A 72,089-nucleotide genomic window follows, 5' to 3' on the forward strand; every position below is an offset into this window, starting at 1 on the left:
CACTAAGAACTGCATCTGACTTACTCATACAGACAAATATCAATCATTGCCAGGACAGTGCTGTTGGTGGTTTATGGACTATGGGGACTTTTAAAGGTGGACTGAATGCATTTCTGCATTATGATATGACTACAGAAACTGTGTTGGCTGTTCTTGGTTATCAACTTGACTACATCTGGAATTAAATAAAACCCAAGCAGCTGGGCACACCTGTGAGGGATATTTTTTTAATTAGGTGATTTGAAGTGAGAAGACGCGCTTTTAGTTCTGATCTTTGGAGGTGGGAAGATTCACCTTTAATGTGGGTCCCATCTTCTGCTGGCAGCCTCTAGAAAGGACGTGGAAAAAGGAAGCTTTTACTCTTTGCCTGCTTCGATGGCATTAGGGCTTGTTTCTTTGGGACTCTGGTATGTCCTGAAGATCAGCTGAGACATCCAGCCTCATGTACTGAACAACTACTGGACCTTGCATTGGAAAGACAACTACTGCTGGAGTAGCTAGAGCCCAGCTTGTAAGCTTTTCTAGTAAATTCTGTGTGTGTGTGTGTGTGTGTGTGTGTGTGTGTGTGTGTGTGTTCATTCTATCAGTTCTGTTCCTCTAGAGAACTCTAATACAGAGGCCAGGAAGAGAGATGAGAGTATTCCAGCAGAACACTTCTTGCTTAGCCCCAAAGGAAGCAGAGAAAATCAGGTAGAAGGGAAGGCAGGCTGCAAACACCTGATATTTATTGAGAAAAACAGGGTTTCCGCAGGCTATTTGGAGATAGGAGCGGCTTCTCTTCCTATATGCTCAAGGACACTGGGTGAGGCCGCCAACACCAGAGGACAGGACCAGGGTCTGGCGGTCTTTTAGATGTACCTTCCAGAGCTCGAAGCTGAACGGGAAGGATCAAGCCCCAGGACTGATAGGTGCACTCTGTAGAGCTGTGACCGTGACTGAATCACCCAATGGGTCTAGAGGTGGCTCTGCTGCTCCCACCCTACAATGGGTGGTTTCTGAGTCACAAGACCCAGGGTCAGCTCAGGCAGGCTGATGAGAAGGTTGAGGCCAGTCTTGGCAGTGTAATGTTCCCTCTGCAGCAGCGCAGGGAGCAGAGCAACCAAAGCCCGAGTTGTAATAAGTTCAGCAGTGGTTCAAGGGACAAGGGGCAGAGGATTGCCTGCCTGAATGAAGAGGAAGAGGAATGGGAGTTTGAAGACAAGAAGGGCCTTCTAAGACCTTGGGAGAATGGTATCAGGCTGAACCACTCTAGGGATGCTGGATGTCTGGGATGTGTGGATGTGACCTGTTCCAGACATACTGCTGGAGAAATACTTACGTATTTGGCAAAGTGTGTCAGGAAAATGACCAGAATGCCAGAGAGGAGGGAAAGAGAAAAACCAAACCAACCCAGTGAGCCACATGAGAGAAAACACCGCTTTAATCAAGACTACCTTGAAGACCTTAACCTCACACACAGTATTAACACTGTTGACTGTCAAATGCAGGAAAGAGGTCCCAGTCAGCAGTTTAGGTCTGAAGTGATTTCACAAAGGCTTTGCTAAAACTTCATTTAAAAATAACCCAGTGTCACATACTTGGCATCTCAGTCGACCAGGAAAAGCCAAGTCTCATTCCAGTCCACGGCTCCATCCCTGGTCTGAGCCCGAAGCCCTCAAGTTACCTGTGGCCCTGGAGGCTCCCTTCACTGGTCAGATTTGGCACATATTTTAAATTTTATTTGACTTTCACATTTACATGTTCAGGAAGGTTTTTTTAGAAGAGGGCTGTGGCCCTTAGGGAAAACTATCACAATGTCTCCCAACCCTGGGCGGATGTGTGTGTGCCAGGGACTCCCTCAGGCAGACAATCCTGTCATCTTTAGCAGTGCTTGCTACTGGTTTGCAGCTGACATGCTGCTGTGGCTTTCTTCTTGCTGGGGCTGGCATCAAAGCCTGGATGGCATGTTGCCAGAACTGGCCTCACCCAAGACTTTATTGCTGACGACTCTGATTATCCAACTTTTGGTCTTTCAGTCCAGAATGGCGGCACTGTTAGAACCAGGGCTGGAGGATCCTGTCTGTCGACACGAACCGACATGGCAGTGTGTGAGCAGTACTGGGTTCTGCGATGCTGGCACGGCATTGCCTGCTTGTCGTCAGCCGGTGCTAGTGTCTATCCACTGGAAATGCTCTGTCTTTCTCCCCTCTCGGGACAGCAAGGTTCTCTGAGGAGACGGGTGAAAAAGCCCCTGCTGTTCACTACAAGGGCAGTCTGAGACAAAGGCAGGAACCAAGACAAAGGTACCCAATTCCACAGCGATCTGAGTTTCCAGAAATGTCCAGTTCTTTCTCCCCTGTGACAAGTTAAAGTCCCCAAAGAGGTCCCTACATATACCCTCACTTTCCAGAAGGGCATCTCTTCTGCAGAATGAAGCAGGTGCTTGTAGGGCCAGGTGTCTTAAAATCTGGGCTAGCCCGGATGTTGAAAGGACAGCTTGCTCAAACAATTCTGTGAGTACCAACAGTAAATGTCACAGAGCCCCAAGCTCCAGGAGCACACACGATCTGCATCTGTGGTTATAGGCGTGCCAAGATGGAAGAAAGAGGTATCAATGACTTAGATTTGAGTCTGCACGGGCCCCAGTAACTTTTGCAGCCATTCAGCATCTCCATGTCTCTTCAAAGTGCTGGGTCTGTACAATCTACAGGTCACGGGTGACACCACCTGGCCACTGGTTAGCTGCTAATACCAATGCCATGTGACATGGAAGGGAACAGCTCCTAACACTGTCTCCTCTGGGTCTGCCCACCAGTCTGCAAACAGTCCTTCCTAACCTCCCATGGGAGTGATAGCTAGTGACCAACTAATGACACAGGTTGGGGGAGGGGTTCAGAGCATCTGATATCCAAGCTAAGGTAATCAGAGCCCAACATCATCTGTTCACAAAACCACGGGGAACGATGGAGGAAGTCTCATTTCTGTGCTCAGACCTCCATCTAGTCAGCCCCCGATCTAGCAAGAACTCAAGGGTCCTCTGCATTAATTTAGCAAAAACTCTGGCTTCTGATACCCAAAGAGCTTAAAGTCCCCTTCAAAACGTGCATATAGGCGCCGGATGTCTCGTTTGCTGATGCCCAGGAAGTAGTGTTCCACTTTAGTTCTATTGTACAGGGTGATGCCTGGAGGGATGGTGGGGTAAGACACCAGGTGGTCTATGCCAGCCTCTTTCAGGATGTACGGGGCATCCTCCTCCAGGGTCTCATGGTGTCCGATCACACTGTACCTTATCTCACAGGGCGCACAGAGTTCGACGTAGGTCACCCAATGGATAATATGATCCCCAAACTGAAGGTCTAACCATCTGCGGTTTGGATCACCCAGGTAGCGCACAAAATCCTCAAACTGGATGCCCCGGGTCTCTGTCCGGTTCTTCCTGTACTTCCTAATGATGCCAGGGGCGATCTCATGCCGGTACCAAGGCTCAAAGCGCGGATTGTGAACAAACTTATCCTTAAAGGCGGAAATCAGTCTTTCGAAAGGATCTCTTACGATAAAAAACTTGAAGTATGTTTTCAGTCTGAGGAAAGAAAATGAAGTAAGAGATGAAACTGAAGCTCTGGGTGGGTAGAGAGCGGGGGAGAAGGAGCAACACCTGGCTGGGCCCTGAGTGCTGCACAGTGTGCACTGAGTGCTGCTATCAACCCATTCTACAGGTGAGGAAACAGAGACTTAGACAACCCAAACTGGGGCTGGAGAGGTGGCTCAGCGGTTAGGAGCACACGGTGGCTCACAACCATCTAGAATGGGGTCTGATGCCCTATGTTGGCATGCAGGCGAATATGCAGATGGAGTATCATATACACAAAATAAATAGATCTAAAAAAAGTGTGAGCACATAAGAAGGAAGGAAGGGAGGGAGGGAGAAAGAAGGAAGGAAGGGGGAAAGGAGGGAGAGAGGGAGGAAGGAAGGAAGGTCTGAATTGCTCTTTTTTTTTTCTTTTTGGTTTTTTGAGACAGGGTTTCTCTGTATTGTTTTGGAGGCTGTCCTGGAACTCGCTTTGTAGACCAGGCTGGCCTCGAACTCACAGAGATCCACCTGCCTCTGCCTCCCAAGTGCTGGGATTAAAGGCGTGCACCACTAACGCCCGGCTTGTGCCACCAACACCTGGCTCTTAACCCGCTCAGAGCTCTAGCGTTTGTCCTCTGAGACTGATGTGAAACTGTTTAATCAAGGGTTTGTCTCATTTGGCTAATTCAAAACTTCAAAAACTTTTACAAGTTTTGTTCAAGGGCAGGAAATCGCCAGGGCTAGAACTGTGAGTCAGTGTTAACCAAGGCCAGAAACTTATTTTATGGGCACAGCTTTAAAAATTGGACCCCAAGCTGCCAGGGGGCATCAAAGTAAGAGTAAAGGGTAGGAAGGAGGAACAGGAAGCTAGCTGTACACTTTCAACAGGGAAGGCACCCTGGGCAAGCTGCCCAGGGTGGCTGCGGCAGAGCAGGGACACCGGCTTGAAGGGATTGTGATGGTGGTGATGGTGACAAGAATGGCAAAGATGACCCTTTAACTGCGACAACACTAACCTCACAGTGAGCTTATCCTAAAGCCAGGAACTGTTGTCCCTGATCTGCCTACGTAATTCACGGAACCTCACAAAGGCCTCGGGAAGCAGAGGTTAGGACTCAGTGCGACAGTCCGTACCCAGGACGACGTCTGACAAAAGTTTCAGAGTTGCACGACTGGGTTACCCAAGGGCAGAAGCAACGAAAGAAACAAAACACGGGGCTGCAAAACCAAGGAGGGTCAAGCCCAGGTTCCACCTGACGCGGAAGGGCAGCAGCTCTTGTATGCTGACCCCTTCAGTGTGGCTCTATGACGCCATCTCATGGCTAAAATGGGAGAACTTTCTCACTCATTAGCTGCTGACTCTACCACTGTCACCATCAAGGGAGATTGTCTCCTGCACCCCCTGCGATGGGACCTGCTCGCCCCGCCCCGACTGCTCCAGAGGGAAGTACGTGCCAAAGTGGGCATGGTGTCTTGGGAAAGTACAGCGCTTGCTTTACAATGAAGAAATGATCCTATTTGGTACGGAATCCATAAAACTTAACAAAATCCAAACACAGAGTGCGGTCCACTTCTGGCAATAAGCTGATGCACACTTCAATGGCCTTTGTGACCAGGGGCCAGCTGGGAGCCAAGCCGACCTCACTGCAAGTGCAAACAGAGTCCGGGGCTCCGCTGCAGGAGCTGCCCTTCCTCTTCCCCTCAGAAAAAACTGTCCTTACCTCTTCTGAATTCCCGTTTTGCTGAAGGAGGAGAGACGCGGAAGGCCATTTTTCTCGTGGTCATGGACCACATTTTCAGGGATCTCCTCAATGGAAGAAAACGCTCCTGGGGGAGACAAGAGGAGAAGGTGCGTGAATTCTTAGAGGTGCCCGTCCATGTTGTCTCAGGCCCCACAACCTCCCAGGGCACCTGAGAAGCCTACCCTCTGTGCACCTTTGGATTCCAGCTGCTCCTGCTGAGGGATTAACAGAAGGAAAAGCAGCTTTTTGTCTGTTTGTTTGTTTTTTAATCTACCAGCTAACTGGAAGAAAGAAGGGATAGGGAAGGAGACAGAATGAACACCCTGGTACTGTACCTGAGGTTACATCTTCCCTGAAAAATGACAGCTTGGCCAGGCATTGGTGGCACACGCCTTTAATCCCAGCACTTGGGAGGCAGAGGCAGGTGAATCTCTGTAAGTTCGAGGCCAGCCTGGTCCACAAACTGAGTGCCAGGAAAGGCTCCAAAGCAATACAGAGAAACCCTGTTTTGAAAAACCAAGACAAACAAAACAAACAAACAAACAAAAAACACCAAAAACCAACCAAACAAACAAAAAAAAACAAAACAAAAATAAACCCGACAGCTTGTCCTCTGAGAGGGCAGGAGATGCTGCCAGGTACAGCAGACCGCGCTCTTGCTGCACAGCAAACACTATTTGACCAATGGCGTTTCTCAGAGAATGCCATGGCAGCCCACATGGCAAATGGCAAGGACACCTGATGATGAAAAAACCTGGGGATGAAATTCGGGGATCAGAGTCAAGGGGGACAGACCCGGAGAGGCAGTGGGACCTGGTTTGCAGGGGACCCGGTGCCTGGACAGACTTTTCTTTTTGCAATGTAGACAAATAGAAACAATGGTGATGGGACCCTGTGGGCTTAGCCAGCTTCTGTGAACTGTCGTCCCCACAAGGAGGAAACTCCCCTGGGTCACCTGTGCAAGAGGCACCGCCTTGCCTTATCCATTCATCTCTCCTCCGACTACTTGCGCCCTAGTCCAGAGCGCTGAAATGTGCCTTGGTTGGCACATTTGACTAAGTTGAGGAAACTCCATCTCCCGAATTCTGGCAGTTAGACAAGAGTCAGCCTTCTGCAGGAACTCCTGTAGCACTTCCCCCATACCACCAAAGGGAGCCATTTCCCTTATCACTGGCAGCAGGGACAAATGGCTGTCTGTGGTGTCCATTAGCATACCAAAGCCCATGCTGGGCTCCAGGCTCCTTAGTGTCACAAGTGCTTGTTACACAGCCCTTTTCCTCTCCACTCCTTTCTAAACTTCCCCAGCTCATGGGCTCCCCCTCCCCCACAGCTACTCACTCTCCTTATCACTTAGCTATTTTGGCTGCGCATTTCCGGGCATGCTCTCTCTGTCTCTCTCTGACTCTCTGTCTCTCTGTCTCTGTCTGTCTCTCTCCCTCCCCCCCCCTCTTTGCGCCCCCACCCCCAACCCCTCTGCCTTGCCCCGGCCTCTCTCATGGCCAGGTCCAGTCTGTTGGTCATGTTCAATCTACTACTCTCTGCCCTGGACTCTTCCAGAGGCCTCTGGCTGTTCTCTCTCTCACATCTACAATAAAACCTCTTTTGCTTTTGTTTCTTTCTTCTTTTTCTTTTTTTAGGAATTATGATTAAAAAATATCCATCGTTTTAGAAATAAACAAGCTGACTTGTTGGACAATAAAAGCCTTCCTAAAATAAGTTTAATTTTTTGTTCTCAGTAAACATTTTATGGGTGTCGATGTCATGGGGGTTCCTTGTTTCCAGTTTAAGTCATTTGCAACTGATACATAAAAACACAGTCCGCGATTCTGACTAACACAGCAAGTTTGTTGTGAGCTTGTGACTCCTAGAAATGTCAGAGAAGAGGGTTCTGACACACACATTCACGTAGATTGCTTTTACTTCATCCCCCCTTTGTGAGTTAGGGTGCTCCCCACTGCTAAGGCCCGTTTGTGAGCCCTTTCTTTTGTATGCTTTGTTTCCATTTAGATTTGTAGCCTTGATCTCCCATTCAAAAATCCAGCTCACTGGCATCACATTACTTCAGGAGTCTGTAACTGTATCCAGAAGATGAGGCCTTGCCCTTCTTTCCCTCCAACTGGCCTGGACAAAGGGCAAACGGCATGCCAGGAGCGGGCTTGGGATCTGTGGGCAAGATGCTGAACCACAAGAATCAGTCCCAAGGCACCCAGTGTAAGGACAGACATTATGCTGGCCTGCCCCTGTCACTGGGCAGAATGCACTCAGGCAGTACTCTGGTCAGCCCAGGGTTCCATGAGTACAGTCTGCACGCAGGTGCAAGTGCAAAGGACCCCTTTAAAAGACAGACCCCGCCCACTTACGCTCTCTTGCCCTCTTGCTCTCTTCTCTCTCTCCTTTTTGTGTGTCTCTCTCTCCTCACCCCTCTCCCCGCCTTAATAAACTCCATGGTTAATGAATCTCCCTGTCCATGTGCCATCGCGGGCGCCTAACTTAAGCAAAAGAACAACACCCAGGGTATGATTTCTAGCCAGCAGTCCCGATGCTATTTGTTGGCACTCAGCCAGTTAGAGCTGAATTTTAACAGACAGAGGCTATAATTATTTTAGGTCACTTTAGACTAATTAGTATTTAAATAAACCCGGGTCTAAAAAGAGTAGTGAATAACCAAAACCACAGTGGATGCACTCATTTTTTCTATGATTTAATTTGTTCCCCAGTAAACATTGGATTTTTTGAAGCAAGCTAACTTAATGCTTTATGTCTACAGAAGAAAACAAGGCGCAGTTTCCGGCTACCCAGGCAGCACAGAAGACTTGGTCTACAAGCGAAGCTGCCTGAGGCTCTGGAGGCTGGAGCCTCCTCCCAGGCTCTGGCTGTAGCCCATGTCTACAGAATATCTCAGGGAGTATGGTGGCCTGGAAGCACTCAACACACAAGCCACGAATAAGAAGAAGGCCTGACGGGGGTGGAGAATCTGAGTGAAGAAGATAAGTTACATCTGTGAAAACCCAGGAAACCCTGCCCTCAGCTCTGTGACCAGAGTATCTCAGAGCCACCAGCCAGTGGCTGGCTGGGATTGTAGCTCAGCTGTAGGATGTTTGCATAGCACACACACACAGACAGTCCTGGAGTTCGTGCCCAGCACTGTAAAAAACAAAGAAGTTAACCCCACCAGCTCTTGAAGAGAACCTTCAGGAAGACTGTGGGTCTTTTCTGAAGAAACCATCCCCTCCTTTGATGCCACCTTCAGGCATCCCAGGGGGACATTCTCCAGATGCCACACGTACCGTTTAGGACGATCAGCACTTTCTTCCACTGGGTGTTGCCCACTTTGGGAGTCTGACAGAAAAGAATCTTGTGCTTGTCACAGACAAATATTCGATCGAGGACAAACTTAGAGACCTCAGTGTGTGAGAGGTTCCTCAGGGCCTCTTCCTGGCAGGCATTTCTGATGAGCTCCAGCCGTTGCAGATAAACCGGGGGCTGGTCAGGATGGCTGTCAGAGAGCATCTTCCCAGTTGGCTGTCGGAGAGAGGGATAGCAGAGGCTGAGGGATCATGGGTATGAAGCAGGAGAGAACCTCTCAAGTCCCCTTCTCCTGCTTTCTTTCCATTTCTAGAGTGACAACTACCATTTCCTGCCACTTCACAGGGCTCTTCTCAGCCCCCTCGTGAGTTCTAAAGATGGCTGCGAACAGGTGGCCCGGAAAACAGATGTCCACTTGGTTCCTGTGACTTTCCTAAAAGGCTGACTTGATAAATGGAAAAGATGAGAAAGCTGGAGTTCCAAGAGAAGAGGCGGGATAGAGGGCTTTCACAGACTGGAAGAACATCTCTAGAATGCACAGTCTGGGACTCAAGCTCACCCCCATCTACCATGGCTCTGAAGGTTAGCAGGACCACTCACTCCACAGCTACCAAGTCTTGGCTGGGTGTGTGACTGGGGCTACCCAGGAGAGCCTTAGCTGAGTGTGTGTGCATGTGTGCACATGAGCACAGTTGGTGTATGTGTGGGGGAGGAGGGGTGATGAACAGGAAGAGCAGAGGGGCATGGACAGGGCAGAGTGAGCGGTGACATGTGGATTGGCTGACAGCAACCCTTCCCATCATGACTTGAGCGTGTGCATGAGTGTGTATGTAGTGTTTGGGGATCTGCCCCAGAAGGTGTATGCTCTCTAAGGGGCATCTTGAAACTGCAAGGGACCACTACAGGGCAAGCTCTCTTTTCCCCAGATGCAGTATCTTCTCAGTGGGGCCCTTGTCTTGAACTGCTTTGCAAACAGGTTGCCTGCCCTCTATTCACGTATTGAAATATTTTCTATCAACGATGCCCCTTGGGCTATCTCAGAAGAGCTTTATAGACCTGGCCTTTGCTACATGAATGTCTTTGTTGACCAGAAGCCACCATGGCCACCTGCTCTGACCGGAGTGTCTCTGTTCTTGCTGGGTTTAAATTTGCCACGTTCACACTGTGAACCAGGAGACAGCACCTGTTCTTTTCCCTAGGCTAGTTCCAGGCTGATAAACACCTTTAGTGGTGGAAACTTCACCCCTTCAGTCAGAATTGTGACCTTCCAGACCCAGCATGAGGATTGGCAAAGGGAGCGACCTTCCTGAGTATATCCCTCTCCCTGGACAGGGAGCAAAGAGAGTTATGTGTGAAGGTAGCCCTGCATCAAGGACTCCATAGAAGCTGACTGCCTGGATTGAGCCTCTTATCTGTCGTGCCATCTGGGGGCCTCTCCTTTACCCTGGGTTCAGGAGCTCATCCATACAGTTAGGAGACTGGTCCCATCTTCCCTCTCACCCCAAAATTCCACTCCGGGTCAGAAATCTTTTCACATCCTCAGCTTCTTCCTGATCCTATTCAACATACTCCATTCCCCCAGTGAAGTCAATACTGCATCCATCAGGAAGGGGTTCGGCACAACCAACACTCACAGAGGACCCGTGATGAGGGATGCAGCTAAAACGATGGGTGGAAACACAGAAAGCCAAGGAACTCCAGCTTGAATAACCCTTGTTATTCCTTATTCAAAATGCTTAGGGACAGAAGAGCATTGGATTTGGAAAGTTTTTTTTGGGGGTTTTGTAGTATTTCCATCCACAAAAAGATATCACAGGGACTCCAGTCCAAGCCTAAAATTCATGTATGTTTTATATGCACCTGGAGGTAATTTTATACAATTAGGGGGAATTGAATCCAGAGCATTCTATGTGTTAGGGAGGAACACACCATTAAGCAATAGCCCTAGCAATAATAGAATAGTTTAGGGATTCTCACCCTGCACTATAAGTCAGGCTGCAATGGCATAGGTGGGAACCTGTGAGGGCCACTGGAGAAAGCTGCTCCCACGTGACAGGGTGGGCCACTGTGCAAGTGTACCTTAAGGAAAGCGGTGTCCCTAGGGCTCATGCTCACCTTTGTGTCCTCAGGAAGATGCTTCTCTCCTCTTAGCTTCCCTGCTTCTGGCATGGTCGTCAGGGACACAAACTCCTGTTTGGCACTATACCCTGGAAGACAAGTGATTCAGATAGCTTCTTACAGAGCACTGGACACAGACATTGGTGGGATGGAATGCCACTCCAGGAAAGGCTGCACCCACCCAGCCATGCCCAACAGGCTTTCAGCAAAGGCAACCACCCGGAGGGAAGTCAGTCTGTCTAAGAAAGGGAGATGGAGCAAGTCAACCTCAACCGACAGAGTGAGCCATTACCTGATCCTCACACTGTAAAAACCCAAAGCCACGCAACTCAAAAGAAGAACGAACAGGACAGAAATCCTTAGAACACCGACCCTCATCAATGTTCAAGATCTATGCTTTATAAAAGCCCATTTGAAGAGGAGGAAAACAGAAGCTGTGGGCTGGGAGAACCCATTTCCAAGACTCACACTCCACAGAGAGCAAGCATCTAGAAGGCATAAGGAAATCAACAGATGCAGCACTTAAGAAACTTTAAACAAGACTTCCTGCAAAGGATCAAGATATGCAGAGATACCTCACTGAAGACCTCACCATCACAGGTCAGGAGGCAAATGCAAGTCAAAAATCACAGGGAGACAGTACCACAGACCCATCAGACTATGTAAGAAAGAACAACGACTACACCAAACACTGCAATGTGGAGAAACCTGGTCACGGATACAATGCTGCAGAAATGAAATATAGAACAGCTACTCTGGAAAAGGGCCTGGTAATTTTCTTGGGGGAAAAAAAGCAACGTGGTAACAAGACCCGGCAATCGTGTTTCCTATCATTTATTACAGAGAAGTAAACATTTATGTTCAAACAAAAAACCACATATGCAGATGTTCACAGCAGTGTCATCTGTAATAGCCTCAAACTGGAAAGGGTCCACATGCCCTTCGGCAGGTGGGTGGCTAACAGACAGGGCTACACCTGTACAGCAGAATACAACCAAGCAATAAAGAAAATGCAAGAATCACAGACAGCAACTATGAACATGCTGGACGAACGGTCTAGGGAATTGTGTGAGCGAGAAAAGTCAAAAGGTCCCAGGATACAAGGCATTTTTGCAACGACACAGCTGTACAGAGGTTCAGGAGCTGAGGCTAAGGAAGGGGGACATGGATGTGACTGGAAAGGACAACACAGCCAGGCATAGTGGAACACACCTGTACAATCCCTGTGCTTTAGAGGCTGGGGGAGGAGGAATGGAAGTTTGTAGACAACCTGGGATAGATCATGAACTTTGGATTTAGGTTTCAAAAACCAAAAAATCCAAACCAAAACCAAAAGACAATAATCACCGAGGGTGACATGATGGGCCTTCACGGTGACAGAGGCGTTCTGCACCTGGGCTATATCTGTGTCAGTATCCCGACTGCCGTGCATCTCTGCAAACAGTTACCTTGTGAGGACAGGTGACAAATGGAACACAAGGTGTCCCTCTCCTATGCCATTCTTTTTCTTAAAAAAAAGAAAATTGTAAGTATGGTTACTCTGCCTGAATGTATGTCTGTGTGCCATGTGTGTTCCTGATGCCTGGGGAGGCCAGGAGAGGGCACTGTAGCCCCTGGAACTGGAGTTACGGATGGTTGTGAGCTGCCATGTGAGTGCTGGGAATCAAACCTGGGTCCTCTGCAAGAGCAGCCAGTGTTCTTAGCCACCGAGTCAGCTCTCCAGGCCCTCAGTGGTATTTCTTACAAGTGCATGTCACTCTTCAGAGATCACCAGAAACCCCACTCCAGAAAAAAAATTAATTTACAATAAAAAGCAAAACTCGGGGGCTGGAGAGATGGCTCAGTGGTCAAGAGCACTGGCTGTGCTTCCAGAAGACCCAGGCTTGGTTCCCAGTACCCACAGGGTGGCTTATGACTGTGATTGCAGTTCCTGGGGATCTGACACCTTCTTGTGACCTCCTATATGCATGTAGTACACAGATAGCACTCAAAGACACATGTATACAAATAAAATATACCACAAAAGCAAAACTCCAGCAGTCAGGCTAGAGTTTCCATGTTCATGTTGGAGTTCACTTGACTGTATGTCAGGCTAGAGGATGGTTTATAAACCACTCGGGAGCGAAACAACGGATTTTGTAGAAACCTTTCAAGTAGAGTCTGGACATAATCTATCACTTCATGAAAACAAACTTTCAGTGTCTCACTAAATGACACAAAACATATAGAACTATTACTTCCTATAATAAGAATGTCCTCCGACTTGGTTCAGTGATGCCAATATGTTATATGTTGCCTGCTTTACGATAGCCCCAGGCCACCTCAGCCTACTTTTTAAAATTTTATTTTATTGCTTTACCTTTATTTGATTTTACTTTGTATGTGTGGATGTTTTGCCTATGCACGTATCTGTACCACATATGTGCCTGGTACCTACAGAGGCCAGAAGAACTGGAGTTACAGACAGGTGTGAGCTGCCATGTGGGTGTTGGGAATTGAACCTGGGTCCTCTGGAAGAGCAGTCAGCGCTCTTAACTTCAGCGCCTCCCTGACCTCACCCAGTCAGGCTGTCCAACAGCTGCCTCCCTGCAGCACACAGTGTCTGTCTACTCTGCTTGGGTTCTCTTCTGCTCCATGAGAAAGAAGGCCCCCTACTGTGCCCTAACACCACTCTGCTCCCATGCCTCGGTTACTGAGCTCTCCTCCGGTCGGTCCCTGCTTCATGACCCCACGGCCACCTTCCTCTGGCTACATTTGAGTAAAAGTGCAAACCTGGCTGGAGCTACATGCACAAGCCGTTCTGAGACTACCATGCGATAAAGAGCATGCTGTTCGGCAGATGAAGTCAGGAAGCCACCCTCCCCCCCAACCCCCCAGTGCTCCTAGCTGCACCGCAGGGGCCTTGACAGCTACACTGACTGGTCCAAGTGACACTGACTCAAGCTGTCACCTTTGGGTGTTGACATGCTAAATGGATTTGTGAAACCTGTGTTTCCTTACCTTCTGGGTAGAAGGAAATGTGTGATGAATGCTGAATAGTCAATTTGCCACTGGCTTCTGGGAAGCAACCTATTTCCCATGCTCAGAGCACACAGAAGGCAGTGGTCACCGAGGAACCTTTCACCCTGCAGCATCAGCTAACCTATCAATCACTACCTCGGTGCGACCATTTTTACGATTTTAGGCTTCCGGGTTCTTTCTCCAGCTTACCCAACCCTACCTGACTACAGGCAGAGGAGGAAGCAGACCGGCCTACTTTTTGCTTTCCGTCCTTCTGCTGGAGGGGAATTCTCTTCAGCAGCTGCTAGCGTCACGACTATGACCGGAGGTTAGTCCCTCTCTCCACTCTGCCCCTCAGAAGCAAGTCTCCAGCTTCAGGGTGAAGGGCCATAATCCTCAAGGCATGGTTGGGCATCTTCATGTCTAAGACTATCTTGCTAACAGTTATGGGTTTGTAGAAAATTCTACAATGGTGAATGGAGTACCACTTTGCTTTGCCTTTCTAAAAGTGGTCACAATTGTCCCCTAGCTGCCTTCTGTGCTATGCAATGATGCTGCCTCCTGCCTCACAGCCCAGTCCCAAACCCATGCTACTGGCAGCAGGCAGTGATAATCCAAAGTCATGGAGTCTGCCTGTCAGTCACTTAGAAGCAACCTGAGGGGCTGCAAAGGCTGACTGAAAGAGCAAGCCCGACAGACAAAAGAAAACCATGTGTACAAATATCGCAGACCAATGGAAGGGTTGTTTATTATCTCAAATCTTGACAAATCATGCCACTACACACCTATCACTGGGTTGGATTTATTTTCCTTGATACGATCTGGTTACTAACACCTGATTCTTGTTCAGCAGAAGAGAAACTTACTAAAGATAGATCATTGCACAAATGTCAATGTGGCTTTACTGATGAGCTGGCATAAACTACAGTAGCATCAAAAGCGGCAATCAGGGACACACAGTAGGTCAGCACACACAGGACAGATGAGCTCTTGGCTCGGCTCAGGTGGCCAGGGAAATCATGACAACAGGTAGGTATGAAGAAAACACATACACAATGTGACCGGGATTCCACACCAGGGATCCAGCTCCAAGAGAAGAGAGCCAGCAGGAAGAATAACCCAAGGGCAGCTAGCTATGTTATTGTGTTTCTTGAACACCAAGACCAAGAACCATCCAATAACGATTTCGCTCTGGGGACCAATGGGTTGCAAGCCACCTCCTTGCAATGATACTCATGTGGAGCCAACTTGGTTCAAAAGCCAACATGGTTTGAATGCATAAAATATAAATGTCAGAATTAGAGTACAGCCCATCTCGAGGAGTTCACAGGTACCTCTGATGTTTCCAAGTCTACCAGTGGCTGGGGGGGGGTGTCCTCTAACAGGGGGTTGAAGAGAAGAGATGACTGCAACACCCCTAACCCAGGGTCCTCTTTGATGCCTTGGGTCAGTACTGTGTACTTAACTCCCAAATTCTTCATCCAGTCCTAATCACTTAGACTGGCAAGATACTGAATGCGCAAGTTCACTCAGAAATAAGAATGAAGAATGAAGTTGATGGACAATGATCTGACCAGATACTCTGAAGACAAGGACATGCACTCTGAGTCATGACAGGTTGGACTGAGTCATGACAGGAAACTCATATTTTAAGCTCTGTGATAGTAAGGGATCCTTGTGACATCTTAGTGTACAACATGTTTTGGGGTGACAGTATTCACCCTGAATTTCATGTTGGGGGAAACAGAGGCTAAACGTGCCAGGGCTGGCTCTGAAGGCATTCAAGAGTAGGCTATATGGCCCCTCCAAATGTCAGTGTAGAGGAACTGCCTATCATTAGTTTTAAGACAGAGCTGTTTGGTGAGCTGTGTTAAAGAGTTTTTGTCCCAATTAAAATCTTGAAGGTGAGGCCAGCAAGGAGGTGTCTTAGGGCTTCTATTGCTGTGAAGAGACACCATGACTATGGCAACTCTTACAAAGGAAAACATTTAGTTGGGGCTGGCTTACAGTGTTGTGGAATATTAATTTAAGATGCGTTACATTTGTTTATGCTGTGGAACATTTGTTTAATGATGCAAAGATGTGTTGCATTCTTTTATTCTGCACTTGTTCAACTCTGGGAAGCTGTGTTACTTTGCCTGTCTCAAACACCTGATAGGTCTCATAGAGACAAAGCCACACCTCCCCAATGCCACTCCTCTTGGGAGCCATTTTCTTTCAACCACCACAGGTGGCTTGGAGGGTAAATGTGCCTGCTGCCAAGCTCGATGACCCTAGCTCAATCCCTGAGTTTTATATGGTGGAAGAAGAGAACTCTGACCTCTGTTCTCTGGCCTCTACTAAGTAAGCATAATCAGTTTTCTTTTTGGCTTTTTACCTTTAAGTTTTTGCAGTTCCAGAGTCTATGCCCTTTTGAGAGCAGTGAGCCTAAAACCTGCTGCCTCTCCATATAGTGACATTGCCTTTACCGGAGCCCACTAGGAAGGTGTTCTTTAAAAGACCCTGTCAGAGAACATAAAAATGCAAGAGCATATTCAATTCTTATTTTGTTCTGTTTTCTGAGATGGGGTCTCACGGGTGCTCTATGTTGTCTCTAACTCACATACTCAGTTGGTCCCCAGCATGAGAGCTTCCAGAGTGGCCAGAATGGAAGGTGTGTGTCACCAGGCTTAAATTACTTATCTGTGGCTGACAGAAGTCTCACTGAGAAGTAGTACACACTGTCCTAGTTTTTAAAACAAACTAAGCTACAAACAACTTAATTTCGTGACTTCCCCTGCCGTGCCTTCCTTACTAAGAGATATATCTAGGGGTAGAAGTCACATGTTCTCAAGCTAGTTCCCATCTCAGAAATCTGACTTTTATCTGTGTCATCAGCACATCAGCGGAAGGTCACAGAGCCTGGCAGCTGTCTATGAAGTGCCTCCAAGATGAGAATCGTTCTGTCTTCACAGCATTGGCTGTGCTGTCCCTGCTAAAAATCTCCAAACGGTGACACAGATCACTGCTCACTCTCCCACCTTGCTCTAAGGTTTGAAGCTCACTCTTCTGGTGGAGACCCTGGTTCCAAGCACCACACGATGGCTCTGGATGTCCAATACAGCAAGTGTGACACCCCTTCCCCAGGCTGTGCAAACCTCATCAGCTTTCTCCCAGGGACTTCGGTAAGACAATGATGACTTGTGATGACAGCCAGGTGGTGCCAGATGTTACGTGCCTGTAATTATCCCTGCATGCAAACCATCGTGAGGGGAACCACCACATGGGCTAACTTAGGGGCTTCCTTCTTCTCTCATATCCCCCTATCTGCTTCCTATTACTCTCTCAGTAGGTAAAGTGGGACAGAGAAGATGGAGAGGTGTGGGACATCAGATGTCCTTTGAACAGCTAGGCACATACCCAGAGTTCTTGGTAGTATAGAAGGAGCCGATAGCCAGCTGGTGAAACTTCTGTGTCACAGGTCAGTACAGCCACTAGACATAAGTGGTAAACTCTGCTGGCAGAGACGCACCTCTAATGAGCTGTGTTCCACAGAAGGTGGCACAAAGCTCTGTGCTCGCTTCCCAGTAACTGCTTCTCTGGCCAATCTACAGCACTAATGAGCTGTCCCCACACGAACCATGCCCCTCCTCTCTCCAGCTCCTCCACTTGGCCCCAGAGGAGACGTCACACACCTCCTGGCACATGGCGGGCCTTCACTAACCAGACCGTCAGCTGGTAATGTCAGAGCAGGAGTGTATCCATTCTGTGAGCGAACGTTGATGCGTAGGTTAACAGATGACAAGAACATGAAGCAGAATCAGCTTGCCCGGGACCAGCACTTCATCACCATTCCTCTGACTAGTAAAGGGTGATGAAATCCTACAACACAGCCTCACAATACACATTTAAACAACCCTCCTTCCCCTATGCCAAGGACAACCATTAATCATAGGTCGCCAGTGTGAAACAGCTGGCACTCTGGCTGAGCAGCCACAGCTGGGCTCGGATGTGAGTCAGAGCTGTGACATTCCTTGCTGCCAGGTGTTCAGAGGCCTTGCAGGAAGGAAGCATCTCTATCCCAAAGGGGACACAGTGGCTTCAACCACAAAGAAAGCACCTCTTCAGGAGGGACTCAGCACAGCCCCCTCCCCGTCCCTCTCTGGTTTCTGTTATGTGAAGGCTTTGGAAGTCCACTGGTATCCTTTGGCTGGTGCCTGGGCACAGTGTTGCAGGGGTCTCCACTAGTCATAAATCCATTCGGCCAGGAAGCATACCTACCATCCGGGTCTTTAAAAGTCAATGTGATGAACTTGCTGGCCACCATGAACATGAAAATCACCCAGAAGCACGCAGCCAGCAGAAGCCACTGGTGGTGCATGTTGTCACACAGGAGCCATCCAATGATCCTTCCTGGAAGACACAAGTGAGATAGACGCCTTTGTCACTGAACGGTAACACTGGTGACTTCAATGAACACAACCAATATCATTAAGGACATTTCTACTTTACGACAGTGAGCATTCTGACTTGACATTTAATTTAACATTTCAAATTTAATGAGCGCTACTTAAGGGCCCATCTTATAATTCAATCAACGTCCAATGCCCGGTGGAGGGGAATGACAATGAACAAATATCACCCTGGAATCCAGGAGATTTTGCTGCTGAGAATCTGCCTCCCGATTCCTGTCCCCCAGGTCAATGTCACAGGAAGCTCCTGGAACGGGAGGGGTCCAGCCAGAGTCCTGCCAAAGACTAGACTAGATCTCTCCGGGGCAATTCCTGGAGTGCAGACACCATGCTGAGGTAATCATGAGGCACGGTGTTTAATAATGCTGACTGCTGGACAAGATGTTCCGCACTGAGAGAATCTAAGAAAAAAATAGAATAAACACCTGTGCTTCTACAGCCTCAGGCCATCTGCCTTCAAGGACCTCTGTAGAACTTTGGGGGTGGGTGCTTTTCATGTTAAGCCCTGGGAGTGATGTAGAGCACATCTTTTGGTCCTCAGCCTATCACAGAAGTCACCGTCTGCTGCAAGGACACACAAGTGACCAGGAAGTCACTGTCAACCCTCAGCAGGAGGCACAAACAAGTATGTTTTAGTCAAGTGGCACTTCTTGAGGCAGGATTAGACCATGTAAAGAGATCAAACTGGGCTGTTTCCCACCAGCTGACTGAGGTCAGTCATCAATATAGACAAGGGAACTGGTCTCCAGTATGCTGCTGCTAACAGTGGGGGATTTCAGAAGCAGCTTCCTAGCCCTGCCTGGTCATAGCTCAGCCAAGACCCAGAAAATAAGAGCCCTCCTTATTCCCCAAAGCTGTATTCTAGAGCTTCGATGGAACATGGCATCTGAAACCCTACTCCTCCCACAGCACCTTGTGAGTGGTTCTCTGTCATCCCTGCCTGGATACAGTTTGCCAGGGAGCTTATCACCTCCCACGCTGCATGGACCTATCCGAGGTGTCTTGTAGGTACTCTCAGGCACTCACAAGTGAGGCCCAGTGTGTTTTCACTGGGGTCTCCAAGTACGGTTGCCAAATTATAGAAGCCCAGTGTAGTTTAAATTTCACATAAACAAATAAATACATTGACTGGATCTACTCAAACAAACATAATCTCTATGTTTTTTCTGTGCTTATATATTGGGCCTAGTGTTTCCTGCATGTCCCCAGGCAAGGTTGCCAGAGTAAATACACAGAAATGTGGCATGCCTTGTTAAGTTTCTAGGAAGCAACATATACATTTTAGCCATTTCTTAAATGTTGCATAGGACATACCCAGCCACTTCTGAAACATACTGAGTGGTTGCAGTTTACCTGTTAGAAGACATGCCAAATCCCTCAACTGTTTGAGGCAGGCTACCCTGGGTCTCTCAAAAGTCTCATTTTCTCTTTCCTTCTCAATGCAATGTGGAATTCTAATCTCCGCCTGTGCCTCTCAGGCCACCAGCTCTGTGGCTCAACCTCCGTAGTTCACTACAGACACGAGGCCTTCATTCTCCCAGGGTCCACACAAAATGAAACTATGCCAACAAAGGACGAGTACATGTTGTGTGCTAAATCACTGCAAGACTTTCCCCAAGGCCCTGGTACATGGAGACAGAAAGTAGTTCCTTCTCTACACCAGGAACATGCTTGGTAGAGCCAGAAATGGCCGGGCAACAGGGCCTTGGGGGAGCTGTTGCTTTGGATTTTGAGGACCTCTTTCTACCCTGGGGGCTATTGGTTATCAGCCCCCCAGTTGCTGCATGCTCCCCTCTGACATCCTCAAGGTACCCTGTGCTCCCCTTGGGCAGCGCCGATTAGCTTCCTGCTGACTTTGTCCCATTTTTCTCCCCCAAATAGTATATAAGATGCTGTAGTTCTTAATAAGCCTGCTTGGCATAGACACGGCCTGTGACCCCAGCTTTCTATCTTTATCTTTCTCATCTCCTGGTCCTCCCACTTAGGACCTTGCCACCAAAGAATGACCCGCTGGATCAGGTCAAGCAGCCACTCCCCACTGTAGACCCTAATAAGCCAGGTTGGCCAACCCCTGGTCATCCCTTCCACATTTCTCTATGTCCTTCTAGTGCGGTGGCGAGAAACGTGTCCCAAGGAGACAGGAAAGGAGGAGAGAGATGCCATCTCAGATGATTTCTTGCTTTGCCCTCCTACAGGCAGGCAACAGTTAGGTTATGCTAGATCCTCCAGTCCCAAGCTCATTCAACTTGTCCTCAAGACAATGTCACTTGGAGGAGGTGCTCCCCACCGGTTGAATGGGAGTGGCCTATGGAGAAATCCTGCAGCAGGGAGGCTGGTGGGATAGCAGAGGAGTAAAGAGGCCAGAGGGAGCCTCAGGGAGCTGGGTGCAGTTCAGAACAAAGAGGCCCTTGTGCTGAATGGCCCACTCTCTCCTGAGCTATGCACTGTGAGCAGGGAACGCAGATAGGGATCTGATTTGGTGCCCAGTGGGCCCACCCACCTCTAGGGTAAGCTGGAAAGGATAAAGAGTTCTCTGAAATGCAAGCCTCACCTACACTGTAGGAAGCCAGATGCTGCAAGGAAGAACTCCAGAGTCAGAGGTTGCAAAGTCCAGCCATGCTTGCCCCATGGCTTCCTTATACAGAGACTCCCAGACGCTCTCCCCTGGGCTGGTACCTGAGCATGTCTGTCCTCCTCTCCCCCTAGCTGGGTGGCTGCAGACTTGTCGTGAGCAGCTGCCTGGGCTCCAAATTTCTCATTTCTATGGATAAATCTACCATCTGCACATGTGCCAATGTGTTGAGGTTCCCACAGGAGGGTCTGTTGCGGTATCTCAACAGGCCCGCGGCTTATAGTAGCATCCAATGTGCTCTTCATTTTCCAAAAAGCTTAATTTCCAATGTGATGTGTCTAAAATATCCTCAGAGCTGATATCTAGACAGTCTTTTTCTTCCCAGCCCAGCTACTATGCAGGCTTGGGAAAGGGAGAGAGGTAACTGCAAGGCTCCTCCCTCCCTCCCCACCAGTGTCTCAAGACTAGCCCAGGCTAGACTGCTGCTGACCTATGACCCCATGTCCTGGTATGGGCTCCTTACCACTGATGTTCAAGGTGTTCCTCACACCATGAGTAGAGGAAGGGCCAGCTTCCCTCATCATTGCCCGACTGATGTCCCCCAACACTGGTCTTTCTCATCTGGCAGCCCTGGGCTCCTGCTAAGCACTGCCAGCTGCCCCTCCATGTATGTGAGCCCATGCCAACTGATTAACACACCAAGGACGAGAATAGTACCTCATCCACAGAGACCCCATCTTTTCCATCTTTCTAAAGCAGGATGCCACCGTAAAGACTCAGGATTCCAGTCTCTACCGAGGGACACAACCAATTTAATAACCAGTAACCGACACCAGGAAACACCAACAGCTCTTAGAACTTCAGAGTTACTTGAAATCAAGCTGTATTTTCCAAGCCACAGTGTGTGCATCTTCTTGAATCACCACTGAAAGTAAAACATGCTGCTGTGTTGAAGAGATGCTCAGCGGTCAAGAGCTTTTGCTGTTCTTCCAGAGGACCTGAGTTTGGTTCCCAACACCCACATCTGGCAGCTCACAACTGCCTGCAACCCCAGCTCCAGGAGATCCTACCAGTGCCCTTTCTGGTGTCTGTGAACACCTGCACTCACATGCACATACCCACAGGGACCCAGACATATACATACAAAAATAAAATGAACCTTTTTAAAAAAATGTTGATGGAAGAGTTAAGAAATCATGCTGGAGTCCAAAAACTTTACATTTTAAAGAAAACACTCTACTAAAAGGCAAGTGTACCGGGTAGACTCAGTGTCAACATATATCACCAATACGTAGAAAAGGGAGTTACAGGACTGGTGTCTGACCCTATTTATTAATAAAAAGAATATACACAATGCTGTACTACTTGAGAAGGTGACTATGTGCAAATGCACACCCACAACACACAGACCAATGCCCCAAGAAGACGGAGAAACAGTCACTTTGACTCCAGACATTTATGTTTTAAGCTTTTCTTCCCTTCAGCACTCAGCCTTCTCACAATAAAAATGAATAAAATGTCAAAGAATTCCACTTACACACATGTACCCTGATGCTTTTAGCTGCTGTTTAATTTTTCTCCTTCACCACTGTTAGCCACAGTTTCTTTACCATGCACAGTTTGGGGAAAGGAGGAAGAAAGGACTTTTCTAGCCAGGAAAAACTGATGACCTGGCCAGTGTGCCAACATGCATTGGAACATTGAGCAAATACATATTTCTCTTCCTTGGTGAATTCTTATTTGCTTTAAAAATGAGTAATGAAGCATAAATTGCAGAGAATAATGTAGCAGACACCCTTCCCGAACACTGCACTGTGGTTTTGTTGAATTTGGGCTTTCTTTAAAGGAAGCAGGGTTATAGGCATGGCTGGGGCGCTTCCCTCCACTAGTCTGAACTGCTGTACTTTAAACAACTGGAAGATGAAGCTGTTAGCTTTTTCCCTGTGACAGGATAGACTGGGGTGGGGGAGGGCAGTTAACTCAGGCTCAGCAGATAGGCACACTAGAGCTGGTGAAACCAGGGACACACACACACACACACCACACTCACACACATGGTATTTAAGCATTTACCTTCCCTACTCATGGTCTATAATTAGAAAAATAGTGGTTAACACAGGCACAGGGGCAAAAGCTATTAAGTAAAGGGAACATGGTTAAAGCATAAACCAAACCTAGGCTTCCAAGTTGCATACAATGTGAGCCAACCAATGAAACTGTAGCCTGGTCCTCTCTCAATACACCCAGTCGGCTTGATTCCTACATTATTCCTCTTTGTAACATAGGGCCCAGAGAAGGAAGGAGGCTAGGATGTTCCCAGGGGGAAAAAGCCACACTGATGTTAAATGTTCTGATTTAAGACTTCAACAAGGGGATGGGGAGATGGCTCAGGTGTTAAGAGTACTTGCTACTCCTTAAGAAGACGAGGACTAGAACTTAGTTCCCAGCATCTTGGGCAGCTTGCAACCACCCCTAACTCCAACTCCAGGGATCCAGCAGTATCTTCTGGCTTCTGTGGGCATCCTCACCTGCACATACATGCACACAGACACAGGCATACACACAAACAATAAATCTTTACAAAACAATAAACTTCAGGGATTGTGGGGAGCTGGAATGTGGCAGATCTCCAGGCAAATTATCTTGGGCTCTCTTCAGCATGCTAAATATTCACGTATCTTTCAGCTCTGTGTGTGACCTAACATCCCTGTGGCTATGTGATAAGTTCATTTAGAGTGTATGAACAGACCCCTAGCTTCCACCAACTGGAAGGCTAGGAAGGCCACCAGGCAATATCTGAGGCCTATAGCAGAGACTGTCCTACTCTGCTGCAGCCGACATACCCCATGTTAATGTATTTGAAAACTGAGTGGTTTTCTTCGTTGTGTTACTATAAAAATTGATGAAATTGTTACTAGTTAGAATGTAGTATTTGAATCCATGTTCCCAGGCCATAGTCATTCTTATTCATGGCCGGAACAACAATTTCTTATTTCCTTCAAAGTGACAGTGTGCTTTATCATTTTTTAATTTTTTTGGCATATACATGTGTATGAAATTTAATGGACAAAGTAATTTAAAAACTTAATCACTTCTCGAATTCATCATAAGAGCGTATGTTCTTTCATCAGATAGAATAGGTGTTAGAGATACAACAGTTTCACTTGTCCTTATAGACTCTCGAGTCTAATAAAACCACAGGAGCCGGGTAAGTGGCACATGGTGATACTGGAAGGAGATGGTATGAGGCCACGACCTGGGCAAATGGGTCAGGGAAGAGCCCTTGCCGAAGGAGGTAGGAGAACAGGTTCCATGCCAGGGAATATGACTGTGAGTAACTGAAGGGAAAGGAAGGCCCTTGGGGTTCAGGGCATAATAGAGGTAGAGCAAATGTGGCTCAGAAAATACCAGCTCTAACAGGGTTGTTATGGAGGCCAGGCTTTTCCTCATATGCAAACCCATGCCACCATACAGACAAATGGGGTGCGGGGAGGTCTGATTTTAAATTTTTATATAAATTTCAAAGATGCAAAGAACAAATGTTCACTTGGTGATGGTCCATTTCCATTTATGGAGGAGGGAGCATCCTAATCCGTCCAAACCAACCTGGCTAAGTGCTTGCTTGTTCTACATCTCTATCCCTAAAAGTAAGAGTGGGGGGGGGGGTCTGGGAGGGAGCTGTCAAGTGCTCACTGCAGGAGGACCTGAGCCTGATCTCCAGAACCCACACAGAAAAGCTGAGCATGGTGGTACAGGTTTGCAATCCTGGTGCTGGGGAGACAGGGACTGCAGGGTTCCTGAGCACACTGGCTAGTCAAACTCACCTAGTCAGTGGTCTCCAGGTCAATGAAAGACCCTGTCTCAGAAAAACAAGGCGGGACTGGAGAGATGGCTCAGCAGTGACGAGCACTTGATGCACTTGCAGAGGACTCAAGTTTAGTTCCCAGTGAGCATGCACATCCAGGGGCTCACAGTTGCTTACGGCTCAAGTTCCAGGGGATTACGATGCCCTCTTCTGCTGCCTCAGGCACTGAATACCCCTGGCACACATATACATAAATAAAATAAAAACACGGTGCATGGTGCCTGAGGAATGACATTCAAGGCTCACCTCTGACCTCAATATGTATGTGCACACATGCATGCCCCCGCCCCAACACCAATGCATGATCTAGTAAGACCCACAGTATACAGTATGCAGGAATTTGATGAGTCCTAGAGAAAGTTGTGTCTAGCTAGCCATCATGATTCCCTTGGTGATTACAGTAGCATCTATCTAACAAGTCTGGCTTTATGTTGAGGCCAGTGGTTGTCAGCCTTGGCTGTATGTTAGAATCACTACAGAGATCTTAAGAAACAGTGATGCCCCTGAGAATTGACAAGTCTATGGAGGTGACGCCAAAGCAAGTTTCCAACCTCTTTACAGCAGTCTCATAAGCAGCTAAGAAAGGGAACTGCTGGTCTAACCACTCTCCACCCCCTCAGCCTCTTTAAACTTCAGTGTCCTGTGCCCAGGGATCTGGTTAAAATGCAGATTCTTGGCACATTCCAGAGCAATTGGCACTCTCCTTTCATTTAAAGAGGGCTTGCTGCAAAGTCTTAGGGAGTCACGGCAGTCCAATGATACTCTAAACTACATGAGACAGCTGAAAAAGTTTAATCTCCCATCAGTGACTCCATTGCACTTTTCCGGCTCTCCCATCTATGGGGCACTAGACTCTGCAGAGTTAAGATTTGCTGTCCACAGGGAAAGAAACCCTATGACAATGTGCCCTATTTTCTAAACAAAAACGCACCCCCAACCCTCCCAGTCACACTTCTCTGAGCATGCTCTATTCTCTGCACTGTGTCCATAAATAAAAATCTTCTCCATGGGGGTTGCCACCACGCCAGGGTGTTAAGGTCCAGGCTCACAACATCTATCTGCAAGGGGACTGGAGGCTGGCACGCAGTGCTTGCTTCAGGGATCCATTAAAGGCCACTGCTTTCCGGTAACCAGGTGATAAATAGCCTTTAAAAAGCCTGACATTTTCTGTAATTAACTCCCCGTTGTTCAAGGAGCCAATACAACCCCACTATGCCACTTCCAGCTAATGGTGGGGGCAGAGCTGAGAGTGCCCACACCTCTCTGGTCACAGTGTGCTCCTGTACACAGAGCCCCAGCCCCCAGGAGCTGGCATAGCCATCTTCAGCGCCTTCCTCCTTCCAATCATTAAGTGGTACTTACACGTGTCAAGATGCCAACATCTGATTCCAAGTCAGAGGGTGGGCTCTGAAAACCCACAGACAAAACTGGACACTAGATGGAGAAAGCAAGGGCTGGGGGAAAAATACAGCAGAACCCACAAGAAGTCTAAATCGCTTTTCTCTGCCAAACAAAAGAGAGGCAGTGCGGATATGAATGTCTGTAATTACTAACGACAGCCACAGTTCAGGTACTGTCTTTTGATGCAACCCTTCCCTCTCCAGCATTCAAAAAAAGGGATGCCCACAGATTAATTGTTCTCAGCTGTCCATGCTCTCCCCCAGTTGAAGCGGCAAGCCTTTCCTGCTCTGTGATCAAGTCTAATCCCATCCATCACTCTGCTTTTTAATATGCTCACACTGGCTTAGGGAAGGCTCCGAAGAAAGTCCCACGGCACGCAAGTCCAATCAACTCTGTTTAAACAGGCTTTAGCCATTCGCTCACTCAGTAATAGTCACCAAGGGCTGATCTGAGCCCCAGAGAACCCAGCGATGCACGGTCCCTGCTCCAGTCCTGAATGCTAATAGGGAAACTGATGTGCTAGGTGAAAGATCTGTGCTTAGCAACAGAGGAAGGTAAAAGCATGAAGACCGGGGCCTCCAGGATAGAAAGGTGTCAAAAGTGGTGGCCATTTAGCAGCGTGGATTTGACAGAACACATGCCTGCCACCACACTCAACACTGGAAATGACCACTAGCATGGTGATGCCTTCCCAGTATCACCAACTGCTAAGTGACTATGGGCCACTGTTGCTGGGCCACACCCAGGGATCTGGGAGCATCGAGGTGCCTGAGAGCAAATATGCAGAGTGGGGCAAAGAGACAGACATGTAAATTCAGAGAGCAAGCACTCCCTGGGGAGACTAAAACCAGCAGCATCATTCTCCCTGGAGGACTGCTTCAGGCAGACCCACAACACAGAACACAGGGCCAGATCCTGGGCTCCCTGCTAGTCCTACAAGGTGGGAGCTGAGAAGAGCTTCTTGTTTCCAGAATGCCAACAGCTGGCTGATTTTTTTTCTTTCTTTCCGCCATGGTTCACTAATTCTGAACATATATTCTCAAAGACTGGGGGTGAGGGGATTTTGCAGTTAAATAAGATGTATATTTTTAAGAGGTTATGAATGACCCGGGATTTTGCTTTTGTTTTTCAACACTAGTTTAAAAGACATGAAGTTACTTTTCAGTAGACTGTTGACTGTCCACAAGTACCAGTGTCTCCCTCTAAACTTGAATATATTTCTACCACCCAATCTATGAACTCCTTTTCACAAGCTGGCAGGACTCTGAGGACATCCGGCGCATGCTGTCAGCACTTGTCACTTAGTAGGGGCTGGCTCACCATATGCTGTATGTAGGTCCTGCTCAATGTAGCTTCTTTGCTTAAGTGTTTGTGTGAGTCTGATTTTTTTTTTACGTCAATCTTAAAAATGTTCAAATTGGACTAGTGAGATGATTCGGGGTAAATGTGATTGCTGCCAGGCCTGAGGACCTGAGCTCAATCCTTGGGATCCACAGGGTGAGAAGAAAGAACTGATTCCCAAAAGTTGTCCTGTGACCTCCACATGCTATATCTTGCCATGCACATGCTTGTAAACACACACACACACACACACTATATACACACTACACTATATATATAGTGTAATGTGCACATATATATATATAGTTTAGTATATATGTGTGTGTGCATGCAAAATAAATAAATAAATGTAAAAACACACAAATTATAAACACTGAGAAGAACACTTCACCGCCCTCCTGACAAGGACCCCAAAAGTTTTCATACCAAGACTGTATTCAGATTTCAGTTCCTTGTTTGACAAGGATTTCAACAAAATATCTGGGAGAAAATGGCTGAAACCATGTATTTGAAAATATAATCTGATGTAATAAAGACTATTTTTGTAATTAAAATCAAAACTGGTGAAAGGAGAACGGAGCAAATCAGGAAGAGCTGAAGAAGCCCCAGTCTAGATTCTAGAATCCCGAAAGCTACCAGGAGGCCAGTGCAAGAAGGGTTAGAGGAGGGCCTGGGGAGCAGAGCTGCTGATGGTGCTCTGGGGCTGAGGCAGAAGCCCCAGTCCTCACACATGCCTCAGGCCTCACAGATACAGCATTCAACCTCCTTAACACTTCCAGACACACACGATTGGGTTATAACAAGGAACTGTAGCTCCTGGAAGGGCACTGGAGAGAAGAGAACCAGTCCCTAAGGCTGGTACGATGGGGCTACCAGCATCTGCCTGTCATACTTTTTGATTCTGAATTGCAGGGTATACGAATTTGTCATATAGAGTTGTATTGCAGATCATTGAGCTTCCAAATTCATAGCATATGTTTCTCTGGATCAGAGCTCAGAATTTTTCTTTGTCTTCTCTGCTGCAGTCCTTCCAACCGTGCCTCAGGAGGAGGTGTTGTCCTTGTTTAGCAGGATGAAAACACATCCTAACTCTGTCCAGTGAGAAATCCAACAATGGTCAAGACAGAAGCTGTGAGTAATGGGGCATAGTGAACACCGCACAGGACATTCTGTATTCACACCAGACACCAGTTCAGTGATAGCTGCTGAGTGTGTGCCCCCTATTATTGTAAGGAGATGTTTCTAAAGAAGTATGCATGTACATATTCATCATCAGGGGCTTAAGTTCCCTAAAATCTCTATACAAGCGACAGGAAGCATCACAGACATTGAATAGCAATGATTTTAAATACCTGCCGGGTTCACATTTTCCATCACGAACCATCTGAGGCCTGGGGTTGGAGGTGTCACGTTCCCATGCTGTACTGGCCCTGCTTGAGGTTTGTGGTTCCTCTTATCACTGTGTAGGATGATTTAAAATAACAGTGAGAATTCAAGGCCATCCTTGGCTGCAGAGTTTGAAGCCAGACTGCCATACATAAAACCCATTCTCAATACAAAAGGACCAAAACCAAAACCAAGTGAGTAACAAAACCACCACCAAAGTTAGATCAATTTTCTTAATATAAAGTAGTTTCTACTGGAAACAGTCACTTGGACTATTCAACTGCATCTTGTATAACCGGTCCCTCAAAGAAAGCATGTAGGATGTGAATTTTTTAATAAACAAGAATATATTTCAAGTGTGCCAAGAGAGCCAGTTATTCAAAAGCCACCCTTGTTATCTAGTATGAAAATTAAAATTATTAATGAAACATCTTTACAAAAAATCCAATCCCATTGTTTCATTCGTTTGACATTGGGTAAATAATTTTTATACAGCACCATCCATTATTCCAATGACAGATACACTCTGGGTTCTGGTTCCTTCAAGCTTTAGTGTCTGACAGATCCTAGGCAAAAGTCATTTGATAAATGAATAAGGGGATAAGTAAAAGCCAACCTCCTGGGATTATAGAGGCCACAGATTTAGTAGGGTTGTTGGCAGAACAAACAATGGTCTTTATTCTAAAACGAAAAACCTCAGTGCTAAAGTTAAAGGGAATCTCATGTCACATATCTTGAACATGTGTGAAGAGAAAACAGACTGGACCTGAGGTATCTAGGGTCTTGCACAGTCCTCTCTCCCTGATGGCCCTCTCAGAATTCTTTACCGTATAATCTCCTGAAGCTTCAAAAGTGACCCGAATATTACTGAAAATGGCCCATAATATTTACAAATTCTCCCGATGCTCTTTGTTCTGCTTTACAAAAAACCCCTGTTTTCGATTCCAGGAAGTAGACACTTTCTCGGGTATTTCCTTAAGATTCTGTTCTTCGGGGTCAAGAGCAAACACGCAAAGATGTTTCTTTCCATGTTGATATCCCAATTCTGCTTCAAGATGAACTATGTCCTAATTATCCTGGGGACAGAAGGTAGAAAGCCATTTCTCTTTGTGTCTTTTCTTTTTAACCCACTCACCTAAAAAAGATGAAGTCCTGACTGGTGATCAGCAAGCCAGAACGAAGCTGAGCAGCCTCGTTTTAAGACTGTCTCAAGACATTCTCCAACCTGGCAATCTGAACGGACCAACGCAGTGACCCAAGTCCTTGTGGCCCAGAGCCTCTGTCTGGTCCGGACAAATTTTTAGACAATCAGGCTGCTCAGCTAACCAGAACCTGGCTGCGCTACTTTGTATTCACTGCCCAACCCTTTCCTGCCTGGAGTAGACGTGGAGAGAGAAAAAAGCACCAGCGTTGGGAAACCTGTTTCATCTTTTCAGCCAGAAAGTGCAGGAATTGATGTCTAGACCTCAACTTCTGACAGGCCTCTGGGTGGAGAGTCTGAGGTGGAGCAGGCAGGACCGGCTGGCAGGGCTCCTGCGGTTCCAGTCGGTCCTTCCCCAGGAGCCGCGCTCAACCGTGCGCTCACTTGGAAAAGCTGCACAGGTTCCTCCCTCCCCGCACGCACCCGGGACCCAAGAGGGAAAATGTTGTCCTCTTCCCAGCCCAGGGTGACAGAGGTAGATGATAGATGGTACAAGTATTACTGATTCCATTCATCACTGCATCTCTCACAAGGACGTCTCCTCGTAGCATAATTAAGTGATGAAAGCTCTTCCCGGAAAGCTCTCCATCCATTGATGTCTTTAAGTCTCCCCAGCACACACCGAGATAGCTCGCCAAGGAGAACCGAGTCCATCACCCTCCTGTCCACCCGGGATGGGGGGTTGGGAGACTGCACCTCAGACAGACCCGCCGTCCCAGGGTTCCCAGCTCACCCTCCGTGCAGCCGGCACTCGCGCGCTCCTCCCCAGCTGCCGGCGCTCTCTGCTCCGGCCTCACGGGGCCTGTGGGCGTCCCCGGTGTCCCGGAGGCCAGCCCCGCCCCAAGCCCTCGTGCCGCTATCCGCGGCCCGCGGAGTGCAGGGATGTAGCCGCGCCGGAAGGAGGAAGGCGAGTGCGCGCTGGCTCCGGGGCGCGAGGCCGCCGCCCACCGTGGCCCCGGAGTGCGGGCCTGGCCCTGCGCGTCGCCGCCGGCGCGCGTCGCCGCCGCCGCCACCGTGCTTGCGCGCGCGTCCGCGTCGCAGGAAGCTTGGAGGAGGCTTGGAGCGGCCATCATCCCAGGCCCCCTGGTCCCCATTGGCCCCTACCTCCCCTCCCGTGGAGAAATTGGAGAGATGCACCAAAAGCACCGCGCCAGAAAACACCTCTGAGACGACAAATGAAATCCAAAAGTTATAAAAAGGCAATTAAACAAACAAACAAACAAAAAACTCCACATACATAGATCAATAACCATTCTTTAATTTTTTTTTAAACTTGGGAAACGGTCAGAACACAAATCTGTATTCTTACTTACATAGTTTTTTTTTTTATTCTGCTTTGTTTTTCTAAAAACCATACTTCACACTAGCATAGACTGACCTGGAGGAAATCCTTCTGCCCTTGCCTCACAGAGTGTAGGGCAGGATAAGTAACAGACACCATACCTTCCTCCATCCTCAATTTCTTTATAATATTTTTAATTATGTGGATGGTGTATGTGTGTGTGTGTGTGTGTGGTATGTGTGTGTGTGTGAGTGTGTACTTGAGGACTGGTGCCAACTGAGTCCGGAAGAGTGCAGGATCCCTTCCAGCTGGCATTAAGAGGGAATTGTGAGTTACTCCATGCGGTGCTAGGAACTGAACTCAGGTCCTCTGCAAAGGTGGCACTAGCTCTTAAACACTGTACCGTCTCTCTGGCCCCAGCCATAGTTTCTCAACTGGCCTAATGGGAATTTTACTGGGTCTTACTAAAGCCTGCTTAAGAAGTAGGGCTGGTTAGCTGGGCATGATGGCACACACCTTTAATCCAGAGAGGCAGGCAGGCAGGCAGGCAAATCCTTTCGTTCAAAGCCAATCTGGTGTATAGAACAAGTTCCAGGACAGCCAGGGTGACACAGAAAACCCTGCCCCCCCCCAAAAAAAGAGAGGTAATTTGGTCTAGGCCTCATGCCAGCCGTGGCCTCAGGTTTCTGGCGTTATTATTTTACTCAGAGCCAATCATTTTGAAATAACCTTTACTGTTTGGCAGTTAGATAGTTCCACTTGTCCTTGTGATGGAGAGAAAGGTAGGGTAGTTTCTTTTCTTTCCTTGTCCCTGTCCCCAAGCTAGACAAGAGGCTTCTACAGAAAACCCTGTACGAAGTGGCAGGGCTGGTTTCTTGGTGAACTTATCTCAGGAGTCATATGCAGACTAGCGGAAGGCCTCCCCATGAACTCAACACAGACAGTGACTGTGAGAGTGGACCCCCATAATCGGTGACGTTAGCTCAAGAGCTGTAGAGTTAGCTCAGAGGCTGTCCTTCCCACAGGTATTGAACTGGGCTCTGTGTACTGGACTGGGCTTCCCTGTGACGGAAAATTCATTCTCTGCAGATACAACTCAGAAGCTGAGAATTTTTAAAAACCCGATTTATTAAGATTATGACTGACCGCTGACTGGCATTTGTTCTGACATTGGCTGCCTACCAGCCCTTTGTCTCCTCACACTCTGGTTCTTATGCCTCCTCCTAGATCCCTCCCTCATCTCACCCCCCACCTCTGTTCCCTCATACCTCCCTTGACACTTCTTTCCCCAGATGGCCTCCCACCAGCCATTGTTTTCTTGAGCCTGCTCTCTCTCCCCCCCACCTTATCCCCCAGTCAGACTCCCCCACATCCATTCTCTTCAGACAGAAGCCTCTCAGCCGGACCCAATCAGGCTTAATCGCTGGGTCTAAAAGGGAGTTCAACCAAGGCCAAGTTGGCAAATCACTTTTGAGTTCCCTCCCTTACAGGGAGCTGCTTCTCTGCTTCAGTAAAGATTTGCCAGCTTTTCGTCCCTTGCTAGTCATTCTTTACAATGTTAAGACAACGAGTCTGGGATCCCCTGGCTCAGAGTGACGTGTTTCTGGGACCTTAATTCCTTGAGTTAAGCCTACCTGGAACCATGAAATCGCTTCTGTGTCATTCAAAGGCCCCAGTGAGACCTGTGCTCGTGTTTGACTCAAGTCAGACATTCTCAGGATCGCCTGTGACACTGCTGGTTGCAGTCTGGAGTGGCAGGATGGGCTCAGCTCCACGATCTGCTCTGCTGTACAGTTGCTGCTGCAGCTGCGTTTCCGTACTACCCTGTCGTGAGCTGATAGTTCCCATAGTTTATCTGACACATCCTTCTAAAGACAAGAGTGGGACACCCAGCATAATAAAGAAACAGGCCGAGAATAATAAACAGGTGCTCGAAAGTCTTTGAATCCACTTCTCAGGTCGAGGCTGGTGAAACCATTTGTTTCTCCATTTCCTAGTCCTCCATTCCCAATACACTCTTTGCCAGGGTCATCTCTAAAGTGTTTTCACAGGATCTAAATGATTACTTTTTTTGTAAAACGTGAGAGTATTGTTTGTCATGCTCACTGTCAAACAATCAATCTGATGACACAGGAGTGATAGGAGATAAAACTGATAACACAACCTATATCCTAGCAGTGGGGCAGGTGGGGTGGGGGGGTAGAGCACTCACCCCTTCACCCATATTCTTGCAGTAGAAACCAAAGCGAGAATGTCCCTTTGGAAGCAGCAGTATCTCTTGTGATCTGTGGTGTTTTAGTGTCGTTGTTTTTTGCTGTGACAAAAATATCCTCATATAAAGCAACTTAAGGGAAGCCTCCTGCTAGCACCAACAAATGAACTCCAAAAATGGTGACCCAGCTGCTGCCCACATCTGCAAAGGAGCTGGAGCGCTTCCCGATCCCTGTGGACAACAGGCTACAGCAGGAGCCAATCAGACAATCTTTTTGAACGAACGGGGACCATCCATGAAGAAGCTGACATAATAAATGAAGATCTGAGGAATAATCTGTCCCTAGAGCCCTGCAGTGGCTACCCTTACCATATATCCACAGGCAAGTGCCTCACACCTCCAACAACTCCAGTGAGGACACCCAGGGCAACATCTGCCTGTCATCCTCAGAAATAGGCTGTCTGGCCTGCAACAAACCTACTCAAAACACACCTCCAGTTAAAAACTCTGGTCCAAGCTCTCCAGCTTCTCGTATGTGTCATTGTTTTATTTTTTGCTTAGATGTTCAATGATGGGGGAAGTCCTTCTGTATATATGTTTCTCTTATTGGTTATGAATATAACATTGATTGGCTGATTGGCCAGGCAGGAAGTGATGTAGCTGGGCAGAATCAGAATATAAGCAGGGACAAACAGGAATTGGTGTTCTTCTCTTCTCTTCTCTTCTCTTCTCTTCTCTTCTCTTCTCTTCTCTTCTCTTCTCTGCAGAGACTCTGAACAGACGCGATGTAGATCCCAACAGAGTAAGAGGCCTGGAGCTTTTCTCCAGTAAGATAAGACCACATGGAAATGCGTGGATTATTAGAAAATGGGTGACTAATTAAGACTGAGCTAGCCAATAAGAAACCTTAAGTAAAGACCAACAGTTCCATAATTAATATGGTGTCTGTGTATTTATTTGGGATTGAGGCTAGAAAGCTCACGTTACAGTTTAGTCATTCCCTTGATTTATATATTTGACTCTGTATCATGAACTGTGTTTTTTAAATTATCAAAATGCATTTATTTACCATATACTGTTAAGGGCTTAATTAACAGGAGTGAGTATTGAGTGTTGATCTTGGAGCACTATACATAACTGCCATCCAAGAGTGAACATTGAATTCTAGGAAATGTCTTTTCTTTATTTACTGAGGTGATCCTATTATTCTTTCTTTTGTATTTCTGCATGAATTAGGCTTTCTTTTTAACATTAGAAACATTAAATCTGGCTGGACACGGTGATGCACACCTTTAATCCCAGTACTCAGGAGGCAGAAGCAGGCAGATCTATGAGTTCAAGGCCAGCCTGGTCTACAAAGTGAGTTCCAGGATGTCCAGGGATATGTTACACATAGAAAGCCTGTCTCACTGAGATCAACAATTAATAAATGGGACCTCCTGAAACTGAGAAACTTCTGTAAGGCAAAGGACACAGTCAAAAAGACAAAAAGGCAGCCCACAGAATGGGAAAATATATTCATTAAACCCACATCTGACAGAGGGATGATCTCCAAAATTTACAAAGAACTCAAGAAGCAAGTCTCTAAAACACCAAAGGATACAATTAAAAAGTGGGGTGCAGATCTAAATAGAGAATTCTCAATAAAGAAGAGACACTTAAGAAAGTGCTCAACATCCTCAGCCATTAGGGAAATGCAAATCAAAACAACTCTGAGATACCATCTCACTCTTGTAAGAATGGCTAAAATCAAAAGCACCAACAACAGTTTATGCTGAAGAGGATGTGGAGAAAGGGGAACACTCCTCTACTGCTGGTGGGAGTGCCAACTCCTACTTTGGAAATCAGTATGGAGATCCTTTAGGAAAATGAGAATCAGTCTACCACAAGCTCCAGCAATTACACTCTTAGGCATATACTGAAAAGATGCACATTCATACAACAAGGACATCTCTTCCACTATGTTCAAAGCAGCATTATTTGTAATAGTCAGAACCTGGAAGCAAGCTAGATGTCCCTCAACTGAAGAGTGGATAGAGAAAATGGGGTACATTTACACAATGGAGTACTACTCAGCAGAAAAAACAGTGGAATCTTGAAATTTGCAGGCAAATGAATGACACTAGAAGAAATCATTCTGAGTGAGGTAACATAGTCACAAAATGGCAAGCATGATATGTAATCACTCATATATGGATTTTACACATGAAGCAGGGGAGTGCCAGCTTACAATCCCACCGCCAGAGAGTCTGTGAATTAGAGAGTACCCTAAGAGAGAAATGCATGGTACCCCAGAGAAGGGGAAGGGGACAGGATCTCCTGAGTGGAATGTGAATATGGGGGAGGGGACAAGGATCTGGTGTAAAGTGAGGGGGAGAAGAGGAGGGGAGAGGAGGACATGGGGGAGCAGGAAAGTTGAGTCGGGGGAAGAATAGAGAGGAGCAGGATGAGAGATGCCATAATTGAGGGGGTCATTATAGGTTTGAGGAGAGATCTGGCACTGGTGAGATTTCCAGAGATCTACAAGGATGACACCAACTGGCAATCTAAGCAATAGTGGAGAGGCTACCTTAAATGCCCTTCCCCGATAACGAGACTGATGTCTACCTTGTATGCCATCCTAGAGTCTCCATCCAGTGGCTGATGGAAGCAGAGACAGACATCCACAGCTAAACACTGAATTGAACTCCTGGAAATCAGTTGCAGTGAGGGAGAAGTGATGAGCAAAGGGGTCAGGACTGGGCTGGTGAAATCTGATAATTTTTTACTAACCCCCCCCAACAATTTAGAGGAGTTCTGTGGTTTGTGTAGGAATGGTCTCTCAATGGTCATACTGGTTCGTAGAATATTTGAAGGACTAGGAGGTGTGGCTTTGTTAGAGGAGGTGTGTCACTAGAGGTGGGCTTTGGGGTTTCAAAAGCCCACATGATTCTCAGTTATCTCTCTGCGTCTTGTGCTTGTGAATCAGATGTGAGCTCTCACCTACTGTACTAACATCATGCCTGCCTGACTGCGTCCATGCTCCCTGTCATGATGGTCATGAACTCTAACCCTCTGGAACTGCGAGGCCCCAATTAAATATTTATTTTATAAGTGGCCTGGTCATGGTGTTTCATCAAGGCCATAAAGAAGCAACGAAGACAAGGATAAAGGCTTTATGATGACTTACCGTTTTGGAAGGACAGAATGTGTCACAGCAAGAGAAGCACCAGGCCAGCTGGCCATACTGCATCAGCAGTCTGGGGACAGGGAGAGGATGAAGTCATGGATGTTTCCTTGTGATCACTGTCTTCTTTATGCTTATACAGTTCAGTACCCAAACAGAGAGTAGTGCCGCTTGCAATGGGTGTGTCTTCACCCCTCAATTAACACAATCGAGACAGTCCTCTACAGACATACCCACAAGGCAACCCTATCCAGATAATCCTCACTGAAACTATCTCCCCAGGCAGATTCTAGATCTTCTCGTGTTGACAGAAAAATAGCCATCATGAATGAGAAGTGCACAGCGTCAGTCCTACTGCACGGCAAAGGGTGGAGGCTGTTGGGAGGCTGCATGCCAATGATGCTCTGCAATGTAAGTAATGTGTTTGCAGCTGGAATTTGAGTCCAGAGCATCATGTCATCACCCTCCCCCCCTTTTTTTTACTCAAAAGAACAAATGATTCACAAATCGTAGTTACTGAATCTGAGCAATTGACACCCTTCCTCCCCAAAATGAATGAAACGAGCCTGTTACTCCAAAGGAAATGAGTGATAATAGTTCTTGCCAATGACAAAATTTAGTATCTTGTGTATAAATTCAAACTTTTGGAATACTTTCATTCACCACTGTGAATTTAACAACATTCCAAAATTGAACGATTTTTTTTCTCATGAGACTGGTGGTATTATAACTATCATTCTTTAAAAAAATAGTATATAATGATATAACAATGGTGATCTGTAAGAAGGATATACTTGGCTTGGCCTTTGACTGCCCTCTGACCTAGAGATCCTAACTCCCTGAGGACCTCCTGGGAAATGGGAATGCCTTTTGTTCTACTTAGACAACTCTAGACAGGCTCCAGGGTAGCTGGTTTCCAGAACAACTGCCTTGATTAGAAGACAGGGAGGACTGTGAGCTCTGTCTTTTGGGAAGCTGAGAGGGGCTGAAGCCTCCATTTTAGAATCTCCATGGAAGCCTCTAAGCATCTGGCTTCAGAGTTTCCAGGCTTCAGAGCACTTCTAAGGGCTGGAGAATGAATTGCTTGGAGAAGGCATGGGAGCTTGGTGTCCCTCCATGCAAGCTTGCTCCTTGCAGCACCTCTACTTGGTGGTTGCTGGGTTAGAATGAACCCATTATAGTTAGTAAACCATTTTCCTGAGATCTATGAGCTGTGCCAGCAAGTCGTCAAACATGGGGTTGTGGTAGTATGGTTTGAATGGGAAGTGCTTAGGGTGGTCTCACTGGTGGTGCTGTTTTGAGAGGTAGTGGAAACTTGGGGAGGTGTGGCCTTGCTGGAGGAAGTGGGTTGCTGATATAAAAGTAAAGGCAGTTTTGTGAGACCAAAAGTTTAACCTGAGTTGTCGAATCTTAGCCCCAGATAGTTAGTTCATGGTTACATTGAATTGGAAAGATGCCCATCATCTCAGGAATCAGAGAATTAGTTGTGTTAGGAAAACACCCCTACACTGATGACTTTGTGTCACAGAGTACAAATATATTCACTGGTAGACTTTTGGTTTCTGTGTTGCACTGACATCTAAGAAGCTGGACCTGTTGAGTGTGAATGTTAAGGAAAATCAGCCCAAATTACCTAGAAATAACAAAATATTTCCCTTTTTGTTGTTCTTGTCTATGTGAAGAATTTTCTTCATATTCTTGGACTAAAATAACTTGTTATAGCAGACAACATGCAGAGAGAAGTATATAAATCCATCTGTTTCTGTAATGTTAACCATTAAAGAGATTTGTAAAATTGTAAACAGTGAGACTACAGCTATTTTTCTTTAAATGAGTTATTTGTGATAATGGGCATAATGGGAATATTCATTTTAAGTGATTTAATAGTTGTTTTAATGTAGAAGCTTTAACTCCTAATACTCTTCAGCATATGTGGATGAAATTGAGATCATCAAGAGCTTTGGGGTGTCCTTGAGCATTTTCAAGAGTATAAATGGGTCTTTGGATCATAATATTTGGGAACTATTATTCTGTAATAAACTCAAATTCTTTATTGTAAAAGAAAAAAGGTCTGTATTGGATTCTTTTTTATTTAATTTTTTTTCATTTGACGTATCAACCCCAGTTCACCTTCCCTCCCATTCTTCTAACTCTCCTTCTGTTGGTCCGTATATTTTGGGAATCTATTCCATCCTGCCACAAGTTCAGGAGGGCCCAAAATTTCTATTGTCTTTTAGATGCTAGCTAATAGCTGCTAGATGTCCTGGCCTCCCACCCTGAAGGCTAGTGAGACTTGCTTGTGTGGGGTGCCTGAAGGCTTGAGTATGTGCTGCAAAGGAGTGCCTTTAGGATTAAGGGAAACAATTACTATCAGCCCCTTATACATGATAATAGATGTCTTCTGCCATTGCCCCCACCTTTGGATGGTTACTTAAGATGATACATCAATAAACAGGGCGCCTTCAATACTGACTGACCCTGCCCGCCTGTTATGATGAGATGTCTCTGTCTCTTTTTTAATGTTGGGTAGCTAGCTCTCCCTCCTCCACACTTAGGGTCAGACCCGGGGTTGTCTGGCTGGTTCCGATCTCAGCCCTGAAGACATCAGTCCGTGATACCCTTCCACTCCTACCCACCCCCATCAACTCCTCAGAGGGGGTAAGGTCTTCCTGGGGGAGTTAACCAAGTCTGGCATACCAAGTTGAGGTAGGACCAAGCCCCACTCCCTTTGTATCAAGGTTGAGCAAAGTGTTCCACCATGGGGGAAGGGCTCCAAAAAGCTAGTGTGGTGATATCTTGGCTGTACTCTAACAAATAAAGCTTGCCTAAAGATCAGAGGGAGGAGCTAGCCTCCAGCTAACCATAGAGATCTGGAGATCTATACAGACAGACAGGAAGTGATATGGCTGGGTGGAGAGAGGAATGTAAGGTGGGAGGGGGCAGGAACTCGGTCTCTTTACAGTCTGAGGATTTCACAGGGGTAAGAGCTCTAGTGGCTTGTTGCTCAGCTTCTCGGATCTTTAAGCTTTCACCCGCTAATACCAGTCCCTGGGTTTTATTTAGACCAATTAGAATTCTTGCTACAAGCCAGTTCATGCACCCAGGATAGGTCCTGGTCCCACTGCCAGTTCCCCCCAACAGATCAAGCCATATATGACTGTCACCTACATTCAAAGGGCCTAATTCAGTCCCATGCAGGTTCCCTAGCTGTCAGTCCATAGTCTGTGAGTGGATTCTTTAATCACGTTTGCAAGTTCCAAGTTGGAGGTACCTGGATTGGGGTGGTACTAGGGAATTTGCCTGGTGATTTTGACTGCATAAGTTATGTACAAGATCATGACAGCTAAACTATCAGCATGGAGAGGGAGGGGCTATTGGCAGCTGATAGCTGCTGGTGGAGGGACAATCATTTCTCATTGGGGGCGTGGCCACTGGTGGGTTGCCCCTGCTCCAGTGGATGGCCCCACATGTGGGTAGCACTAATCAGACTTAGTGGTTTACTTTTTTTAAAGGCATAGAGTTGGGAAGGGAACATGGTGATAGAGATTTGGGGGAAGCTGGAAGAGAGAATGGGGATAGATATAATCATATTTCATCTGTACACATACATATGAGATTATCAAAGAATAAATTTGAAAAACAGGAAATAGCTGACAATTAGCAATTTTTTTTGACATTGGGGAATGGCAGTGCCATGACTCATTGTACTATTTTAAAATTTTGTCTTAGTTATTCTTCCACACTTTCATAATTATGCACATAATGCTCTTTGAGCAAAGTCCCTTCCTGTTCTCCTTCATTACCTCCTTCCATCTCTCATCAAGTCCTTCCTTCTTCTCAAGTCCCCCTCCCTCCTACTTTCTGGTCCTTGTGTGTGTGTGTGTGTGTGTGTGTGTGTGTGTGTGTGTGTGTGTGTGCTCACTTTATCTAGAACATGTGAACAAACCCAAAGCAAAACACACACACACACACACACATATACACACCACGTCAGTGGATTAGAGTCAGGAAATTTGGGATCTATGCCATTGAACTCTAAGAACTTGCTGAAATTTTGTCTTCTAGACATGGCCTGGATGAGCTCACATAGCACTGCACTGCATGAGCAGTGCTGGGAGTTCTTTACTTAAGACAGGGCGAGGTACCAGTGTCCATTACAACCCCCTTTTCTCCAGATCGAGCATTAACTGCCTTTAATATACAGACCTTTGAGGAAATACTTGAGACCTAACCTGGAATGCCAGCTGAGTGTTAAATACCCCACTAACTTTACCTAGCTCTCGAAGAGTCAAAAGAGAATTTCACAAGTGAAATTGGAAGACACTTTCAAGAGAATGAAAATGAAAGCACAACAGGCCAAAACCAGAATGCACTGAAGTAGTGTTCCAGTCCTATAGTGCAGCTGAATTTATTCACTAGTTCTAATATTTTTTTCATGAAGATCTTGGCATTTCCTACATGAAGTATTATGTCCTCTGAAAATAGAGAGTTTCATTTCTGTCTTCACTTCGAACGACTTCTATTTCTTTTCCTTGCCTACACATCCTCGCTGGCACCCCAGGAAAATGACAACAAAAGCTGATGAAAATGAATAAAATATTTTTATATATAGACACATGACAAGGAACTAACTATGTGATAGCTTTCTGGGGTTAATGAAAGAAGCATGTGACAAAATCGGCATTAAGGAAAGAATGATTTATTTTGGCCAATGTTTTCAGAGGGTTCCGTCCATGGTCACATGGTGCTTTGTTTCTGGGCCTGTGATCAGGTAAAACATTATGACATGGTTGAGTAAATCTCAGTTTATGGGTGGGTTAAGAGAGGATGGGGAGGAAGGAGGAAAGAGAAATGTGTGAAGGAGAATGAGAGGGAGGAGTTAGAAAGGAGGAAGAACAAGGGGAAATTACCAAATCCAGTAGATTCTGTGTGACAAGTTCCACAGACCGAGCCGATAACTTCAGAAGAAGGAGGTCTCCTGGAAACGGGTGTGGAACTCTCGGTTGGAGAAAAATATTGAGCCGTAGTTCTCATGGCAATCTCTGTTCTTCTATTCTTTTCTGATATTAATGAAATGTTCCTGAAAGCCTATGCTGACATTTTAAACAAAAGAAATAAATGAGAAAACTGTCCCCTGAGACATGGTCACTGACCATGACCTCGTCTCCAGAAAAACCAGTGCTTTTTGAATCACATCATTCATATAAGTAAATAGTAATAGTATTAATAAAAAAATTTTCCCAACAATAGAATTTCATATGGCTGTACATATGTGATCAAGAGTGGTTTTAATGTTTAGTAAAGAAAGCTTTTTGATAAGAAAAAAGTTTAAACTTCTCTATTTTGAAGACTCACAAGAATTAGGCAACAGAGTCAAACAATTGTGACTAGGTAGCAGATGTCAAACAATAACTAACCATAAAAATTTACTAACCTGAGCCGGGCGGTGGTGGCGGTGGCGCACGTCTTTAATCCCAGCACTCGGGAGGCAGAGGCAGGCGGATCTCTGTGAGTTCGAGGCCAGGCTGGACCGATAGCCTCCAAAACAATACAGAGAAACCCTGTCTCGTAAAAACCAAAAAAAAAAAAATTACTAACCTGACCTTAGGAATAGGTGGTTAGCTACGGTTAGCCTTGAATGATTTTTTTGATTTATCATTTCATTAGCCTTGGAAAAGTTGTGTTACTATGCTTAGTAATGATAATGTCATTTGTCTGCTTCACTGAACGCAAACTCTGGATAAAAAGTCTTGCTAAAATGCTGCAAAATACACTAGATGCCTCTGTGTTTGTTTCTGTTTGTCACCGCCGAATCCTTACCCACCTAGTCTTCGAGAACCCTCATCCAGGGACCCCCATACGCTGCTGGGGTGGTCAATGGCAGGGAAGAATGATACAGGGAGGTGGGAGTTGGAGAAAGGACCAAAATAAAGTGTCTCCTCAAGGCCACTGAACCTGCTTCTTATGACAGCACCTCCCCTTCTAATACCTGTGGAACTAAGCTCTTATCACATGGCCTTTGGGGGACATTTGCGACCCAAACCATGACAGACTAATACCTAAATTATCTGCAGATTTCTTAAATTTAATAATAAAAATGCAAATAGCCTTATTTAAATGTGGGCAAACGTTCTGCATAGACATTTGCTCAGCTGTGTAAATACCCGATAACCATGAAAAGATGCTCATCATCATTATTAGCAGGGAAATGAAAATCAAAATCTTAATGAGCTATCATCTCACATCCACTAAAATGACTATAAAAACCATAGAAGCAGCTATTAGCGAATTGTGCGGAAAAACTTTTATGTATTACTGGTGAGAATGTATAATGGTAGTTGTTTTAGAAATCTAATTGTATTTTCACGACACCAAAAACAGAGTTTCCAATAATCCAGCAAATCAGTACTTAGTGTATACTCAAAATACTCAAGGGAAATAAAAACAAGTCTGTGCATGAATGCTCACATAATTACATCCAGTACTCAAGGAAACAATCCAAATGTCCACCAACCAATAAATACATTTTAAAAAGCAGTATACACATACAGTAGAATATCTTTTGGCATCCAAAAGGAATGAAGTACTGATGCATACGATAACGAATAAAAACCTTAAATATTGTGCTAATTGGAAAGCACAGCCACAAAGGTTCACATATTTTATGTGTCTGCATGAAATGACAAAAGGAAGAAAATCTGTAGCGACAGGAAATATGAGCTTCCACAAGAGTCAGAAAATGAGAACAGCTACCAATGACACGACAATCAAAGCTAAATTATTGTGCTTTATTACTTGGTTAGGACTAGATTTATTTGCAAAATTCCCCCTTAGGAAATTGTTCTCAATTTTTTTCCTTTGCCCAGAAACATTCTAAAATTACAACAAACAAAATCCTGTTAAGTGACTGAGATCTTTACTAGAGGCGAATGCTTCAGAAAAGCACGAGCGTACAGAAAGCATCAGTACCCAGACATCCTCACAGTGATCTATCATTACTTTCTCAGAGGCGGCAACACCTGGTGAATCTTAAATACTACCAAAGTATGGGCCAAGAACTTGCTCTTCTTGTCATATGATTAAGAGAAAAATAATGAATTTATCTAAAAGCTACAAGTGTGGCACAGGAGACAATGCCATTTGTCCAGACTGAAGAGAAAGGAAGACAACATCTGAGTAACAAAGATTGTTTGGGGGGGCCTAGACGCATGCATGGCTCAAGCAGGTGGCCTTCCTGCCTACTTTCCCACTGTACTTCTCTTCCAGTTAGCTTCAGCGATCAACTTGTCACAGACCAGAGCTCGCCAAGGGAGTCACCATTGGGACATTGTCTCCATCAGATTGGTCTGTGGGCATTTCTGTGGGTTATTTTCTTGGTTGCTCATTTGTTGTAGGATACAACCCACGATGGGAGGCACCGTTCCCAGGTGGTGCTGACCTATACGGGAAAGCTAGCTAAGGAGAAGTTAGAGGGCAAGCCAGTGAGTAACCTTCGTCCGTGATTCCTGCTTTGGGTTCCTGCCCAAATGAGCCATCTCATTTCCTCAATGATGGACTGTGACCTGGAAGTATAAGATGAAATAAACTTCTTCCTCCCCAAATTGCTTTTGGTCATGGTGTTTACCATAGCAACAGCAAGCAAACTAGGACAGTCCCCCTTCTCTCCACATAAAAAAGCCTCGCATGCCCCTGAGTTCAGAAACAGGGAGTTTTGAGTAAATAGACTCTTCATCTCAGTGGTCCTTAAAGAAACCCATGACTTCCTGTCTCCTCTCCTCTCCAGAACATTGACTTTCAAGCAGTGAACAGCCCAAATTCTGGACAGCAATAGGTGTAGAGTTTCTTTCGGGTACAATGGAAATACTCTGTTATTATTTATAGGTCTGTGAAGATGCTATAATTACCACTTGGAGTGTGTGTGTCTTGTAATATATATGAATTTATATCTCAATAAGAATGCTAATTAATATATGTGTACACAAAAGTTGGTTTACAGAAATATTGTCACTTTGATCATTGATTTTATTAGTTGAGTAGCCTGAGCTAAGTAAGGGGAATTCCAAGATGGCTCATAAAATATCAGTCCTGTGTGTTTCTGTGACAATGTTTCTGGAAGAGTCAGCCTTTGAATCAGTAGATGAGAGAGAGAAGGCCTGCACTCATCAGAGATGAGAAACCCATCAAATATGTTCAGGGCATGGGTGGGATGGAGGTGTGGAGGAAGGGTGGACTGTCTTTGTTCTTGAGCTGTGAGGCATCTGCTTTCTCATTGGACATTAGAGCTATGATTCTCTACTCTTTGGACCTGCAAAGTTTTATCACCGTCTTTTGTGACTGCTCAGCCCAGCAAGTGTTAGGACTGCTTAGCTTCCACAGTTGCCTAAGCCAATTCTAAAAAGCCTTTCTCTGTCTCTGTATCTGTATCTTACACACACACACACACACACACACACACACACACACACACACACACACACACACGGAGGGAGGGAGAGAGGGAGAGGCAGAGGGAGAGGGAGGGAAAGAGAGACATGCACACACACATACACACTTCTACATTCTTTAGCTTTGTGTTTTTAGTGAACAGAACTGTAGCTGGAAAGAATGTGCCATCAGTCTTTAATGTGATCCCCATCTGGCTGAGTTGCGGATTCTGATGCATCACCTAGCTTACAGGACCCAACTTTCTATTAGAAAGTCGTCTGCTGTTTTGAATGACTGTTGTGTTCTCTTCTGGCTCTACATTGTCTCCCATTCTGTGGAAGCTGGGTGTGAAACTGCAGCCACAGTAAGTTGTATACATTTATATTTATCTATAAGGAAAAGAGTGCACTGATTTTGTATATGTGGCATATAGTTAGGTAATTAATATCTCTTTAATTCATTGAAAATATAATTACTATTTTTCTCTAATCTTGGAAGAATAAAACCTACTTTTTCTGTCCCTAAACTTGCAAGAGGAATGAAAATCAAGGTAACATGACCAGAGCAAGGTGTTATAAACCTGTTATATGTATATATATTATATATACACACATGCATATATGTGTGTGTGTATGTGTGTGTGTGTGTGTGTATGCATAGAGTGTGTTGCTCAGAACGCAACAGTGGGTTCATTTCTTATAGTAAAGTGTTTCTGGGTGACACTTTGAAAAATTGGTTCTATTTCTTTTCTAATATTGAGTTCATATAGCTTGGAAAAATGGAACCCTCACAGATAAGGCCTATTAATAATAAAGCGTGCACAGACTGTAAGTAGCAAGCCCTGCTGTCTCATGACTGAACATTCTTTTAGGGCTGTTGTCATAATGGTTCTACATGGAGTGGAAAGCTGGAAACTCACCGTGAGCATGTGCTATTTTCCTTACCACCCAAGTCTCTCACTGGTGAAAAATGTGCTCTGTGAGGAACCATGAGGAAACCACCTTGAGTGTGTAAAGCAAATGTTAATCTCTGAGTTCTGTCCCCTTGGGTATCTAGCAGGTTCTGGTTTAGCCTGGACACCCTAAGATAAAAAACAAGCAAGCAACAAACCCCTCCCTGCATGAACCTAAAAAGATCAACGTTTGGAGATGCTGATTCAGAGTTGCTGAGAGCATCCAGCAACACGGACTCTGAGTTGCTGGATGCTCCCAGTACTAGATGTCCCCATCTGTAAAATGCTATACTAATTTAAGAACATCCATTATGGGGACAAAACAGAGAAGTTCTGTAATAATTGTTCTCTGGGAAGACAGTCATCATATATCCCCTACAGTTCCATTATTCTTCATTGCCAGGGTCACATTCAGAGTTTCGGGCTGAGCCCCCTTGGTTTCCAGTCTAAAGACTTCCCCGATTCTCTGGCAATAGCTCAGAGTGTCTTGGAAACAACTGCCATTAGTAACCCGGGTGCATGTCCCTGTCTGCTTGAGAGCTCTTAGGGCGAGCGACTCTGAAACACACAAAGGAATAGTGGCAGTTCATCTGTATTTTCTATTTCAATAGAAACATTTGATTTCCCCAAAGTACCTCATCATGGGATCACATTACTGGATGCTCAAAATGCTTTTCAAAGTCAGCCCGGGGATTTTGATGGCGTAGTCCGATTTATTGGAACAGACCATTTCAAATTATACACTGATTGCAAAAACCTGCCCTCGTTTGGGAAATCCTGTGGTGGATGAGGTTTGCTGGTTACTCCTGCTCTTAAACTGCTTTGACTGACATACCAAAGACAGCATTTCACTGCTACATTGTGTCTATAAGCCTTTACTTTGGTACTGAAAAGCAGGATCCAAATTCAAAGTAAAATTCAGCCACTGACAGGCCACCCAGGCAGTTTCCTTGACGAAGTGACAGAGGAATGAGAGGTGTGTTGCATGCATGAGTGAGTGGGCATATGTGCAGGCTGGTAATTACACCCCAGCTTCTCTTTCTCCTGGTGGCTGACAGATTTATTTTACTATTAATTTTAAGAGACAAAAATAGGCCTAGGTGATGCCCTCATTCATTATGAATCAAGGTGAAGAATGCCTTCAAGTGCACACTGCTCTAAACCCTCTATTGAGAGCACTCCACTAAAGGCGCTGGTCATCATCTTTCTTCATTCACAGTTATCAGATGCTACGTGCCAGGCATTGTTTGAGGAGCAGGAGATCACAGGGTAGTAATAATAACAGACATAATAACACCATGTGCCTACATAGTGCATATGACATGCAAGCTGGGTTTTTTCAAGCTATGCATGACATTGGTTGAAGAATTAAATTTAATGCTTCGCTGCCATTTAAAATAATAGAAGGTCACTGTCTAGGAAATGGTGCCTCTTTTCTATTAAAGGCAACAATCCTTTCATAAACTATTACCGTGCACACACGCAGACCCATGCATCCATGCACACTGGGTCACAATATAATGTGCATTTCCTATGGTGTGCATCTAAACATCTTTCAAACCAATGATGTGGATCATGATCACAGGGAACAATAGATGCATTCTTGAGAACGTTTTTAACTGTTCTCAAACCAATACTATTAGGTTGCAGGTCCTCTGTCTCCCAGGGACCAGGCTTTGCCCACTACTGCAGCTCTCCTGGATAGAGAATTGATGAATGAAATGTGCTGTGCCCTTGCAGACTCCCCTCACAACTGTAAGCCTTGCTACCCTCACCCTGGTCCAAGACAACTGTCATGACTTTACATTTATCCGGTGACTTCCTACCTTTTGACACCTGGTATGTAGGCGAAGTCACATGGTATGACTTCCCAGCCCTTCTCTGGTTCAGAAGACTGTAAGAACAAGAAACTCTCTTATTTCTGTAGAATTGAAGGATGTCTCCCTTCAGTATTCAGTCATGGGCTCCCTGAGGGCTGCTTCTCCTAATGAAGCTCTTATTTGGAATGAAAGGTTCTTTCTCTCTCTTCAAGGCCCCACCATGGCTGTCATGAGTATGATGCTATAATATCGCTCCAATAAAACTTATCTGATGGTAATTAATACTGTTTATCAAACTTTTCTACCAAACCATTAAAATGTATTTCCTTTATGGTAATTAATCCCATTTACCAAATCTTTCTACCAAACCATTAAAAGGTATTATATTAGTAGCAATGTGAACCTCACATTACAAAAGAAGAAATTATAGATCAATATTTCTCAAAAACACAGGAAAATATTAGCAAAGTAATGGCATTTTTGTAGTATATAAAATGATAATACAACATGAACAAATGGACACTGCATTGGAGGAATACAGGACAGAACTAATATGAGACAGGATTTCTGTTTTTATATTTTAAAATGTATTTTCATACAAATTTTAGTAGTAAATATATCCTAAATTTTCTTATTTATTTAAATTAGAAACAAGCTTGCTTCACATGTCAATCCCAGCTACCTCTCCCTCCCCTCCTCTCCCATTACCCACCACCCCCCAGCACCACCCCATTTAGTCCCCACTCAACTCTCCAGGGAGGGTGAGGCCATTCATGGGGATCTCCAAAGTCTGTCATACCATCCACAAGCGTGCTGAGGCATCCTTACTGACACCCACGTTCAGGGTATGTGGAACAGTCCCATGCTGGCCTTTCAGGCCTCAGTCTGGGGTCCATGATCTCCCCCTTGTTCAGGTCAGCAGTTTCTGTGGGTTTCACCAGCCCGGTCTTGACCCCTTTGCTCATCACTCCTCCCTCTCTGCAACTGGTTTCCAGGAGTTCAATTCAGTGTTTAGCTGTGGGTGTCTGCCTCTGCTTCCATCAGCCACTGGATGGAGACTCTAGGATAGCATGCAAGATAGTCATCAATCTCATTAAAAGGGAAGGACATTTAAGGTAACCTCTCCACTATTGCTTAGATTGCCAGTTGGTGTCATCCTTGTAGATCTCTGGAAATCTCACCAGTGACAGATCTTTCCTCAAACCTATAATGACCCCCTCAATTATGGCATCTCTCATCCTACTCTTCTCTATTCTTGCCCCGACTCAACTTTCCTGCTCCCCCATGTCCTCCTCTCCCCTCCTCTTCTCCCCCTCACTTTACACCAGATCCTTGTCCCCTCCCCCATATTCACATTCCACTCAGGAGATCCTGTTCCCTTCCCCTTCTCTGGGGTACCATGCATTTCTCTCTTAGGGTACTCTCTAATTCACAGACTCTCTGGCGGTGGGATTGTAAGCTGGCACTCCCCTGCTTCATGTGTAAAATCCATATATGAGTGATTACATATCATGCTTGTCATTTTGTGACTATGTTACCTCACTCAGAATGATTTCTTCTAGTGTCATTCATTTGCCTGCAGATTTCAAGATTCCACTGTTTTTTTCTGCTGAGTAGTACTCCATTGTGTAAACATATCCCATTTTCTCTATCCACTCTTCAGTTGAGGGACATCTAGCTTGCTTCCAGGTTCTGACTATTACAAATAATGCTGCTATGAACACAGTGGAACAGATGTCCTTGTATGAATGCACATCTTCTCGGTATATGCCTAAGAGTATAATTGCTGGATCTTGTGGTAGACTGATTCCCATTTTCCTAAGGGATCTCTATACTGATTTCCAAAGTGACTGTACGAGTCAGCATTCCCACCAGCAGTGGAGGAGTGCTCCCCTTTCTCCACATTCTCTCCAGCATAAACTGTCATTGGTGTTTTTGATTTTAGCCATTCTGACAGGAGTGAGATGGTATCTCAGAGTTGTTTTGATTTGCATTTTCCTAATGACTAAGGATGTTGAGCACTTTCTTAAGTGTTTCTCCTCTATTGAGAATTCTCTATTTAGATCTGTACCCCACTTTTTAATTGTATCCTTTGGTGTTTTAGAGACTTGCTTCTTGAGTTCTTTGTAAATTTTGGAGATCATCCCTCTGTCAGATGTGGGGTTAGTGAATACCTTTTCCCATTCTGTGGGCTGCCCTTTTGTCTTGCTGACTGTGTCCTTTGCCTTACATAAGTTTCTCAGTTTCAGGAGGTTCCATTTATTAACTGTTGATTCAGCGAGACAGGATTTCAATGTGTAACAGATCGCTGGATGTCCTGGAACTCACTTTGTAGACTAGGTTGGCCTCAAACTTAGAGATCTGCTTGTCTCTGCCTCCTGGGTGCTGGAATTAAAGTTGTACATCACTGTGTCCAGCCAGATTTAATGTTTTTAATGTAAAAAAACAGCCTAATTCATGCAGAAATACAAAAGACCGAATAGTAGGATCACCTCAGTAAATAAAGAAAAGACATTTTCTAGAATTTCCTAGAATTCAGTGTTCACTCTTGGATGGCAGCTACATATAGTGCTCCAACATCAACACCCAGTACTCACTCCTGGTAAAAATTCTGGGCAAACATGGCATAAAAGAGAATTTCAATAATCTAATCACGATCATCTCCTAAAATCTGCCTACCCCAAAGACAATACAAAAATGTTTTATAGCAAACAGCAGCCTTGCTGAATGAATGGGTGAAGATTTATACTTTATCAGGTGTTCGTGACAAGGAAGTCAAATTGTGTTTACTTGTGTATGGAATTGAGTATTGAGAAAAATCCAAAAGACTAGATACACTGTTATGTAATCCTCACAACACCCTGCTAGGTAGTGGAGATTTTCTAATATTAATACCATCTCTTCTTTATGTGGTCAAAGAGAAAACTAGTATATTAGTTTTTTTTCTTATTGCTGAGACCAAATACCTGTAAGAGGCAATTTAAAGCTGTGATTTATTATGGCTTGCAGTGCAGGGTCTTCTGCCCATCATGGCACTGACAGCATCCTGTCAGGAATGCCTCCCAGCTGTGGCCATAGTAACGTAAGGCTACTTGCTCACATCTAGCTGGACAGGAAGCAGAGAGAGATTGGTCCTAGCTCATCAGACTTTTTGTTTAATCTGGGTCTCCAGCTCATTGGATGTGGCTGCTTTATAAAGGGTGTATTTCCCATCCTTTGTTAAGTCTGTCTGGAAATGTCTTCAAAGACACACCCAGAAATGTGTCTCTTCGGGCATTTTAAATCCAGTCAAGCCGAGAATGAAGATTAACCACACAAGCTTACCCCTTGTCAACCTGACACCAAAACACATCACTTTTAAACCATAGCATTCTCCCTTGGTCCTCAAAGCTCATGGCCATCTCATGAAGCAAAAGGCATTTAGACTCTGCTAAGACTTAACCATTTCAATACTGTTGAAAGGTGTACGTTTAAATCTTTTCTGAGACTCCAGGTAATCTCTTATTATGTGCTTCTAATATATAATAGCACAGTAGATATTAATATTCCAAATAGGAGGGACAAGAGTGACTGGACCAAAGCAAGGCACAAACATAGCAGAGTCACCATAAATAGGGCATTGGAGCTTATCCTGTAACAGCCACAGGGTCTCATGTTACCTTATGGCTGAACCTAGGTAACACTGATCAAGAAGGATGCCCTAGAGCCTCTCTTTGTTCAAATACATTTCTTTTAGTATTTCAAAGAATATCTATCTATCTATCTATCTATCTATCTATCTATCTATCTATCTAGATATGTATGTACTATTTCAAAAATTATTTCTTTTATTTCTGAAATTATAATTATATCATTTCCCCTCCCCTTTCCTCTTCCTTTCAGTATTTCTCTGTATTGTTTTGGAGGCTGTCCTGGAACTCGATCTGTAGACCAGGCTAGCCTCGAATTCACAGAGATCTGCCCGCTTCTGCCTCCTAGGTGCTGGGATTAAAGGCGTGTGCCACCAACTCCCGGCCCCTTTCCTCCTTCTGTCAAACTCTCACATATTCCCTTCCTTACTCTGTTTCAAAATTCAAACTCAATGTCTCCTTTTTCATTAATTGCTGTTTTACACACACATACACATACACATACACACACGCTCCTAATTCCATGTGTACAACCTGCTCAATCTATATAATGTTACTTGTATGTATGTTTTGGGGCTGACAATTTGGTGTTAGATAACCACCTGGTGTGTGTTTCTCTCAGGAAGGCTTCCTCTCTCAGCCTTTCTTTGTTTCCTGTCGTTCTTTGTGTAGGTTTGAGGTCTCTGGTGCTTTCCTCCACCCAAATCTGCTTGTTTATTGTTGCTGTCCTTGTTCAACTCATGTTTAGGCAATCTTGATGGTGAAACCTTATGGGTGTAGTTTCTAACATTCCTAAGAGACATCTCTTAGAAAACTCCATGTTCCTCTGGCTCTTACAATCTTTATACCAATGCATGCCCACTTCTGCAGTGATCTCTGAGCTTTAGGTTAAAACCCCCAACACCAGGCATGAGACACCCTCTTTTGAGTGGTTGTCCAGGGTTGTTCAAGTGACTCCCCAAACATTACAAGTTATTGCTGCTGCTCTTGGTCATCCCCTAGAGATAGAATGTAAGTTTTGATTGCTAAAGACAACATGTACTCTGGACACAGGACCCAGAGGATCCTGAGCTGGAACTGACCTGAAAGCCCCCTCCTAAGGACCAGAAGGCACCATCCAAGCTTCTAAAGGAGAGAAGCAATCAACAGTTGATGATGGCTGTGAACCATATCAGTGATGAGAACGGCACGATAATCCTAAAATGACAACAGTGGCCACACATAGCTTGGCAGTAACCAACAGTTCTCTGATTGAATTTAAGACATGCCCAACAAGAGGAAATCATGCCTGGTACTGTAAACCTAGTCAACTACCCTGAGCTAGTGAAGTTATGGATCCTGGAGGAGAACCTACAACCACTGCTTTTCTAAATCAGCATAATCCCTAACTACATTCGTTATACCCATTGATAATCGTAGTCCTCACTCCTCATCAAGGAAACTTCTCTTTACAACAGACAGAGGCCATTATAGAGAACCACAGCCAATCAAAATGCAGAATTGTAGAACCCAGTCTCAATAGATATACTAAATGCTTTCTTTTTATTAATGAAAGTTTTTCAAAGGGGTTTGCACTTTTATAAAGTAGAGTTTTCAATGGGTCAGGTCTTGTCCTCAGGGTACCTTCACTATTGTTCCAGTACAAAGTTCCTTATTTTCCATTAGTGACAATAGTCTCTCTAACAATTAATGATGATTTGTCCTTAGAGCTGTGTCTCCAACTTTAACTTGGTTCAGGCTCCTTTATTCATTTTCAATCTTTCAGCACCTCAGAAAGATTATCTCTTATTGTAAATCTCTCTTACCGTAAAAATTCATAACAAAGTGAGCAATGATTCCATAGCCTGAATGTTATACTGGCTTGGAGTTTTCTCCACCCAACCAATTAGTCTATGCCTTTTGAATTCAGCCTCATCCAAGTTTCCCGAACATGGCCGGTTTCTTTGCTAGAGTGTAACATGAATGGCCTCTAGTCCAGTCCCTGGTGTGGTCCTTATTCCTCTCAAACTCTTGAGCTTGGACTATACTGTCTGTATTTTTTTATGTTTTCTTCTGATTTCCCACAGTCCTCACTCCTGACCTCTGTATACATATTCTAACACTTCTTTTGCCTGTGGTTCCAAATTGTCCTACACCCCTCCTACAAACCACTTTTGAAGGCCAAAAAATCAGCTGGACAGATGGATCAGTGGTGAGGAACTCTAGCTAGCACCTCTTCCAGAGGGCCTAAATTCAACTTCCAGTATCCATATGGCAGCTCGCAGCTGTCTATAATTCCAGTTTCAGTAGATACAGAAACCTCTTCTGACCTCTTTGGGCACCAGGCATACACATGGTACACAGACAGTCAGGTTGGCAAAACACTAGCACACATTAAATAACAATAAATACATTTTAAAATTAAGTTAAGTGGCAGGGTTGCACTAAGTTGTCTAGGGTGGCTTTGAACTTGTGACCTTCTTGCTTTATTCTCCCAAAGAGCTGACATCACCAGCTTAGTCTTGTTTGTCTCTTTTTTTCTGAGAAAGAAGTTGTGTAATTTTCTATACAGTTTTTCAATATTTGCATTTAAACCCATACATTTCTAAATGTGACGTTGGATGTGCCTAACTTTTGACATGTAAGGACAACATTTGGTGTTCACTCTTTTTCCTCTTCCTTTCCTTATGAAATTCAGAAGTCAGCAGCACATATCAAAGCACTATTGTAAGCCACAAGACATGAAAGAAAACCTACTGAGAATTAGAAAGTCTCAGTAAATGCAGCGAAATTCAAAAGAAGACTAGAAATGAAAGGAAACCGGAATTTTTGAAATGAAGAGAAAATTAGAACTATAATGCGAGAACAAATAAACAATAGCTGGAAATGAAAAAGGCAAAAAAATCAGAAGGGATCAGAAAGAAAAATGGCAAATATTGAAGATAACAGGAGATAACACAGACATTCTGGTAAAGATACTAGATTTTAGTAGAAAAGAAAAATATTTAAGTACCTAGGACAAAATGCCCTTGGCTTCTAAAGGGGATAAAATTAGATTATTATATGATATTTTGCATCAGTATTTTGTTCTATAAGAAAATAAAAGAACATGTGTTATTCCTGGATGTTCTGGGGTCAGTTCTTAGTAAAAAATTGCTTTTCAATCAATTCTTTCAGTGTGTGGGATTTCTCTTTATGCTCACTTTTTTACAATGACCTTGTGACTGGCAGAGTTTCTCACATTCTGGACTTTACCAATTGTCCCTTATGATTCAGTCACCATCATCTGTGTCCTTTCTCTTTTCTGTATTAGAAATGAATTCAAGTCCTTTCGCAAGGCTAGATTATGGACTATGTTTGGTTGGTTTTGGCGGGCATCTATTTCTGCTTCCTTTTTGAAGATCACACGAAACGCTTATATTTAATTATTTAACAAGTCTTTGAGTTTCAAAACAGGATGTTAAAGTTCCTATATTCCTTGTCCTGGGATTCTCTAGAAATAGAACTCTCAATAGAACTTGCATTGCTGGAGGAGGAGATTCGTTAGATCAGCCCTTGGCACCACAGAGGCCATCTGATGAAGCTTGTAGCATGTCAGTCGGAAAACCAGAAGCTCTGAGTGAACAACACAGCTCTAGAGTGGACTGGCAGGCAGGACCAACCCTGCTCCTGGCGGGTTTCAGCACATGGAATTTAGCAGGAATGAAGCTTCTATTGTCTTATCTTTTGTCTGCTAATGTTTCCTTAGGCTGACTCTGAGTCTTGTTGGCTGACTCTTGTCCATTTGTGGTTTTTAAGAACACTCTCATTGTCTGGCATTGTAACATGTTCCTGTACATTTCCTATCTCATAGCTGGAATCTTATTCCCCAGGAGTACTTTCCCCTGCCCACAGTAAATGACAATTGAAGACTACTATTTTGTTGTACACGTGTATCCAATGAACTGCTCATTGCTCATTTTGCCTTTTACTTACTTCAAGCTAACAAAAAATACATGGAGAATATGTATATATATTTCAAAAATAGACTTTATTTTTTATCCTTAACATATATTTATTATTGTTGTGTGCGTCCATGGTGTGTGTGTGTGTGTGTGTGTGTGTGTGTGTGTGTGTGTGTATGGGTGTGCTCCTTCCATAGCACACATGTGGTTTGTCAGAGAACAACTTTTAGGAGTCATTTCTCACCGTATTTTGAGGCAGGGCCTCTCTTGTCTCTGTCCCACCGTGTACTCCTTTTAGCAGGCCTACAGATTTCTGGGGATTCTCCTGCCTCCAAATCCCACCTTGCTGTGGTGTCCTGTGATTACCGATGTGTGTCACTGCACCCAGCATTTCACATGAATTCTGGAGATCAAGCAGAGGTCACCAAGCTTGCACGGCAACACTTTTACCCAGTGAGTGGTCTCATCAAACCTCATAAATAGATTCTGATTCTTTCCACTTTCATTTAGAACTAGAAGGTCTATTATTTTGGTCAGTAACATCTAGAGTCTTCAATGGGGAATGCATATGAGGAAGCTATGGAGAAACCCCAGTGCCATGGAGAGTCAGGATAGTAGAAACTCTTGATGCGTAGGCAGGTTGTTACCAGGTTGGGGCTCAGGGAGAGGATCTGAGATGACTAGCAGAGTTCATTATAACTTGGGTGCTGTTTGCCTTGTGATAATCCATTACACTCTATTTTTATTTGTGAGCTTACTTTGCTTTTATTTATATCAGAATGGTTAAGAAACAATACAGTTGTCAACGCATCCAGAAATTCAACTAAACGGATGAATAAGTTGTGGATATACAATGTACTTATTAATTCTAGGGATATTCTCCCACCTAAGATTTTTCTGGGGGCTATTGCTGCTCTTTCAGAGGATCAGCATTGGGCTCCCAGTGCCCATATAGCAGCTCACAATCTCCTTTAACTCCAGATCCAGGGGATGTTATGCCCTCTTCTGACCTCTGTCGGTACCAGGCATGTATACTGTGCACATACATACAGGCAGGTGCTCACACATTCATATAAAAATTTAAAAAAAATCTTTAAAAGAGATTTTTCTAGATAAGCATCAATGTCATCTGAACATGGGGACAATTTTATTTTCCCATTTTAATCTGTATATATGTCTTATTTTTGATTGTTGCCCTTTTGCTCTGGTATAACTTATAATACCATGTCAAATAAGAGCAGTAAGTGACGGACATCCATGGGTGTTCCAGATCCCAGGAGGAAGTAGCTCAGCCTTTCATTAGTCAGTGTATGATTGGCTGTGCATCTTCTGAGGAAATTTGTTCATAAGTTAGTGAAGTTCCCACTTTTTCTGTTTTTATGAGTTTTTGAACACTTCGTTTGTTACCAACTAGTGTTCACTTTAGTTAAATATTTTGGTACATTAATGGATAAAATTTACAGATTTTCTTCTTCAGCCTGTGTGTGTGGTGGGTTACATTGAATAATCTTTGAATTTTGAACCAACTTTGTAGGTTTGGAGTAAATTAGCTAACTTATTTATTTGTTTGTCTCTTTATAATCTATCTATCTATCTATCTATCTATCTATCTATCTATCTATCTATCTATCTATCTATCTATCTATCTATTTGAGTGTGTGTCAGAGACCCGCAGGCATTCCTGGAGGTACTGGCTTATTCAGCATTCAGAGTCTAGTCTTTGAGACAAAGTTCCCTGCTTCCCTAATTTTTTATTTCGACCTATTAAAGATCCACCTTCCCAATGAATGGAAACATCTTCTGCATCAAAAACCCTAACGTCTTAGTGCTCTCCATGAACATGACAACTTAAATACAATCATCCAGTAAAACAGTCTACTTCAAAGTTCTTTTTACTTTGTTTATGGATTTTGGAGATCCAAGGGAAGTAATCCAAACACTTAAGCTAGATGTTGAAAAAAATCTCCACTTTCCATTTTGTGACACATTCCAGTCTTTAAAGATTCATAAAACAGCTGAGTCTTTTCAAACATATGCTTCAAATGCTTAAGGACATGGAATGGGTTTAGAATTTGGGGATTTGGTTTCTGACAAATATAATAATGACTGATATTATAGCTAGGTAAGGTATAGCTGGTACTATTCCAAGAATTATATAGCTTCTAGCCAATAGGAGTCTGAGTCAGCCTATGAGCTGGTGTGCAAGCAACACACAAAGAGAATTACTAGCATAAAAAGTAGAAGGATACATGAGCTGATTGCATCCAATTTTACATTCTGAGAACTGATTGCTTCCTCCTCAGTGGGTATTATGTATGCCTCCAAGCATTCTGGGAGCATATCCTGTCCTGGATGGGTAATGAAAACATGGAATCTGGGAAAATACTATTAAAGCGTGAGCTAAATGGCTTTGCAGTATGGGACTGAAATGAAAAACAAACAAACAAACAAAAAACCAAGACTGAGCCTGTGACATCTGACTAAGGGTGAGAGCACTGTGAGCATTGTCATAGGGGAGCAGGACAGAGCAACACCCAAGGGTGTTGTTTGCAGATTGCTTCTCTCAATGACAAATTCGAGTCATTAACTCCATCCTGAAACCTCACATCCTCTAGGCTAGTGCATGAGAACATTTAAAGTGGTGAGGCAACTGCACACATCCTGTAGATGACAAGAGCTAGAGTCAGGTTTTAGTGGAGATCACCCACGTTATTTCCCTTTACTTCAGAGGACTCTTCTGCTATTTAACCCCCACCTTTTGTTTGGCATAAGACATTGTAAGGAATTTCCATGAACTAGAATAAAAATGCCAATTTGTGTCCTGACCACTCCTGGTGAAATGGGAACCCGTGATCATGATAGCTAGTGACAGAAAGCAGGAGGCCTCCAAAGGGAGTGGGAAATGAACCGTTGAGCAAACAAGAGAAGTTGCCTGGCTTTGCTTGAACCGAGATGATTAGCCCAGGGTCTAAAACATTATAGGCAAGATTTCTAAAGCCCTACTTGTAGCAGAATCCCCTAGAAGGCTGCTTATAAAGCAGCTTGCTGCCCACTACGCCAGCAGTGCTGATTCAGAATCTGGAGTGGGGCATGAAAACATGCATTTTCAGCCGTGCCCAGATGTTTCACTAGCGGGCTGTCTTGGGGCTACACTCAAAGAACCCTGGTCCCAACAGAGGAGACTGTTCATAGAAAGAACCGTTAAAAGAAAAATGTGCCTGACACCATGTAAAATATTGACCGTTTAGAGGCTTCTGATCATTTTTCATAGATGAGGGCCTGTGGGTTTGCTCATGCACTCTGAGGTATCCATATCTGCCTGTTGCGGTGCTGTGAACATGGGTGACATCACCCTCAGTTTGGAGGCCAACAATGAGTAAAGGCACACAGTGAGAAAGCCACCATTGCTTTGCCTTACCATCCATAATGTATTGTATACCTTCAAACCATGAACCAAAACATACCCTTTCCCCCTTAAGTTGATTTTTATCAAGGGTCTAGTCACAATGATGAGAAAAGTAACTGACATGGATAACTGGCACTGAGAAGTAGGTCCACTGTTGTGCCTACCTGACCCTGCAGGTTCAGAGCCTTTGAAATTGGCTTTGGGGAGGTATGTGAAGGATTTAGGGTCATGGGCGAGTGAAGCACCAATGCTGTAAACAGGCTTGATGAGCCATTCTGGGAGAGCTCATAAACCAGAATGCCTGCAGACATTTTAACAGTAAAACGTGTGCTCATGGGGGCCATAGGGGAGAAGGAACCCTACCAGGAATTGAACTAGAGGCTGTTCATGTCATATTCTGACAAAGACTCTGACTGACTGCACCCCCTTGTGTCCTGAGAACTTGGATGAAGCTGAACTCAAAAGTGATGCATTAATTTGTTTGAAGGAAGAAAAGGAGCCCAAAATCCAAAAAACAAACAGACAAACCCAAGCACCACCAGAACAAAACAACAGGGATCAGCAAGTACTGTTGATTGGTATCTCTCAACATCAATGGTCTAATTCCCCAATTAAAAGACATGAACTAACAGAATGGAAGCAAAAAGAAAATCCAAGAAACACACCTTGACATAAAGGATAGATACCAGCTCCAGGTAAAAGGATGGAAAATGATATTTCAAGAAAATGAACCCAAGAAGCAAGATGGCATAGCCATTTTAATACATGATAAAATAGACTTCAAATCAAATCTAGTCAGAAAATAGAGATGGACAGTATATACTCATAACAAGAAAAATCCACCAAAAATATTGTAATTCTTAACATCTGCGCATCAAACACAAGGAAACCCAGGTTCATAAAAGAAATATTCCTATAACTTAAACCATGTATTGACTTCAATACCCTACTTTCATCAATAGACAGGTCATCCAGACACAAACTAAACAGAGAAATGCTGAAGCTGACTGATGTCATAAACCAAATGAACCTAACCAATATTTACATAACATTTCACCCAAACACAAAAGGATATACCTGCTTTTAGGCACCTTAAGGAACTTTCTCAAAAATTGACCACATACTCAGACACAAAATAAGTCTTAACAGATACAAGAAAATTAAAATAATCCTATCAGAACACCATTAAAGCTGGACATCAGCAACAACAGAAAGCTTACAAGGCCATGGAAACGGGAAGAAAAATGGATCAAGGCAAAAATTAAGAAAGAAATTTAAAACTTTCTAGAATCAAATGAAAATGAAGACACAACTACCCAAATTATGGGACATGATGAAGGCAGTTTTTAAGAGGCAAGTTCATAGCAATAATTACCTACATAAAGAAATTGGAGAGATTTCATGCTGGTAATTTAACAGCACACCTGAAAGCTCCACAACAAAAAAGAAAAAAAAATCCCACCCAAAAGGAGTATATAGCAAGAAATAATCAAACTTAGGGCTGAAATCAATAAATGGAAACAAAAACGATATAAAGAATCAATGAAATAAAGAGTTGGTTCTTTGAGGAAATTGTAAGATTGACAAACCCGTATCCAAATTGACTTAAAACGCAGAGAGAGAAGATCCAAATTCAAAGTACGGGTGAAATGGGAACATAACAGACACGGAGGAAATCCTAAGGACATACTTTAAAAAGTTATACTCCACGAAATTGGAAAATATAGACGAAATAGATAATTTCCTTGGCACATATCACCTACAAATGTTAAACCAAGATCAAATAATCAATTTGAACAGCCCTATAACCTCTCTGGGGATAGAAGCAGTATTAAAAACTGGCCCCCGCCAAAGCCCAGGCCCAGATGGTTTTAGCACAGAATTCTACCAGACTTTAAAAGAAAAATGAATGCCAATATTCCTTAAATTATTCTGGGAAAACAAACCAGAAGGAATATTATCCAATTTGTTTTATGAGGCCAGTTACCTGATATTTCTACCACATAAAGATACAACAAAAAAAATAAAATTACAGACCACTTTCTCTTAGTATACAGATGCAAAAATTCTCAATAAAATACTTGCAAACCAAATCCAAGAATAGAAAAAAAATCATCCACCATAATTAAGTAGGCTTCACCTCAGAAATGTACGGATGGTTCAATATATGTAAATTGATATATGTACTCCACCACATTAACACACTGAAAGACAAAAACCACTTGATCATCTCTTTAGATGAAGAAAAAGCCTTTGACAAAATCCACCAACCACACAGAATAAAAGTCCTGGAGAGATTAGGGGTACAAGAGACATATGTCAGCATGATAAGGACAGTTTACAGCAAGCCTATAGTCATTATCAGCTTATGTGGAGAGAAATTCAAAGCAATTCCACTAAATCTTGAATAATACAAGGTTGCCCACTGTTTCCAAACCTAGTCAATATAATACTTATGTCTTAGCTAGAGTAATAAGACACTGAAGGAGGTCAAGGAGATGCAAATTGGAAGGAAAAAGTCAAAGCATCTTTATTTGCAGATGATGTGATAGTGTACTTAAGTGTCATAAAATTCCCACCATGAAACTCCCATAGTTGATAACAATTTCAGCAAAGTACCTGGACACAAAATTAACTCACCATAGCTTCAAAAAATATAAACTATCTTGGATTAACTCTAAATAAGCAAGTGAAATATTTGTATGGGCTAATATCCAAAATACATAAAGAATTAAAAAAACTGAATATCAAGAAAACAAATAACTAATTAAAAATTAGGTACAGATAAAAATAGAGAATTCTCAAAAGAGGAAATTGAAATATCTGAAAAGCACTTAAAGAAATGTTCATTATCAACATCATTACTTATCAGGGAAATGTAAATCAGAACTACCTTGAGATTCCATCTTCTACCTGTCAGAATCGCCAATATCAATAAAACAAATGACAGCACATGCTTGCTAGGATGTAGAGTAAGGGGAACATTTATTCATTGCTGGTGGGAGTGAAAACTTGTACATCCGCTGTGGAAATCAGTTGTGGTCGTTCCTTAGGAAGATGGGAATTGATCTACCTCAAGAGCCAGCTATGCCATCACTGTTAGGCAAATACGCAAAGGATACTTCATCCTACCACAAGGACACTTCCTCAACCATGTTCATTGCTGCTCTGTTCATAACAGTCAGAAATTGAAAAAACCTAGATGTCTGGCAACAGATAGATGAATAAAGAAAATTTGGTACATTTATACAACAGAATATTACTTTTTTCTTAAAAATATGAAATCATGAAATTTGCAGGTGAATGGACTGAATTAGAAAAAAAAATCATCCTAGACGGGCGTTGGTGGCACGTGCCTTTAATCCCAGTACTTGGGAGGCAGAGGCAGGCGGATCTCTGTGAGTTCGAGGACAGCCTGCTCTACAGAGTGAGTTCTGGGAGACCCTGCAAAGCTACAGAGAAACCCTGTCTTGAAAATCCAAAACAAAAAACAAAAAACAAAAAACAAAAAAACAAAAAAAAAAAAAAGAAAAAGAAAAAAAATCATTCTGAATGTTGTAACTCAGACCCTGAAAGACAAATATGGTATGCTTTTGATTATGTGTGAATGTTAGTTGTAAGATTAAGCAGCATACAATCGATAAAATCACAGAGATTAGGTATAGAGCAAGGGACTAGGGAGGAGGGTCAAATCTCTTGAGGAAGGGGAAATCGTTAAGGATGAGGGAGGGGACTGGGACATGAGGATCAAATGGGGAGGGGGAAGGGAGGAGAGATTGAGGGAGGGAATATGGGAAGGGACAGCTAAAATTCAGGGCCATTTGAGGGATTGTGCGGACACCCAATATGATATAAACGTATTAAATTATATACATATATGAAGGTGACCTAAATAAAATCACCAAATAATGGGAGAGGTAGAGCCTCAGTTGGACATCTTTCATCACCAAATGAAGCTTTAGAATCAGGAATGGCTTACTTCTAATCAAGTTGTTGGCCAAAGGGGTCCCAATGAAACCCTCAAGCAATCCAGGCGGCTGCAAAGACTATAGGTTGCAAGGACCTATTGATGAAAATAACACCTACACAACTCATTGAACACAGAGAAGTAGAGCTGATGCCTATCTAGAACTTTCACCCATACTGGCTAGAGTTCTTGGTACTGGAAGGTACTCTGTGCACTACCAAAGGGGAAATGTAAACAGTACCTCCTCAGCTACAAACCCTTCCATCCATAATGGTGTCATTCCTGTAAGATACGCTAATGCAATGTTGGCACAAAGCTTGTGGGAGTAACCAAGCAATATCTGATTTAATTTAAAGCCCCCTCCATGAGATAGAACCCATGTCTGATGCTGCTTAGTTGACCAAGAACCCGAGACTAAATAGACCTAGGGAAAACCAAATATTACTGTTTCACAAAAGTAATGCAGCAATAACATGACTCCTGATACATCCTGCAACACTCATGTCATAGATCAGTACCTTGATCAGCCATCATCAGAGAAGCTTCCAACTGCATTAGATAGGAACAAATAGACAGACCCCACCCCTACCATACAATATGAAGAGAGCGAGAGACCTTAGAATACTCAACCCTAAATGGGATGTCTCCAACCAATTCCTCACCCTCCCCAGCCCCAGGGCTCAGGGAATCTCGTGAAAGAGGATATAGAAAGAATGTAAGATGGAGGAAACCAAGGGAAAAAGGCCTACTAAATACAGCAAGACAGTTATACATATGAACTCACAGAGACTGACGCAGTATGCACAAGGCCGTACTGTACAGTTCTGCATCAGATGGTGTCCTCAAGCTGAAAGAAGTGGACACATGCCCTCATCACTAACCTAGAAATTATTCCAATTGATAACCACTTACAAATGACAATTAGCTTCCTCCAAGGAAGTCTCACTGGGGAAAACAAATTACTCTAAGTGTAGGATGCATGTCCAGCAGTTGATGGTCAACAGAAAATGAACTCAACAACATCCTTGGAGGTGCCTTGTCTCATAATGTTGTGTTAGAGATTTAAACATTTTTATGTTTTTATTACTGTTTTTTACCCTACAGGTTTTGCATAATGTATGGCTTCCAGTTTTGTGTTTTTATGGATTCCAGAATGTGTGAATGAGTGGGTCTCTGTGTCTATATATGTCTCTTGTGCCTTTTCTTGGGTTCTTTTTCTTCTGTTCATTTGTTTTGTCCTATTGTGATTAACCTGTTTTTATTATCTTATTCTATTATTATCTCCCAGAAGCCTGTTTGTTTTCTAATGAGAGGCAGAAGAGAGTGTGGGGGAAGGGAAGGGGACTGAGAGGAGTAGAGAGGAAAAACTGTAATCAATGTATGAAAAAAATATTCTTAATGAAAAAATAAGTCAAAGGAATAAATACACTTTGAGAGCTTTTAAACTTGTTAACATAATTTTTTAATGGGTAAGCAAAGATCCATCCACACTGACCTGTGTGTTTTGAGGAGATTTGGAGAGAAATCAGCTTGTGTAGTCCAGAGATGTTAGGCTAACAGGCAGCTCACCTACATTTTTAGCATCCCCAGCATGCAAATTCCCAAGTACAAAGTTTCAGGAGAACACTACATAGACAAGATGGGAGTCTTGGTCTGCATATTTTCCACTTTCAGGGGCAAAAACATGAGTCCTAAGCTCTAGTTTTTTACGGCTGGTGTTTTTATTTACATGATACTAAATATCTTTGTATTAAAATATTTGAAATATTTCAGCCTCTTTCCAATGCTACTTGGGTATTAAATATTTCACACAGCCTGACGAATTTAGAGTATGCATGAGTATTAAACAAGTTTTGGTAAACAATAAGTAAAACTCACTTTGACTTGGGGAATAGCTAATAGTCTTAATTTGAGTTTCCTTTTATTTTCATGCCATGGGAAGCGGACAGTGAAATGTGAAGAGAGAATGTATTCTAGTCAACAGTGAACTAGACCAGAAAAGGGGGCACATGGCCCAACTTGAGACAATGGTTGACTCTAAAGCAAGACCTCTTTATAATATGGAAACAAGACAAGAGGTTGTCACAGTTTTGTTAACTGTGGTTAGGGACTCACAGCAGTATGATCTTTTGATGGCTTATTTGTGTTTTGAAATATGACAGCCTTTTTTTTACATCCCAGTAAGTATGAATTCACCTGGCAAAAAAACGTTCCAGAATAAGCGCAGATGAAGAGGTTGGAAGGAGGTCCAGGCTGCACTATCAGAAGCTGGGAAGGGCCGGGCAGTGGTGGCGCGCCTTTAATCCCGGCACTCGGGAGGGAGAGGCAGGTGGATCTCTGTGAGTTCGAGGCCGGGCTGGACCGATAGCCTCTGAAACAATACAGAGAAACTCTGTCTCATAAAAACCAAAAAAAAAATTGCTTATCAGAAGCTGGGAAGGGGAGAGAGTACACTCAGATGGACAGAGATAGCATCAGCCAATGGGAAATGTGGTCTGCTTCTGCTACCTAACTGCTTTGTTGGATTTGCTGGTTGGATTATGAAAGAAATCTAAGAACGCCTGCTCTTCAGATAGACGGGAAGTTGCCACCCCGAAACATCTGACTGCAGGAAATTACAATATGCCGCTCCAAAATAAGCCTCTTTTGCATAAAAATATTTTGAGCTAATTATTCTGGGAAACAGCAATCACAACGGATGCTCTTAAAAGAGAAGTTATCTCTGTGTGAGAGAAATCACATTTAAAAAAGGAAATATCCATGTGTAAGACAGTCTCTGTCTGCAGCCAGGAGAAAGGATGAGTAAAATAACCAACCAGCAACTCCTACCAACTGAAGCCTATCAAGACTTACTCATTATATTTCTTGAACTGCTCCCCATAACTAAGCCCTCACCATAAACAGCCTTCTTGGAATTTAAACTACCTGTTTGAAATTTACTCATTTCCTCTGGTACCTCCCTTATACACAAGAATTATGCATTAGTATGTTTGTGGTGCTATAACAAAATACCCATGACCAGGCAATTAATAAAGAATGGAAATGTATTTCATGCAGTTATGGAAGCTGAGATGTCTAATATCAACATGCTGGCACTATCTGGTGAGGTTGCTCTCTGCAGTCAAGATGGCGTCTTTATTCTTCTGGAAGGGAGGAGCAAGGCATCTTTACATGGAAGAAAGGTCAAGAAAGGGCTCCCCATCAACCACAAACCCTTTAGTAAAGATGCCAATCCTACTTATGAAGACTCACTCTCACAATTTAATCATCACCCAAGTCCATTCTTGAATACTTTTGTCACATGCATTTTGTTTCAACATGAACTAATTTGCTGTTTTAATGCAAATCAATAAGTGACAAAATAAAACAAGGACTGTTTATTTGTACTCCTAAAAAAATTACACCTGAAAGTAGCTTTCTCTAAATCTGATCATTTGGATAAGTGCATATTAGTTTTCCATTTGATTTTTTTCTTGTAGATAGACATCCTTTGAAAGCAGTGTGAGAGTTTCCAACTTTAACTTGATTTTGCTTTTGAATTTATTTGACTAGAAAATCCCTTTGTATCTGTAACATTCTGTTTGAATTACCATAGTAAATGCCATAGATTGGGTCCTTCAATGGCATAGAGCTGTATTTTCACAGCTGCACATGGCTGGTTTCTGATAAACTGCCCTCCATGGCTTATGGAAGGATCTCCTTTCTCATGGCATTCTCTCTTTAATCTTTCCTCCATGAACTAGAGAGTCGGGGAGAGATCTCTCACACCTCCATTTAACTGTCTATTGAAGGCTCTTTCTGTACATACAGTTACACTGAGGCATGGACCTTCAACACAATATAAATTGTGGAGGGCACAATAGAGCTCAAAGCTGTGCACAAGGAATAGTACAAGTACTGAGCTTTCTCTTATAGCTTTAAAATTTTAAATTAATGTTACATGTGATACTTTAAATCTTGTCTTGAATATCTGAGAACTAGTGTGGACCAAATATACATATGCAAATGTGTGAGAATTACTATGGACAAACCATAAGTTTGTTTTGGGTTATTCATGACAGTGATTTATTTGAACAGTCTGTGTATCTTTTAGACACAGACCAGATGTCCAATAAACACCTGCTGATAAACAACGGAGCTGCCACAAGTGTTTGCTGCTATTTGCATATTGAATGTCTTAAGTGTTTGTTAAGTGGTTTGCACTTAAAAAAGTACTCATTCGTAGTTGCCTTTCTTTCAGTAAAGACTTTCTGTTAGGCAATAAGTATATTTCAATATAAGTGGCATAGTCTCTGGCATGTAAAGACTATGTGTTATTATTGAACTAAAATTTTACATATCATAATAAATATGACCCAGTTTCTTGCTGACTTATGGGAGGAGAAAAATATTATGATGAAAGAGACTTCATAGTTCTCATTTTATTATGAATGGAAACTTTTTTGGAAAATACACCATTTAAAGACACAAATAATTCCTTCTGAGTAACTCACACTCAAAATTATTCCTTTAAAGATAGTATTTGTATTAATTTTTGAGAATTTCATAAAATGTATTTGGGTTATATTGACTCTCAGTTTCTCCCTATAACTCCACCCAGGTGCACCCTGTATTAGTCAGGGTTCTCTAGAGGAATGGAAGTTATAGAATTATTCTCTATCTGTCTTTCTGTCTGCACACATGTATGTGTGTGCCTGTGCAGGTAGGGGTGTGTGTGTGTGTGTGTGTGTGTGTGTGTGTGTGTGTGTGTGTGTGTGTGTGTGTGATTTATTAGAATGGCTTGCAGGCTGTGGTCCACCTGATCCAACAAGGGCTGCCTATGGATAAAAGGCCCAAGAATCAAGCAAGCAGTTGTTCAGTCCATGAGGTTTGATGTCTCAGCTGGTCTCAATTCTGCATTAGAAGTGTGTCTTCCCACTTCAAATGATTTGATTAAGAAAAAATCCCTCTTAGGTGGGCACAGTCATTTGGGCTTTAGTGAATTCTATGTATAAGTTGACCACCAAGAACAGATATTACACATCCCTACCTCCTTACCACTCTAACTTTGTGTTTGCATTCTTTCAAAATAATCGGCCAACTCCAATTTATGCTTTCCACACACTCCTGTGTGTGGGCTATCCACTGGAGCTTGGTCACCCTATCAGGAGTTATGTCCTTAAAGAAAACTGACTGTCCTTCCTCCAGAAGCTGTCAACTCTCCATAGCTCCTTGGTTAGAGGTGGGGACTATGAGCTAGATTGTTGATTGGCTTGATCCTGTGCAGCCCTATGCAGGCCAATAAAGATGCTGGAAGTTCATGAGTGTAGTGGTCCTGTCACGTCCAGATGACTCTTTTTATGCCCCTCTCCAACCTCCAGTTCTTGCGATCTCTCTCCCCTTTCTCTATGCTTCCTAAGTCCCGAGGGGAGAGGTATGATGCAGATGTCCTATTTGTGACTGGGCACTCCACAAAAACTTACTCTTTGTATTCCGACCAGCTGTGAATCTCTGCATTAACAACTGTCTACTGTACAAAGAAACTTCTCTGACAAAGTCTGAGAGCTGCACTGGTCAAAATTGTTCCTTAAGAGTTCATTTATTTAAAATTTTTTGACTCAAGTACATTAAGTCAATGTTTAAATTTTTAATTTAGAAAATACATCAAAGAAAAATAAATTCACATGTTTGAGATACATTGTAAGGATTCATTGGCTATTAGTTATCTTGTAACCTCTAAAAGGGTAAAATTAATGATATTCATAATGAAAAGCCCCTAAAATATTTGTTGCCATATTGCTATCCTTTTGGCAAAAATACATTTCCTTCATTTGCTTTCTGTCCCATAGAAACCCCAAAGGGCTCATTTTAGAAAAAGTAACTTATCAACCCAAATCTCATTGTCTATGGACTCACAGACAGGCAGGCCAAGCTACCCTTAGGGTCAGTTTCTTGCTTTGGCTCTCAATAGTGGAGTGACCTCTGGTGTCTTCCTTAATGATTCCCAGATCTAGTTTCTCCCTTCATAAAATTAGAATAGCATTAGTGTACTGTTTCTCTCCCGATAATTATAAGCTAACCTACTTGAAATAATGTAAATAGATCCCAGAATGTAGAAGTGCAGCACATGAAACCAATTCATTATTATTATTTAAACGACCATATTATCATGCTTTTTTAATTACCGACTTAATCTGAATTATTTAACTTGTCTGTAATAATGAATCTGAAAAAGTCTTGAAGAGGAAAATTTCCAACCATGATTATTTATGTACTTATTTAGTTTTGAGACAAGGTGTCAATGTAGCCCTGGCTGGTCTGGGATTTCCAAGAGATCGACCTGTCCTTTGCCTCCCGAGTGCTGACATTAAAGGAGTGCTCCATCACACCTGCTTGAGTCCAGACTTTCCCACTCATTCCTACAGGCCCTCTTTCAAATCTTCAAATTCATGGCCTCTTGTCATTGTTTATGCATACATACACATAAAGAAAACCTCCTCAGTCCTTATATTTGTATGTATGCTTCCAGGGATAACCATTTGACATTGAATAACCAGTTGGTATACTCTTCCCTGGGTAAGACTATTTCTCCCTCTCTCAGCTTTCCTTAGTTGCCCATATATCTTTATGTATGGTTGAGGACTCCGTGTGCTTTCCCCATCCACATTAGCATGTCTATTGGTATCATCCTTGTTTAGTTCATGTTTAGGCAGTCATGTTGATTAATTACTTTTTTCTATAAAAGAGCTTTCTATGGGTTAGACATGGAATAGAACAAAGGTGAAATAATGAAATCTTCTAACTGAACCTTGGCTTCCTGCAATGTTTATCCAATCCAGGACTTCAAGATTTGTTGTTAGATGCATCAGAGACTATTACTATTATGAGAAAATAGAAAGTTTCTTAGGAAGCACAACTTCACCCTGCAAGAGTTTATGGATTTATGTCCAGCTCTATGATTTAGAGAGAAAGGGGAACAGTCCTTTCCTGAGTCAGAAGTTTTTCCTCAAACTATTATAGAATAACAATTATGACTACCCAGTTCGTATTTTTATTGCTGGCTTGAAAAAGATGACTCTACAATGCTTACACTAGGAGGATATTATTCTACAAATAAGAGCCCAGCATGACATTTATGAGAAAGCCAGGGTCCTCCTGCGCAAAGCTGATTGGTGCTCAGCCAATGGGCGCTAGGATGCTGCCAATAAAGGCTCCTTGCTACCCAGGGCTGGACAGATGCAGGGCAGGGGGGGGTCATCTCTGCCTCTGAACCCTGGGAAAATGCTAGCTGTCTCTCTGAAAAGCACACATCTGTGGCCTGCAAAGAAGAGCCAGACCTTGAAGATGAAACGTCTGCTTCCCTGGTTCCCTTCCATCCTGGTCATCTACTGCTTCTGTTTGCTACAGATTCCCTCCTCAGGTAAGGGGACTATCATCACATCCAACTGAGTTTTATTGAAGACAGAGACAGATCTTTACCCTTCAGGGTCATTCTCAACAGAGTTGAGCTTCCTTCCTTCACCGGCCCTCACATCTGCCCTCTTGTTTTCAGGGGTGACTCAGGATGCTAGACACAGAGAGACACCACAGCCTTTTACACAGAGACTTTCCCCCAGAGATACTGGGATTAAATAGCCCTTGCCCCAGTAGTATCTTGGTTTTGTGGTGGTGAAATGGAAGGGTATGGTCCCCATGTGAATTGGGGTAAGACCCTGCTTAGCAGTCTGCTTCAGAGATCCTGGAGGTGAGAACACAGGCAGAAAAACTAGGTTTACATTCCTCCAAGCTGAAAATGGATGGGCAGCTGAAGAGAACAGAGAACAACTATGCAGGCAAAAGGAATTATATTCCGGGGGTGGGGGTGGGGGCGAGAGAAGGTTCTAAGAAAGCTCAGGGGAACCTGCAGGCCAGCATCCTCCAGTCCCTTGGGCGCTGTCCGCGGTGCTGACCGTTCTCTGCACCTTTTCAATTTCTGGGCAGTGGTTTGTAGGGAGCCAGAAATGGGGAGAGGGTCTGAGGTCTCAGCCATGATCAGATTACCATCTCCAGGCAGTTTGTCATAGAATACAAGAAAGTGGACCATTGATGGAAATCCATGATTTGAAACAAGGACTATTACAAAAAATTGGGGTTTTCCATTAAATTCTGATTTAGAGACATAGAGAACCTTGGGAAAATACAGTGTGCTTGTTTTGTCCGAAAGAGTAATTGCAACATCTGAGCACTATAAGAAACAGCATCATCTTAACATCTCCAGAGCACCAGGTCTCCCCTATGGTTTCCCAGCCTGGCTTTTAGGTTCTTCTCGGCTGCTTTCTTTAACCTGTGCCTCACAGCCAGTCCTGGACAAGCAGCTGATGTGTCTATGACCTCCAATAGAATCTTGTTCAAAGTTTGCTGTTGAAATTTTGGTTTTTTAATTTGATTATCTGCATGTTTACATCCCCCCATTTTTCCTATTTGGTTTTGTTTTCTGAGGGTAGAATCTTGTGGTCTTCATTTTTGTATTGGCACAAGCCTCTCAATAAGACCTTGTGGTTTGCAGTACTTTGAATTATTAAATGATCATAATTATCAAAAATATTTTCCATTAATTCACTTGTGACATGATCACATCTCACTTCCAATCAGGGATTCTTGTTAGGCTCTGTATGGGTTTTCCGGGTTAGATGAAGATTTCTTGCTTGTGACAATTCTCAAAATAATTGAAGGGACTTAACATATACATCCCAATTTTAGTCTTTATAGAGAAAGCTAAATGTACCTTTAACTCTACATTACCTTCTATCATTTTGAGTCAAGTTATTGCTCTTCAAGACTTGAACACCATTGCTTAAGTATTCAGGAACATTGCCTTAGCTTTCTTTTGCCTCAGACTGCAAAGAACAAATAACCCACAGTGTATATATATATATATATATATATATACATACATGCATGTATGTGTGTATGTATGTTTATGTGTGTGCATGTATGTATATTTGTTGTTGATAGAATAAACTTCTCTTGAGCCATATGCCCCCATATTATAAAATATCCAAGTTCATGGACATTATATGTATTTTATTTAATCTTATTTTGTTAGTGCTGGCCTACCCTAATGGGTTCTTTTAGCTGCATAAACCTCTGAGTGTAATGTCATGTGTATATGACAAGATGTGTTCATGTAAGTCAGAAGGGGCTGGAAGGGTTCAATTACATACTAGTAGCAATTCTCCCAAGCTCCCCACCTCTGGAGGGGCTGATGGAGTGGAGACAGGTACCTGCATGTCTCAAAAGTCCTGATTAGATGCACTACTTTGTTATATTACTTTCTGATATTTGATACTCACAAATTCCACCAAAATATAAACTGGTTACTCCAGAAGTATTTTCTCCTTCTTTCTTGAATTGCTA

General features: G+C 43.8%; 2 protein-coding genes across 6 annotated transcripts in view; one reads left to right on the forward strand and one right to left on the reverse strand.

The window, feature by feature from the left end:
* Positions 1–1,402: 1,402 nt before the first annotated feature.
* Positions 1,403–30,904, reverse strand: Chst10 (carbohydrate sulfotransferase 10). 5 transcript variants are annotated; one of them, XM_040729343.1, is made up of 8 exons: positions 30,667–30,904; positions 29,624–29,808; positions 28,699–28,805; positions 17,977–18,108; positions 10,714–10,805; positions 8,580–8,814; positions 5,272–5,377; positions 1,403–3,559 (listed from the first exon to the last, which is right to left on the reverse strand). In XM_040729343.1, exons 3-8 carry the CDS (start codon positions 28,718–28,720, stop codon positions 3,022–3,024), a joined length of 1,125 nt encoding a protein of 374 aa, XP_040585277.1. In that variant the 5' UTR covers positions 28,721–28,805; positions 29,624–29,808; positions 30,667–30,904; the 3' UTR covers positions 1,403–3,021. The 5 variants fall into 5 exon arrangements, with proteins under 5 accessions (XP_040585277.1, XP_040585278.1, XP_005075435.1 ...); XM_040729344.1 differs by lacking the exons at positions 29,624–29,808; positions 30,667–30,904 and adding exons at positions 24,564–24,779; positions 29,868–30,334; XM_005075378.4 differs by lacking the exon at positions 29,624–29,808.
* Positions 30,905–70,037: 39,133 nt separating this feature from the next.
* Nms (neuromedin S) overlaps positions 70,038–72,089 on the forward strand; it is a 6,907-nt gene continuing 4,855 nt past the window's right edge. The window contains exon 1 of the mRNA XM_040729657.1: positions 70,038–70,113. Within this exon, the coding sequence (XP_040585591.1) occupies positions 70,038–70,113 (76 nt within the window). The remainder of the gene's footprint in view (positions 70,114–72,089) is intronic.

This window comes from Mesocricetus auratus, unplaced genomic scaffold (assembly GCF_017639785.1).
Source record: "Mesocricetus auratus isolate SY011 unplaced genomic scaffold, BCM_Maur_2.0 Super-Scaffold_100021, whole genome shotgun sequence".
Classification (NCBI taxonomy): domain Eukaryota; kingdom Metazoa; phylum Chordata; class Mammalia; order Rodentia; family Cricetidae; genus Mesocricetus; species Mesocricetus auratus.

What these genes read in the sequence shown, in the direction of transcription:
- Chst10 (XM_005075378.4), bottom strand. Translation starts at nt 28,720, where the DNA reads ATGGAAAATGTGAACCCGGCAG. An exon ending in GGAAAATGTGAACCCGGCAG is followed by an intron (nt 18,109 to 28,698) that starts GTATTTAAAATC and finishes TGTGTCTTCCAG; the next exon opens with GAAGGATCATTGGATGGCTC. An exon ending in ATCTTCCTGAGGACACAAAG is followed by an intron (nt 8,815 to 10,713) that starts GTGAGCATGAGC and finishes TCTCTCCGACAG; the next exon opens with CCAACTGGGAAGATGCTCTC.